This window comes from Bidens hawaiensis, unplaced genomic scaffold (genome assembly GCF_021521415.1).
Source record: "Bidens hawaiensis isolate Kalapana, Puna unplaced genomic scaffold, B.hawaiensis_p1.1 tig00009577_1, whole genome shotgun sequence".
NCBI lineage: Eukaryota > Viridiplantae > Streptophyta > Magnoliopsida > Asterales > Asteraceae > Bidens > Bidens hawaiensis.
In genome coordinates this window covers 914,932-987,020 of record NW_027491716.1, presented here as the reverse complement: position 1 = coordinate 987,020, position 72,089 = coordinate 914,932, and the positions used below count along the sequence as shown (strand labels likewise).

Sequence of the window (72,089 nt, the reverse complement as noted above, 5' to 3'; positions counted from 1 at the left end):
ATTATTATAAATAATAATCATTACCTTCATTTTATACAACTTAAAATTTTCTAATATTCTACTAATCCTGAATAATCACTGTTATTTTGAACAATGGCTTTAACGTTAGTATGTCTTTGTTATTTTCTTAGAAATTATATTCATGTGAAATGAAACAAATCATTTTGTTATAACTTAATTATCGGTTTATATGTTGCTTGATTTTACAATTATTAAATGTAAAACATAAATTCAATTAAAAATTTGTCATACACAAAATATTTATGACATTAAATTTATCATGATCAATCAATTTCAAATTCTAAAGATTTTAAGAATGATTATATCATCAAAGTTTAGGTAACGAGGTTTTTGGAATAATCATGTTTTTTGATAAACATGAGCGGATGATCTCAAATGACATCATATTAGTTGATTAAAAGGTATGATATTTTATGTTTGTGAATATTTGTATTTTGTAAGTTTTATGGATATATTATCATTTATCTAGGGTTGGTATGTGCTTGAAGAACCTTATTTGTCACACGGACAACTATACGTGGTCATATCAAGAGTTACAAGCAGATATGGACTAGAGGTTTTGATTTTTTGATACATAATGCATACCGACCAATACAATCACAAATGTAGTGTACAAGGAAGTTTTTTCTTATTTATAACATATTTGTGTAATCTTAGTTATGTAATTTGTGTAATTTTAATGTAAATTGTAATTGTATTAACAATATATGACCATGTTGTTGGCTATATTTCAATTAATAATTTTTTTAAAATTGTCATCAATTATCCGTATAATACACGGGCCTCAAACTAGTCCATTATATAATAGAGTAAAGTAACTGGTAAAAGATAGGTCGTATTTATCTTTATTGATTTCATGATGATCTCCGTCTTTCTGGTTTTTGATTAGTTGGACCTATTATGTTGTAAGTATCTGGCTTGTCTTAGAATCTAGCTACATACCTTGTTAGGCCTTGTTTAATTGTTTCAAATCCTGTTTAAACACGTTAAGTTTGGTTATCATGTTTAAAATTTAATTTTCAATAAAATAATAAAGTTGTCTTTAGATGGTCCAATTCGACAAACCTCTTGGTTGACTATTTTTTTTAAACCAAAACTAACATTAGATGGGCCACCATAAGATTAAACAGGCCGTTAGTATGGTTAAACAAGTCATCCAACCACCTGAGAAAAACCCGCCTGAAACAGTTTATAGACAGGTCGTTAGAATAGTTAGACGCCCTGTTTAACTGTCTACATAGACTTGTCTTTGTTAAAAAACCATTTTAAGCATAAAATGGACTGATTGCTTATGCATTCTAAGCCTCCTGAATGGTTTATAAATGTATTTAGGGTTTCAAAAATACTATTTTAACAAGGTTTAATGATCGTAACTTAGATCGGGCTAAAACGCAAAGAAACGAACTTAAATGTATTAATCGTACTATGTAGCGCCTTAGAAACTAGATCAAGGCTTTGGTAACACTTCTATAACCTCTGGTTACTAGGTCAGAACCTTCTTATGGATCAAAATAGCTTTCCTTGGTGTGAAGCAACCTTAGAACTTAATTAAGAACAAGGCTTTGGGTAAATATTAAATAAGGGTATAAGGAAGGATTTTGCAAGTGTTTAGGATCAAAGTGAATGTGTATGAGCATGCTATCTATAGTCCAAATTGTCCAGATAAGCTTTATTGTTCGGTTGACATGTTATGGGTTAGAGTGTCAAAAACAGGTTGCTGACTCACCATTAGACGAACCGTCTTAATATTGTAGACGGGTTAGACAATGCATCTAATCCTATCTTCACAACTAGGTCTATCATTACAGACCATCTCAAAAGGTAAGCGGGTTAGACAGTCAAAACTGTTATCCCACATTTGACTATATTGACCAAATTTCATCAAACCCTAAGCAGGTCGTCTCATTTTTCAGACGATTGTCTAAACCAAAACTTCTCTATTTTCAATCTAGACCCTGGACTTTAACTTTTACAAAACTACCATTACGCCCTTCAACTTTCAAAGTTGATGAATTTGACATTTGGGATGTTACACCGGGTGAAGTCAAAACGCATGCTAGAGATCTAAAACAACCTTAATATGTGTAACATTTCTTGGCTTACTGTGTTATCGTCATAAGCTATATGATAATACCATCGTTTGGAATTTTACAGGGTTCACTTCGTTACTAAATCCAATGATAATGTGTTTGTTTTAAGCAAGAACTTTCTCAAAGTTATATTTGTTTTAAGTGATGCTAATATTAAGGATTAAATCTGTAATGTGTGTATGGTGTGATGCAAAAAATGATAATTTCTTTTGTGGGGTCAATAAAAAGGTATAACTGCTTACACTGTGGTCTTTTATCCATATTTCTGTTTCCCTTCTCGTTCCTACGTTGTGATTTTTTATTTTTAACGAGTGGATTTTACGTTATTAAAATATTAAATGGTTGCTGTTTAGTAGTATTTTATGATTTATCCACAAAGCAATCTCTATTGGCTCACCTAACAGACCACCTGAATTTTTTCCTCTGAGTGACTAAAAAGTCACCTAAAACTACAAAAATTATTAGCGAGGTCTATTTAACATGTCATGTTATTCTTTTACTCATTCGTCTTACATCTTAAATTTAGGGATTTTTATATATTTCCTCTTCATAAACCTTTGAAATTACATATTTCCTTAAAATACAAGTTTTTAATGCACAATTTACAATGCTCTTTAAGCATGGTTTGAAAAAATATGTAATTTCAAAGTTTAGGGAGGAGAAATATGTAAATGCCCCAATTTACCCCCAATATCTCCAATTTACCATACTCTTATCACACGACTATTTTTAAAATGACTGTTTTTTCTAATGGCTACTTTTTTTACGTAAAAACTAAAATGTATTAAATTAAATGTAAACAACATCAACCTAAAAAGTAAAATGAAAAGGTACAATATGAAGCTAATAAATAAAACCTAAACAAAACTACTCTTTATTGGCCCAAATATGTTCTATTAGATCGTTTTGCAGTGTCTAATGATTCTCTTGGCAATGTAAGCTTCTGAATCTCTCAAGCTATGTTCCAAATTATAGATTCAAGCTATGTTCCAAATTATGGCATTGCTCGTCATCACCGTAGCTTATTTTGAAATGTATGGATCGAAAGAATATGAGATATGTGAGAATTAGAGATAGTTTGGTGTGAAATTGCTTGAAGGCTGAACGAGTATTTACAAGGGTGGGAAAAACTAGCTGTTCAAACAGACAAAAAACACAAGTTGTTGGAAAAATATATTATTTTCTTTAAATAGCCAATGGTAAAAACATAATGAAAAAAATAGCGGCTATATTATAAAAAAATAATAATAATATAATACGAGGGGCCCACCACCCCCGCATTTGGGTTGCACTTAGCGACTTGCGAATGGAAAACATGAGGAGAGGACCAACGCACCCTCTTGGTGTGTGGTGTCCTTGTCAGATACAGGAAGGCAGGTAAGACCTGCGTTGCAGGCCGTCTAAGGGAAATTAGAAACTTTTGTTAGGTTAAGACGTTAAATATCTGAGGGCGTTTGTGGGCTTGAGAGTAACCATTTGGGTAGGTTTGTGATGTTTGTGTGTGTGTGTGTGTGTGTGGGTACTAGGGGTTTTGATTGGGTTGGGTATACGAATTTTGGATTATTCGGGTGTTTAATGTTTAAAGGTCTAACCGATACCAACTCTTAACAATTGGTTTAACGGGTATTCAGATAACAAGTTTGTTAGGTTAGATGAAATAAGGTAAGAGTAAAATTATGTTGAGGTTGATGTTAGAGAACTACTATGGGTTAAGCTCAATTAAGCATCATTTTAATTTAAATTATGTGTTTAGAACCGAAACTTGAACACCCTTGTCGATCCATACTAAAATAATAAAAAATAAATTTGAAAACTACAGGATTGGGTTTGCTATTCGGGTCAACCTAGGGTGTTGATTGGAAGAATAAAGGAGCACAAGTCAACCTAGGGCATTGATTGGGTTTGCTATTTGGGTTTCGGGTTAATCAATTAGGTTAATTTGAGTTTTTTTTATGACTTAAAGGTCTAACCGATGCTAGAACCCAATAACAATTGGTTTAATCTATTTATGGGTAAGCAGGCTAATCAGGTATGGATAAAATTGAAGGCCTATTGGGTTCAAAAAGAGACTTATGTCCAAAGGTTCTACTTATTTGATTTCAAACCGATTAAAGTGAATATATTGACACGCCCTGCTTGCGGTGCGCACATATAATGTATATATGTGTGAACCCTTGGGTGGGCAAAAGTAAAATTGCACTAATTTTGACGTTATTTTGCTAATCACGTGAAAATAACGTTAAAAGTGGCGGAAGGTTAATCAGGCATCATGTGATGGCGTTGATAGCCGAAAGACAAGGGCACATGCACCAATCAGCCGGTGTCCCGATGATTGAGTGTTATGTGTCTTATGTCCAAGGCTTGATTCAAAACTACTATCGAGCCGGGGGTCTCACCGGAAGCAGCCTCTCTATCCCTATGGGATAGAGGTAAGGCTGTCTACATCTTACCCTCCTCAGACCCTACCATAGCATTGCTATTGGTGGGATATACTGAGTACGATGATGATGATGATGATGATGATGATGATGATGATGATGATATTGACAATCGCCTATGAGCGTTCCTATTTCAATATATTATTAATTTTGCAATTTTTACCATAATTCCTTTTGAATCAGTTATTGTTCATAAGTGTTTCCCATTTAGAGTTCAGTATACGAGTTCTCGTATGTGTGGTAATACATTGCATTTCAGTCAAGGGTTCAATGGAAAGGGAGGTAATTATGCTATAGGTATACACCATTGACAACCACCAGTGGTTTCGTTGTGGCACCAGAGGCCTCACGCAAACACCACGCCCACTACGCCTAACCCATTAGTGGCAGGGTCCCAATAACCCAACTCGCATACACCACTGCCTAATCATTGTTATTTTCTTTTTTTCATTTCCTTTTGCATTTAAATAGTATAAATAAATAGGATGGTGGAGAAGGAAGCGTACCATATGTTGAATGGTGGGGTTGAAGGTGGTGGAAAAGCCGAGGTGTCGCTAATGTGACGAATGTTCCCTAGTGGAGTATAACACATAGCCTTATGCTGACATGATGCAATACAAAACTAATACAAAAGTTACAGAAAACTCATTTCAATCAATATAAACAGGTTTATGGTGGTGACAGAGTAATAATTTCTTGAATGAGTTGAAACATGACATGAACCTAACACGAGAATAAACATGTTAGCATTGTATCTAAACGAGTTTGGATTTGGGCAAGCTAACTCGACGAACCCGCTACTAAGGGGTTGCATTTGGGTATCGTGGATAAACATCTCAAGCCATAAATTCACTTATCATTCGTAAATTATTATGTGTTTAACACATCATAACAGTTAAATCCTTAGACGTCCCAATTATAGGCCCCGCTTGGATGGGGAGGCAGGGAGGTTAACCGGCCTCGACCCGATCACCCGGTAGACCTAATTTTTTTTTTTGTATTTATATATATTTTTATGAAAAAAATTATGTATTTTTAATGTGTAAATCTAATTATTCAACTTATATAAGTCTATTTTATATAAAAAAAATTGCACAACCCAAATCATAACCAAGTGAACCAATTTAAAGATTTAATTGTTTAAATCCAACAAAAAAATTGTTTACTTAAGGCTAAAAAAATGTTTTTTCTTCGGCCCAAAAAATTTTAACGATTCTCGGAGACAACCCTACCTAATTACATCATGTTACATGACCAACCCTTTTATTACCAACTTAACCATGAACCCGTTTGACATATAGTAGCCAACGATTATGTTAGTTGTAGAGTTAACTCTAAAAGAGTTTTAGTAAATCGTACAATGTAAGAACAAACATGTTAGTGTTAGTTTAAAAATACTTTTGGTTCGGTTAGTTTCGAAACAACACGAAACACGTCATGAATCCTATACAGGAACAAACATGTTATTGTTAGTTCTAAAAGAATTTTAGTTGTAAATAGGCTAACATGACTAGCCCGGTAAGTAAACGGTTTGTATTCGAGTTAGATTGTTGGTAAAGATATTGAGTCGCTAATTCTTTTAAAATTGGAATATAAAATACATAATTTATACAATACAAATTCAAGACGCCAACACCCCATTTACACATCATCTGTTTTCTATACATACAAAAAGTTGTATTTAGATATTTACACACTTTATAGACTAAAAAGTAAGGGTATATGGCTAACATAGGCAAATTCAACTTACCAACAGTTAACTAAATACAAGTCAAGAAAGATTGCCATGATGTGTTGGATACTTGGTTCAGGTCACGTGATCATGTGTTCGTGTCATGCCGCTGTTTTTCTTGGTTTGGAAACTCATCTTTGGTTCTGTCCTTTTCAACTCGAAACTACATATGTATTCTTTTATTTCTTTGTTCTTAGTATACATTATTAATATGTGAGACTTTTGCTGTCACGTTCGTAAATCCTTGACGATTATTAAATTGCATGTGCAAATTGTATCAGTTATTAACTTATTATTATTACTATATTATTTTTCATTAAAAATTTGATTTGTAGTTCTCCCAAAGACTATGGATAAAGATCATCGCCGTAAAGTGGCATCACATATATCTTAGCTGGATTTTCTCTACATGGACGATGTTATATATACGCCTTAAAAATAGTAGTTTTTTCTAGCCAGACATAAATTAATAAATCATGACCTTCAATGGAAGCGTGACACGCAACAGACGGTTGGGATCCAAACTTGAAGGGTTGAAGATCCATACATGTCACATAATGTGTTAAGTTCTATGGTGTGCCAGGAGATTTGGGCTGACCGGCTGATCATTAACGTATTGAATTTTGCAAATTTTCAAAAGTAACTTGGTTAGTTGGCTTAGTCAATTACTTATTAGAATATTTGTGTTATTATATCTTAATCTTAAATATATATAAATGAAACCTCCTTATTTTCTCTCAAGGCACTAGATTGTTTTATTTGTAAATGATGGTTTCTCATACATTTGACCCGAATTCACAGGTATAGGTTTCATCAAACCCAGATAGTCATTAAGCAGGTTATAACATCTCATTATATTAAAAAACTAATCTTACCAAATATTTGATATAAAAATCAACCATTTTATCATGAAACCCTAAGTATATTATTAATTTCCTTACAATAAATAAAATTAAAATACAAAAAATATATAAATATTAGAAACGTAAAACAAACCCCTTAATCAAACCCTAATTTAATTTCTCAATATAGATTTAGTTACATTAGCGATTCTTTCTTTTAAGTTTAACTTAAATGAAAAGTTTTACAAAATAATATTCAGATTATAACAAATGAACGTAAACGAATAAATATAAAAACTATGTAGATAATTCATTTAGCGTTTCAATATAAATTAATCAAAATATGTTCAAGTATATTATTAACTTCTTACAATAAATAAACTAAAATCCAAAAAAATACATTCACAATATTAAAAAGGTTTATTGGATTTTAATAATCCCTATTAACTGGTATTGGCCGATAATAATCCCTATTCATTTTATCACCGCTGGTAGTCCCAAATTTAATAAATTTGGCCCTCAATGGTCCCCCGTTAAAAATGACTTAACGACGTTATACTTTTTTCAGAATTTCAAACTAATGTTTTAGAATTTTTGATTTGAAGGAGGATACGAGTCGATTGGCTTAACGCCTCGTTCGAAACGGTGCTCCAAAACGATGAAACAATGCTTCAATTTGGTTGTTCAAACTTACAATTAACAAAAATCAAGTCGTTTGGATCACCGTTTCGAGCTAAGTTTTACATCAATCGACTCATATCCTATTTCCAAACAGCAACCTAAAACAATAGATTGAAATTCGGAAAAAAGTACAACTCCGTTAAGTCATTTTTAACGAGGGACCATTGGGGGCCAACTTTTATAAATTTGGGACCGCCAGCAGTGATAAAATGAATATGGATTATTATCGGCCAATACCAGTCAATAGGGATTATTAAAATCCAATAAACCTATTAAAAATGAAAATTTTAAACAACCCCTGTAATACGAAGGGATAAAAACTAGTTTATCTTAAACTAAGGTTAATGGACATATATGGATCAAGGAGCCTCAAGCGTGATGCTGACGTGGCTCGCATGTGTAAGGCCCCGAACCCGGTAGCCCTACTTTAGCGTCGGATTTACTCATAAACACAGTCCTTCAAATCAGAGTTTATTAAAACTTTTCGCGGAATATAAAACATCAATCATTTGTTACAAAACATTAAATCTTTTCTTTGATACCATAACACAAAACTTTATATTCAAAACATCTTTACTTCTTTCTTCAGATGCCAGCCGTTCAATCCATGCCATGCGTCATCCTCTTGCTAGCTATGTAATCGGCTCACCTGCGTGCATACTAAAAGTCAGCTACGCTGAGTGAGTTCTAGTTAATCAGGCAACATACAATCTATTCCCATATATTACTTCCCGTATCCGAAGACACATATTACTACCTTAACCTTGTATAAATATCCATAGGAGGATCGTCACGTAATATCTATTAAAAGAACCTTTACCACTACCATACTATATATAATTTCCATAGGAGGAACCCTATATTTTCCATTGAAGGAGCCCTATACTTTCCATTGAAGGAACATTATACTTTCCATTGAAGGAACTCTATACTTTCCATTGAAGGAGCCCTATACTTTCCATTGAAGGAACATTATACTTTCCATTGAAGGAACTCTATACTTTCCATTGAAGGAGCCCTATACTTTCCATTGAAGGAACATAATACTTTCCATTGAAGGAACCTTATCTATAAGTTGTTATTTAATATCCATGTAAGGAGCTAATCACTTCCCTCGACGATACGTGCAATATCCGAAGATCGTTCACGTACCGTCAAGCAATCAATCGTATTTATCACATATACCATACACGACATACATTATCATTTCTTTCTTTCATTACTTTATCACGTTCATACACATAAGCATACGTATCATACTTACCGTACACATAGCGTTACAACCTGACAGTACGTGCAGTATCCGAAGATCGTTCACGCACCATCAAGCAATCCTTCATACATAACATTCCTACCTTATACATAGCTTTACAACCTGACAGTACGTGCAATATCCGAAGATCGTTCACGTACCATCAAGCAATCATTCATATATTTCACATTATCCATATAAGGCATACACTTATCTCTTAGGATAAGTGTATTAACTATCACATTGAGTATGCACACAGCCCCGAAAACATAACACATAAATGGGGCTAGAAACTCACCTGAACTCTGCTTCTGTTTCTGATAGCTGTAAATCCCTTCTCTTAACTGGCTCGGCTGACTGAACAAGTTACACGTATCAATTAACTATCACCTCTCATAATGTATTTCTATCTTTATATGACCCACAACGAACGGGGGTCCGGGGGCAGCGCCCCTGGCAGCGGGGTCTAGGGGCGGCAGCCCCTAGCAGGGTCCAAGGGGCAGAGCCCCTGGCTGGGGTCGAGCTGCCAGGTCAGCTTGGAAAAATTTTATTTCCATTAACTGTCTTAACACATTTCCCATTAGGTTTTTAATTTATTTTCTAAACGAACTTCACTTCAGGCGAAGTTAAACCTTAGGCGAACTTGGCTTCAGGCGAAGTTAACCCTCGGGCGAACTTGGCTTCAGGCGAAGTTAAACCTTAGGCGAACTTGGCTTCAGGCGAAGTTAAACCTTAGGCGAACTTGGCTTCAGGCGAAGTTAAACCTTAGGCGAACTTGGCTTCAGGCGAAGTTATCCTTAGGCGAACTTGGCTTCAGGCGAAGTTAAACCTTAGGCGAACTTGGCTTCAGGCGAAGTTATCCTTAGGCGAACTTGACCGTAGGCGAAGTTAAACCTTAGGCGAACTTGGCTTCAGGCGAAGTTATCCTTAGGCGAACTTACGCTTGAAGGCGAAGTTACGCTTGAAGGCGAAGTTCATCAGGCGAACTTAATCTTGCAGGCGAAGTTATCGCGCTGCAGATCTGTTTGCCCATAACTCCTTCGTTTCTTAGCCAAATTACTCGATTTTGGTACCCACGGAATCGTATGATCAGCGCCTACAAACCCCAACCATCAAATCGGCCTAAAATCGACGTTTTAGGGGTCCGATTTGGGCAGTAAGGTTTCGGGTCCGGTTAACCCGTCAAATCCTAACCATTTTCAGTAATATTAGCTTTGCGGGATTAGTTCTTACCTTACCAACTCAGATCTATCAACAAATCTCGGGTCTCGGCTTCGAATCTTGATCGGTTAGAATGTGTGTGTTTTGAGTGTGTATGGAGTGTGTGTTGGGGAGTTGGTGAGAAATGAGATATTTTGGGATTTTGGGGGTATTTATATCCCTAAAATCCCATTCTCATTTAACCCATCTCAATTAACCCAAGTCCACAACCCACATCCATTACCCAACACTAGCCCGACCCATACCAACTCCTATTATATTATTTATTTCCTGATAACCCGAGTAAACTTTCCATCTATTAATAAGTAATATAACTAATATTACCTTAGAAATTTCGGGATGTTACAGCATGCCCCTCGCTTCACCTATGGCGAGTCCAAATGACAATGCTCATGATGGTCATTGGCCAATTAGATTTTTTGTTTTGATTTTGTTTTTTTAATATCTTTTTTGATATTAAATAATATAAATATATGAGTTAAGTGGAGGAGTGGAATGATATTGAAGATCTCGCAATTGTGTATTGTGCATATTGTGACATGTAATTTCTATCACCTTTATCTTATTTTATCTTATTGGTCGTGTTGAGTTATTATTAATAATATCCTCTTGGAAATAATGATGCAATAGTCAAAAGTGTAAACCTTTGGAATTTACATAGTCGCTTTTTTTTGACGTCGGTCATTGCAAGGGATTGTTATTGATAACATTATACGTAGCTATAAATACTTTGAAGTAACTTTTATAAGAGGGGACGGGGTGTTTAATGACAAGTTTCGAACCCATGTGGTAACCTCGTCATTATCTATGTATCCATATATAACTTCAAACCCATGTGGTAGATCTTTGTCATATAAACACAGACCATTTTCCTTTTAACTTCTAACAACCAAGTTAAAATAAATAAATAAAAAATAAAAAGTTTTAGGGTACTGGTGGGTATGTGTTGCATTTGATTTTGTGATTTGTGGCTACTTAAGAATAGAAATGAGTTACAATGCATGATTAGACGATGTACTTTTAATACCCATTAATGCCCCTTCCCCCCTAATAAGAAAGAATTATTTAAAAGTATAATGAAATTTATCTTTATTACTAATATGTAATCGAAAAGACGAAAACTTTAAAGTTATTCTAAAAAACTTGTTATATATTTCTGATTAATGTAAAAAAGATATGTATAAATCAAGATCGAGTTGATTTTTTTGAACGACTAAATGTTATTAGATATGGATTGAACTCTTAAATGTCTATTTTACACCTTAACCACACTAGAAAATGCTGAGAACCTGATTTAGGAGACAAAATATTTTATACTATTAAATTAAATATATTCGTGTCCAAATTTTATTGCATGACCCTGTTTTAAATACTTAATTACAAAAATCTAAATATCTATGTATAAACTAGCAAACTAGTTGGGTCAAGTTATTCTACAAATTGGAACAAACAACGAGAACGATGAGAATGATTTGTGGTAAAAAAACTAATTAATAAAAATTAAAATTTAAATGAAATTATAACTCAAAATATAAATCAAAACAAAAAAAAGTTAAAAAACTAAAACGTTTCTCCCGCTTTTCTCGTTAAAAAAAACACACACGATGTTGAGAAAAAATATAATTGTGTTTTGTTTTTGTTTATTTTTGTTATTGATTATGTCTTTTTTTCTTGACATTGTCATTGCGTCTTTGATCCCTGATATTATGTTATAGTACTCAACATTGTATTGTATTTGCTACGCCATTGTGTTAATTTTTTGCGATCTATTGTATCTTTTTCTTATTTATCGTTGTCTTTTTTGTTTATTTTCGTTATTGTGTCATTTCCTTGTTTTTGTCGTTTTTTTTAACGAGAAAGATGGTGAAAACATTTTTAATTTTTTTACCTTTTTCGTTTTTTAATTATATTTTGATTTATGATTTTTTTTATATATCTTTCTTAATTTTTTTGGTTTTTAAGGCCACAAACCAATCTCACGCTTATCATTTTTGTCTCCCTTTATATTTTTAACATTTTTCTAAACTAGTAATGCTTTAAAACAGGTCTAAAGTTAAAATAGTATTCTATGTTTTATTTCGACATGTTATTAAATTTTACATTAAATAATAACTAGCATAGTAATTGATCAAGTTAATAAAACTTTAGATAGAACTCCTATTTTAGTCCATGTGAATTCTTGATTGTAACTGTTTTGATTTAATTAACAAACTCTTCACAATTTGAGTAACTAAAGTTTCATATTATAACAGGTTTAGTCCAATTTATTAACAAAGTCACACTTTTACATTAAACCCCTTCCAGATGAGGGGTATTTTTGTCAATTCATAACTATTTCAAATCCCTTTTTTTATCCCTTTTCCATTTCAATTTGATGAAAACTATAAAAATTGTTAACTAATATATAATGTTGTATATTATATTAACAGATAGTAAACGAATAATAATAATAATAATAATAATTATTATTATTATTATTATTGTTACATATTATGCTTATGTTAATATAAAATAGTTGTTAACAAATAGTAAGCGGGTCGAGTCTGAGTCAAGCTTGAGTTTTAAAAATTACTCACGAGCTGAGCTCGAGCTTTAAAACCATGGATCGAAATGAGCCGAGCTCGAGCCCTATGTAAATTAAGCGAGCTGAGCTTGTTTACTACTTATTTTATTATTTTAAGAGAGAATTTTACAAATAACCCATGTGGTTTGAGCCAAATTTTATGCAGCACCCTTAATGTTTAAAACCTGTATGCATGGTCCCTAACCATCAACTTTGGTTTCATTGTTGGTCCAAAAAGATAATCCAGTTAACTTTTGGTGTTAAATGCTGCACATGAAGGAGTGGTTTGGTCCATTTAATTCTCGCATCTTTCTCTCGCTCCCGTTATTTTCTATCACTCTTTTTTATTCTAAAAATTGCACCAGCTTGAGATGAAGTTCATACTATATAATGATATTTTTTAACTATCAATTCAATTGTTTTTGGTAAGGTAAATAAGATTTTATTAAGATCTTTTATTTTTAGTCGCGTGTGGCAGTGGGGGTGGCTTTATAAAGCATAAGATAGATGCATTTAGAATGTTGTTGATTATTGTGGTCAGATAATAATTAAATGGCCATATGCAAGAATTGGTACTCAACTTTTGGAATATATCAGAGTTCATATCAGGTTTGTTTTCATACAGGTTATATTAAAAACAAGCACAATTATTAATTTAATGGCAATTGACTTTTGGTTTAATATGTTTAAATATAACTCTTGATTAGTGAAGCGTTTTGGTTGGATAAGGGATCTATGGTTTGAAAATCTGGTTGAGCTGACTCCATGAAACCGCCCATGATAGTTAGGACAAAGCAGACAAAATCCCAAATTACATATTACATAGTAATCAATATATGGTAAAGTTTTGGTTCATTTCTTAACAATGAACCATCTTTGATTTTCGGATTAGAAGATTTGGTCTTGAGGTTTGATTAGGTTGGGGATGAGTGTGAAAAGGAGTTTTTGTTATATAAGAGGAAAGAGAGAAAGATGAAATAATTAAATTGATCAAACTACCCGATGAAAGAATTAAATTGATCAAACTACCCTCTCATGCGCAACATTTAACACCAAAAGTTAACTGGGCTGTTTTTTTGGATCAATAATGAAACCAAAGTTGGTGGTTAGGGACGTTGCATGCAAGTTTTAAACATTAGAGATCATGCACAAAGCTTGACTCAAATCACATGAACCATTCGTGGTTCTCTTTTATTTTAAAAAATGTATTTTATCATTTTATATATGTTATAGTTATTTATATGTTTTTTAAAAATAAATGACACATATGACTTCTAACCTATCAAATGATGTTACTAACTTACATGAATTGTTCTTATGTGTTAAATAATTTAAATACTCATAAACATAATAGAAAATATTTAATAAAGTCAATATCAGAAGATGAAATTATCACAACTTTAAACATCAAGGGTTGTAATGTAAAAGATTCCTTTTTACACCGAATGTTTTAAATAAGTCATAACCACAAGGACTAGAATAGTAATTTACTCTATTTTAAAATATTGCTATATTTGAATATTAATTTATTTATATTTTATTATATCTCTTTATTTTTTTGAGTTTGTGATTTCACTATGGTATTCAATTGAAGCTTATTTGGTCAAAGTAGAAGACCACCGAACCTCTCATGATCAAAGCTTGACGTTTGACTTTTTTGGTCTTCGATTTCCTTCGTACTTTTCTTTCACATACGTAAATCACACACATTAGCTTTTATCTCCTGTATTACAGGGTTATTTTACATTATTTATTTTTAATATTTATATATTTTTTAGTATTTTGTATTTTAATTTTATTTATTGTGAGGTAATTAATAATATATTTAGGATTCAATAATGAAAGGATTTTACAAATAAATAAAATGCTATAACTCGGTTTAAAAATTATCTGGGTTTGGCGAGACCCATGACCAGTTTGTTTTTTTTATTTTTTTACTATATAATTGTTTCTTAATTATAAATATATTTTTTTTAAAAATTGAATATTAACTTTTAGTATATCTCTATTTTATAGGATTTTCGTATCAAATGTTTGGCGAGATTATTTTTTAATATAATGACATTTTATAACCTGTTTGAAGGGTTATCTGGGTTTGGTGAAACCCATACCTGTGAATTCGGGTCAAATTCATGAGAAGCCTTCATTTATAAATAAAACAATCTGATAACTTAAGAGAATGTATGGAGCTTTCGTTTATATATATTTAAGATACACACACACTAGTTTTTATCTCTAGCATTACGGGCTTGTTTTACATTATTCGTTTATGATATTTATATATTTTATGGATTTTAATTTTATTTATTGTAGGAAAATTAATAATATACTTAAAGATTGATGATGAAAGTGTTTCACAAATAAATGAGATGTTATAACCCGTAAAAGTTAAAACTATCTGGGTCTGTTGAGACCCATTACCCGTTAATTTTTTAACATAAAATTGTTTCTTAATTATAAACAATATCTTTAAAAAAACATATATTAATTTTTAGTATATCTCTATTTTATAGGATTTTTGATACCATGTATTTGGTGAGATTAATTTTTAATTTAATGAGATGTTATAACCCGTTTAAGGGCTATATGAGTTTGGTGAGACCCATACCCGTGAATTCGGGTCAAATTAGGGATGAGCTCGGTACCGTACCGGTACCGAAAATACCGATCCCGAAAATCGCCAAATCTTCGTACCGGTATTTAAGGTAAAATTCGGGAAATACTGGTACCGTACCGTACCGGTACCAGTACCGTACCGGTCCCAAAAACTCAAAAACTTGGTACCGATTCGGTACCGGTACCGGTACCAATCGGTATCGTACCGATTTTTGCTAATCCCTAGGTAAAATGCATGAGAAACCTACATTTACAAATAAAATAATCTGATAGCTTGAGAAAATTTAGTCAAGAGACATCTTTTGAAGGTTTCGTTTATATATATTTAAGATACATTAACAATAGTTTTTTTTTCTATCTAAAATAAAATTTCACAAATTCTTACGTTTGCAAGATTTCAAATTTATTATTTTATTAAAACAAATATTGTACAGTCATCGGATCATATAGATTCTTATATTATATAATTCTTCTTCTTTAAAATACCAATTGCCATAAATTATACTCCGTACAAATAATTTATAACTAGAACATTACCATTAGAACGGTGTGGTATCATCTTGCGTAAAAAAAGGTATTATTAGGCTTATTATATGTTTTGGTTTAAAACTTTAAATAACAATAACTAGTTAAAACGTCACATCACTTTCATGTAGGCAGAGATGCATTAATCAGCCAACCATTAGTTTGAACGTTGTTGGTTAACTATTTTAACTACTAGTTATGATGGTGAAGGAAATTAAAAAAAAAATACAAAAACAAAAAAGTTTGATTAGTATTTAGTTGTTCGTGGGTGGTCCCACGTCCATATGTTATAGATCTCATTACCACATCAACAAACCTCCAATAGCACCGGCCTCTTAATGTGTTGGCGTTATGGTTGCCGTTAAGGGGATGATGTGACAGCTAAAACGTCGACGCTAATCAACCACAACGACCAGCTTTAAGATTAATTATTCATTTAGGATTAAAATACCGGAAAACTCTTTGACAATCACTGTATAATGTGGATTTCTTTTGATATATTTCATGTTTCGAAACTATCGTTTATTTACTATGTTGTTCCCTTTCTGTTTTGCTTAAAAGTTAAAAGTGGGTTTGTTGGAGATTTGAATGCTATTGAATTTTTGTATGTATGAATTATGAATATAATATATAAACGAGAAAAGTGAATACAGTACTGTTAGTCGTCTAACCTTAAATGCAAAACCCATTAAAACTACATAGTTTTGAATAAAACCTTAATATTATTTTTTTAGAAAATCCCTAAAAATATGCCCATGCTTTTGAGTTCATTCATCCCCTATGGAATGCCTTCTTTCTCCTCACTCACATATTGATAAGGTGAACTCCATAACCAATTATATCTTTTAATTGGACAACCAGTTCCATTTGTTTAAAATTTTTAAATATGTTTTCCTTTTTCCTGTTTCAACTTAATTTATTTAAAATTTTAAATTATGTTTTGTTGATAATTTGTTTCCATTAAAATACAAAACATTGTAAGAACAAGTTTACTGAACTACGATTTAGGTGATTAAGATCAATTGGTCACTTTCTTAGATTAGGAAAATAATCAATTGCTTCAATTTTAGGTATATGCATTGCTGTGCAGGGATGAACAAACACACAAAATTGTTGGGTTCGTTATGCAATTGGTCTTGTAATAAAAAAAGATTTATTTGGTTTGACTTCAAGGATATCAAGTTCACTTTATGAGCATGTGACGAAGAAGAAGCATTGCACGTGAGATGAACAAATTAATTCAAAGGGACATGTTTTTTTTATTTTTCAGTTTTTTGCAATGTTGTTGAGATCAGATTGGACCGGTTTGACTGGGATTCGGTTCATTGGCCAGTCCAATTCTATGTAGTCGCTCGGCTCTCAAAGAACCGGCTGGTCCGAGCCGGAACCTTGGGCCGGTTGAACCGGTTTATTATGAAAAAAAACGTATTTTTTTTATTTGAAAAATCTTTTTTTCAGCCATACTCATTATTTTTTACCAAAGTTGTTCGGGCGGTCAGACCAGTTGAACCAGTGAACCAATTGCCCATCTTGTTCGTTGTCCGATTCGGTTATAAAAACATTGGCTTTTAGGGATTTTTTTTAGTGATTTTCTAACTAAAAAGAAACAAGTTTAGGATTTTAATCAAAACTACACAGTTTTTTAATTGATTTTCATATAAAATTAAATTTGGTAGTAGCATCGCATTCATTTTCCCAATATAGATTAGTCATTAGTAGTGTCGTTGAATACCTAACTAGCTAGTTTTGAGAAGAAAAATATTAGTTGAACATTATCTGTTCAATATGCTCGTACATCTGTTTTCTTAATTTGTAAGAAGTTTTGAGAAGAAAAATATTACAAGCAAGCCTTCCATAAGAAGGTTGTATGTGTCCTTACTACAACTTATTATTTTTATTTTTAAAGCACCATGTGCAAACGTATTTAAAACACAATGGTTAAAAAGGTACCAAAGATTTATTGATTTTTCTTCATTTGAATATATGTATATAGCGACGTCTTTCCAAAGCATTACGCACCACGCTTATAATGGAGTGTCTAACCCTAAGCAGGCCGGTGTGTATAATTGCAATGGTGCGTCTAAAATTACAACATGTGTCTAGTGCTGTTTGCAGTCTACGGATCACATCTGCAGTCATCTGTAGCAGAAGAGGTGGACCAAACCTCTGCAGTCTGCAAGAAGAAGACTATTTGTTTTTTAACGTCTGCAGACTGCTAAAATAAAACAGAATTATTTAAATAAGCTAAAATTTAAATAAAAAAGTCATTCAATATCGAAATTTAAATAATAGTCAAACAACAGTGCAATAATAGTCATAAAACAACAAGAACATTTTTTTCAAATAATCTATTCAGTACTTTGCATTAACTGCTCCGCGATTTCATCTCGTAACTGCGTCATATATTCACGATCTAATGCAGTGCCTTGCGCTTCAACCTCGTCTTTATCAGCAACGTGCACATGAGTATTTCTGAATGGCACATCGGATTGATCGTATTGTTCAAACAACTCATCGCTCAAACCTTCTTTCCTAATAAAATTATGTAGCGCGAAACATGCAACTGTAAGGTTCCTATGTGTCTCCAACGAAAATGGTGTCATCCTCTTCAATATAGGGAATCGTGCTTCTAGGACACCGAAAGCACGCTCAATGACGTTTCGAAGTTTTGCATGTGCATGGTTAAATTTTTCTTTATTTGTCAATGCACGTCTCCGACAAAAATCTCCAAGCCAATACCTCACATTATGGTATGGAGCCATAAATCTTTGCGTGTGTGCATACGCAACATCATAAAGATAATATTTCTCTGTAAAGGTATACAAGTTAATTAGATTATTAAACTAAGATAGAAATATCTAACAAACAATAAACATACCTGGTGGTGGAAATGGGAATGACACATGTGGATCTGAAAATGCCTCTAATAATATTCTAGAATCATGTGCTACCCCTTCCCAGCCGGCCACGATGAAGGTAAAAATCACGTTGAAGTCACAAATTGCTAATACGTTTTGATAACAATCCCCTTTTCCCCTCCCTCTATATAAATCTTGTTTCTTAATAGGGACAACAACATGTACCAAGGTTCCGTTTAGTGCACCAACCGCTCCTCTAAAAACCCATTGTAGCCTCTTATTATGTCCCAGAATATTTGGATTCAGATTGAAAGAAGTTGGTACTATCATATCTTTGGCGAAAACCATCATTTTATCCAACACCTCATAAAAAAATTATGAATTTTTTGCTTTGAGTGTTGAAATCTACGCTTGATAACTACGTAACGTTGATTATGATCGATTATCATAAAAAACATAGCCATCTTCTCCTCGACCGATACATGTTTACTATCATTTAACGAATAATTTGTCCTAAAAAGTGCACATAGTCGGACAAATGATTCACGAGACATACGTAGCAATTCATTGCATTGTTTGGGATTTCCTTTCAATAAGTCTAACGTGTATTCATGTCTCATTATAGCCGAATCATTGTCTCGCATTCGTTTCAAACCTATCATCCAAAAAAGCGGATATACAAGTACATAAGAATTACTATAAGTAATTTCTTATCGCGATACATTATGATCCTATAATAATAAAACATAAACAACCATTAAAAATAAACATCGATTAAACATCAACAACAACAATTAACATAGACATCAAAATAACCATTCTAATACAAATGTCACACCCCGACCAAAGGCGGCGGAACATGCCGAGGTGTAACGATTGTCCATAAGCACATGACACTAATTAAAGTGACAGTATTTAATAAACTCATTTCATTTCACAACATCGAAAATGTCACATAACAATTATCCATAAAATAACCATAAACAAGATATCACAAAATATGGCAAATTGATATTGTTCATTTTTACTAATATCCTAAGGTCTTTGATGTCGTTTTCTTCACAATCATAAATCAACCAAGATGCAAACCTGCAACATTTCATAAAATAAAGTTTGTCAACACAAAGGCCGGTGAGCAATTCATAAGTTTAATCATATTAGTATATAATAAAGATAGCCACAAAACTTGCATACGAAACGATAAATAAAAGTGGTAATTTGGATAAATAGATATCGCTAAACACATTAGCGACACCTAGCTATAAGGGGATGCCAAATAGTCTAGGATTTTATAGTTATCGTTAATTGCATTACGTTAACGACACCTTTCTATAAGGGGATGCCAAATAGTCTAGGATTTTATAGTTCCACCAACCAAAAGCGATAAACACATAGGCATATAAGCATAGAACACCAAATCGAGCAATTATTTAGGTAAAGTATACAACTACGTTTGTGGTTTAAGATTCAAATATAAAGCATTTTGTTGAATAAGTATGAAATGTCACCCCCAAAATAAAAGATGGAAAATGGGGTATGAAGTACTCACCTTCAAGTAGTAAACTTGAAAGATGATAATTTGGAGATTTGTCGGAACGACGAGTTTAACGCACAATGCCTAAAAAGAAAAGAAGTCTTGAATTTAGAAAGGTTGTCTTGAAGGTCTTTAAACAAAATAAATGTTGAGAAATGTAAATAATTAAAGTTCAAGGTTTAAAATGTGACTATTTAAGAATTTATAATAATAACCCTTTAAAAATGTAAGTTTGCTCGAAACCGGGTTAAAGTATCTAACCTTAATATTTACTCAACCTTTGTTAAGTAATAAGGTGGGTAAAATGCAAGAATGCAAATCCCTTTGGAATAAAGATACTAAAACGGGTTTTTTTTTATCGAGTGTTCGGGTTGTCGGTTCGGGTCTTGATAATTGGTTAAACCCAAAGTCAACTTTCCAAAATATTGAATGTTATGAGATAACTCAATAAAATTTAATAAGACTTAACAAAGTATGTAGTTCCATTGTTTTAGAACTAACAACGCACGTTAAGCGAGTGTTCGGTTTTGTCGGTCCAAATTTTGTTATGAGATTCAAGTTGGATCCAACATTTCCAAGTACTTAAGAAAATATTTAAAAATCAATTTGTAACTATTTTTAAAGAAATATACAAGTCTTGATGGCTAAAAAAAAACACACTTGTGTGTCTTACGCGAGCAAGAATCGGCTTGGTTCGGTTTCCATCTTACAACAAGTTCATAGATGGTTTCCACATGCCCAAACACTAAATAACTTGTATAATAATGTACAAATAAAAAAATACCAAAAGTTAACAATAAAGTCTTTAAACAAAAGTTCGATTTTCGGTTCGGATCGTGTTTCGGGTTAAGACCGAGGTAAGATTCTACAAACCCATAACCATAGAATTTGTAAAAATGATTTTAGAAACTTAGATCTAACACTAAGTATGTTTAAACAAACAAAACTAGTAACAAAGTTCGGTTTACGGTCTAGAGCTATTTACGGTTAAACCGAAGCATAGACTCTTAAAAACCCATAACCATGGAACTTGTAAACATGACCAACAAACTAAAATAAGCAAGATTAATATGTATGAACAAGTTATATAGATGTATATATATCAAGGACACGAAGTCCTCCATGAAGCCTTGCCTTATGGGGTCCGAAACCTCACCGACCGGAATCGGAGAAGTAACTACCAAAGGTAAACAAGGGGTGTATATTATATATATGTTGCACAACCATAAACAAGTATTAATAAGGCTACATAAACTAATTAAGATGAAAGACCAAAATCCTTCAAGAACACTTAAGAAGATAACCTTGAATCTTTGATGTTTGAGAGAGTTTTTTTTTGGAGCTGTAGCAAGGGAAAATGAAGAGGAAAGGTGGTGTATATATAGGGTAATGTTGGTGGTCAAATATGGGTGTGAGAAACAAGAGTTTTCATGCAAAATGGATCAAGACAAAAACATAAAACAACAAAAAAATAAATAAATAAATAAATAATAAATAAATAAATAAATAAAAATAAAAATAGGATGTTTTCAAGACCCAACAAGTGTGAAACAATATTGTAACATAAATCCATTATTTTGATTATAACATAAGCTTCGGTTTACAAATCGGGTCGGTTTACATAATAAATAAATACAAAAACGAATACAAACAAGACCCGAAATTGACGAATGTCACAACAAAGAATCAAACCAAAACATAATAAATATTCAAGAAGCTTACCTTGACAAAGAAGGTGGAGGACGGCGCAGCGGCGGCGCGACGGTGGAGCAGCGGTGGCAGCGTGACACTAGAGCAGCAGCGGCGCGACATTGGAGTTGCGGCGGCGGAGGTCGCCTAGGTGGAGGTGGGGGAGGAGATGAAGGGGAGATGGTAGGGGAGGAGAAGGTAGAATGAAAGGGGCTAGGGTTTGGAACAAAATAAAAGATGCAGAAGATATGAAAAAAGGTTGGTCCATGTCTTCAAGGCTAAAGGTCTGCGTGTTATTTGCACGACGCAGACATAAGAGGTCTGAAGATCTTCTCACAAAAAACAAACACAATCTTAAGTTACCCATATTTTATACATGAGCGAACTATAGGTTTTATAAACTTATAATGATGCAACAAAATCACTACAACGCTGTTTCGAATTTAAAAACCACTTTAGTCATATTTTACATATGAGAGAACGAATACGCTTACACCCAAAAATACATGTGTTGAGTCCCAGATCCTTAATACACGTTGGACATGCTTTCCACTTTGTACATGAGTCCCATTAAATAATAATGAACTAAACGAAACACTTTGGGGTCTTTCCATCCTATTGTAGTTAGTGGTTGAAATCTTTTTCTCATGTCATTTTCACAACATGGATGATGCTGCTGCTCTACCGTTTTGCGTTTCATGGTATTACTCTTCCTAATGAAGGTCCTACTTTATCCCATCTTTTTTATGCGGATGATGCTATGATTATGGGAGAGTGGTCTTCTTTTAATTTTGATAACTTGAAACGTATTCTTCGCATATTTTACTTGTGTTCGGGGCTAAAGATTAATCTCCATAAATCAGTGTTATTTGGAGTAGGTGTAGAAGATGGTGAGATTGATATCCAAGCTGGTTTCATGGGTTGTAAGCCGGGTAGAATCCCGTTTTCTTATCTAGGGATTATGGTTGGCGCTAACATGAATAGGGTGGTTAATTGGGAACCGGTTGTGTCCAAGTTCAAGAAGAGGCTTTCTAAATGGAAAGTTAATTCGTTATCTATTGCCGGTCGGTTAACCCTTATTAAATCGGTGCTGGTTAGTCTTCCCACTTATTATTTTTCGCTTTTTAAGGCACTCAAGAAGGTTATCAATGATTTAGAAGCTTTGATGAGAAGGTTCTTATGGGGTGGTTCGGGTGAAGTGAGGAAGATGTCATGGGTGGCTTGGGAGGTAGTCACCAAACCTATAAAAGAAGGGGGTTTAGGTATCGCTCGTTTAGAGGTTAATAATCAAGCGCTGATTACTAAATGGCTTGGGAGATTTCTAAATGATCATCACGCGATGTGGAGAAGAGTATTGTTGTCTATTCACGGGCCCTCGCGCTGTTGGGGGCTTGCTCCGGTTAATAATGGGGTTCCCGGGGTTTGGAAGAATTGGGTCATGTTTTGGAACAAATTTAAGGTTGATGGTGTGGGTTTTAATAGAGTGATCCGGGCCACAGTTGGGAATGGTCGCCAAGTTCGGTTTTGGATGGATTTGTGGTTGGGTTCGGCGCCGATTATGGACAAGTATCCGTCCTTATATGCGGTAGAAAAACATAAAAATGTCTTGTTAGCAGATCGGTTGGTGGTCACTGGTTCCTCTCATCGCATTGTGTGGGATTGGCTTAGAGCTCCTTGCTCCCAACAGGAGGTGATCGAGAAGCAAGAGTTGGAAGATCTCCTTCAAGAGGTGGTGATGGTTGACCGTGAAGATTCATGGTCTTGGGCGGTTGGTAGCTGCAAAGAGTTCGAGGTTTCGTCGATTAAAAGATGGATGGTGCGGTCTGTTGTGGATGCTGGGAGTTTCGGTTTTCAATGGAGCGATTGGGTCCTGAAAAAATGTAATATTTTTATGTGGAGGGCCGTTCTGGATAGTCTTCCAACCAAGGAGGCTTTAGCTAGACGTCATTTGCATTGTGATGATCATAGGTGCGCTTTATGTGAGAGTAATGAGGAATCGCTCGAGCACTTGTTAACCGGGTGTTTCATTTCTATGGCCGTTTGGAATGCGATTGGTTCATGGTGCAACATCCCTAGATCTTTTGTTTTCCATGTCAATGATTTGGTGGAAGTGCATAAGGTTAGTGGTGCGACGGGGAACAAGAGATCGATTATTCATGGCATTGTCATCATTACTTGTTGGAGGATTTGGCGGGCTAGGAATGAAAAGATTTTTTCGGGCAAGAATACCAAGGTGGTAGAAATAGTTGCGGATATAAAATCTTTGGGTTTTCTTTGGTATAAAAATAGATCTAAGATAGGGGTAGTGGATTGGAAAAGATGATGTTTATTTGATGTAACGTGATTGTTGTTTTTGGTTTTTGGATTTCGGCGTCTGTCTCCGTCTTGGTGATAGTCGTTGGTTGTGTTTGTTTTTAATGAAAGTCAATTTTCAAAAAAAAAATTTCACAACATGGATGATGGATTCATGGTTGTTTCTTCCATTTGTCCGTTTTGTGATTAACGAGTTAAAAATTCTTTGTTTAGTTCATAAAAAAATTACTGGTTCTTATACAACTCTCCATGTGGTTCATATTTTAGGAACGTTCTTGTAAAACTTGATCCAATACCAGCTTAAAGGACTTGAATGGTTAATACGGAAAATATAAGAATGATATGGAAGATCTCAATGAGCGGTTTAGAGGAGATCTAAAGTTAAAGAGGCAATCAAGTTTTCTTAGAGCATAAGTTTGCATTATATATATATATATATATATATATATATACAGGGGAGATTTCAAATAAGAACCCCTTTGAGTTTTAAGAACTCGAAAGAACTCAGTGTAACGATTTTATTTTTCGAATTTTTTTTACACATGCGTAATATATGTAAGTTACATACACGTAAAAAAATTACATAATTTTTTACGCACCGAGTCAACTTTTTACACATGTGTAACGGACGTAAAAGTTAGTGTAACCAGTTACACCTTTATTCTCTCTCCTACTTTGATTTTTTTGCCAGATTTAATCTCAACCACATATTCCAATCCATTTAATTAAATGTGGCCAAAAATTGAGTTCTTAAGTTCTTACAACTCAACATGGTTCTCAAAATATCTCTTCCCTATATATATATATATATTAATGTTTAAGATAAAAATTGTTTAGTATTTATATTTGTAATTAATTGTTTTCTACCATTCTCGTTTTTGACTAATAAAGGAGTAGCATAAAATTATGCATATTGTGCTCGGTTTCTTGATTCGCTTGATCGTATAAGTAAAACAGGGCCAACCATTTAAACCATCAAACCTGTAGTGCAATTAGTTTTAATTCTGATTTGTTTTCAAGACATTGTGTTTAGGGCCGTGAAAGTAGACGTATTCAAGAACTTGAATATTAGACTAAAAATGTGAAACTAAGATAGAAGGAATAAAACGGTGTGATACATTTTCTTCGAGTTTGTCAACATGGGCATTTTCTTTTCAAAAGTGAGGAAAACCCTTGTCAAACCTTCTTTTATAAACAAAGTCAGCATCATTAATTTAATAAAACAATTGTTTTACACATTAATTTACATTAATATCTGTGTTTTACTTTGCACAAGTTTGTTTTAAGACAGAATTACAAATTTTGTCCTTTAAAATAAGACGAATTACGGTTCGTGTCCTTTTCTAAGTTTCCTTGCAGGCGGTGTACTTTAAACTTTTTTTTTCTACAAGTTTTGTCCTTTACGCTAACTGGGTTAGAAAAAGTCAGTTAAATCCCATCACGTGAGGCGCATGTGAGGGTACTTTTGTCCTTTCATAAATCTCTGCAACTAAGCCCTGTATCACTCTTCCCCCTCCCTCTCAATCGAATCAATTCCCGGCGATTAAAAACCCGACAGTTAAACCCTAAACCCTCGTATCCGACGCGACTCAACAACCCGACAGTTAATACCTTAAATTGCACATCATTCTCAGAACTTAAACACGTAAGATGGATGATCCTCCTCCTCCTCGATTCTACATTCGTGAAGCTGATGAACAATCAAATGCTGATGCGTTTTATGGTAAGTTAAAACTTTAGGGTTTATAATTGGGTTTATTTAACTAACAGCTGTTTAATCTTGTTTGTGTAGTAAATAATCCACATTTGTTCACGATCAAGATGCACCATGGTGGCAGTTTCACTAAATTTCCTGGACGGGTTTATAACAGAGCCGTTGTCCATTTTGTTGACATGCTAGATATTGACAAGTTTTCAGTTCACGAGCTTGATCGAATCTTGCTTGAATTATCCTATCCTACAGATAAGGTTAGATTCTACCATTATGTAGTACCGGGTTCAGAATTGGATTGGGGGCTTAGAGCTTTGGGAAGTGATGATGATGTTAGGGGATTTGCTAAGTATTTTGGAGCTTTTAATCAGTTAATGAATGTGTATGTTGAGCATGAGTTCACCTCTGTACACACATACTTCTGCTCAACCTCAAAGTTTACCGTTGAAGAGATAACAAATGAGGAGTTTCTTGCAAGCGAGGTCGTACTAGATAAGGCAAACTCAGTTAAGAAAAGGTTGTTGTTGGAATGGCAAGATAGCACAAATGAGGTTGTTGTTCAAAAGGTAGTTGTGGAACAAGACAAACAGGATGCAAATGTGAATGTTCAAGAAGAGAATAATGTTGGTGTTGTTGAACAACAAGACCAGATTGATATATGTCATGAGGATCCAGAATTTGACCCTATGTTTGGAGAGGATGCTTTTGGTGTGCAACCTACAAATGAGGTGGAGATTGATTACAATGGTGATGTAGATGGAGGTGGGGATGGAGGTGGATATGGTGTGCAGCCTACAAATGAGGTGGATAAGGATTACAATGGAGGTGGGGATGGAGGTGGGGATGAAGATAGTGAAGATTCTTCAATTTCAGATGAAGAAAGTGGAGATGAGTCTTCAAGTTCAGATGAAAGTGGAACTGATGATAGTAGGGATTCTAACTATGAAATGAGAGATGAGAGTTCTGATGATGATGAACATCTAGAGGGTTGTCCAGTTAAGAAACTAAAGAATGTGAAGAAATCTAAGAACAAAAAGAAATCTAAAAATGTTAAGAAAACTAGGGATGGTGATGAAGATTCAGAAAGTGATTCAGATAGTGACTTCAACTATGAAGATGGTGAAATACTTGATGTAGATGTAGATATGAGGGATTTCAGACTGCATACTGATTTTGAAGTTGAACAGCAGAATGCAAATTGTAGTTTAGAGGTTTTGGACATAGAAATGGATGATGTGATGTTGGATAATGATAGGATGTATAATGAGAAACAAAGAAATGAGGGGGACATGGATTATCTTTTCCATGTGGGACAAGTTTTTGGTACAAAAGCAGAGGTGAAGGATATGATCAAGTCACATGCAGTTGAAACAAGAAGACAAATTAGGATAAGAAAAGATGATTTGGTAAGGGTCAGGGCTGTGTGTGAAGGAGATATGGAAGATGGGTCCCACATGTAGGGGGTTGGATCTAGTAGTGCTAATAAAGATGAGGGACCAGTCCAGAAAAGTATTGGGGGTAGGGGAAAAAGGAAAGACCCACTTGCTATTAGATGCCCTTGGGTACTGTTGTTGTCATACCAAAAGAGAACAGCTTCATGGAAAATTACAAGGTTGATAAATGAACATAAATGCCTTCAATCTAGGGAAATTTATGCTTGCACAGCCGGGTTCCTCTCAAACCATTTGGTTACTGATCTTCAAGATGACCCAAAGCTGAAAGTTAAATCCATCAAAGAAAGGTTTCAAAGGAGGTTTGAAGTTGGTGTGTCTGAGATGAAAGCTTATAGGGCAAAGATGTTGGCCAGGGAACATATAATTGGAAATTTCAGAGGCCAATATGGGTTATTGAGGGATTATATTGAAGAGTTGAAGAGGACTAATCCAGATACAACAGTGAAGCTTGAATTAGAAGAATGCTCAGATCCAACATCTGAGACAAGACAATTCAAGAGGATATACATCTGTTTGGGGTCTTTGAAAAAGGGGTTCAAAGCAATAGGTAGGGATCTGTTGGGACTGGATGGGGCTTTCCTTAAAAGTGCTTGGCCTGGTCAACTTTTAACAGCAGTTGCTCTAGATCCAAACAATGGATACTACCCTGTTGCATATGCTGTAGTTGAAGCTGAAACATTGAACTCTTGGGAATGGTTCTTGGAATGCCTTGGTGATGACTTGGATATAAACAACAGATCCAAGTTTACCTTTATGAGTGACAGGCAAAAGGGTCTTATACAGGCTGTAGATAAGTTGTTTCCTTCTGCAGAGCATAGGTTTTGTGTGAGGCACATTGAAGATAACCTAAGATCACTCTTCAAAGGAAAGCTTTTAAGGGATGCTCTTTGGAAGCTGGCTAGATGTACATCACCTACACAATATGAGAGAGAGATGAACAACCTAAAAAACTTGAACAAAAGGTGTCATCTTTGGGTATCTAAGATCCCCCCAGAAACATGGTCAAGGTCACACTTCTCTGGTAAGTTTTTAATTTTGTATCCTTTATTCTCTCATAACTTTCAAGTTTTGTCCTTTATCTGTTGTGTTTTGTTATAATAGGTAGAGCAATGTCTGATGTGTTGACCAACAACATGTGTGAATGTTTCAATTCAAAGCTGGTAGATGGAAGGGACAAGCCTATTATCACATTGCTGGAATACATCAGAGAATATGTAAGCCTATTATCACATTGCTGGAATACATCAGAGAATATGTGATGAGGAAGATTGTTACTGTGTTGAAGGTAATTGATAGGTCATCAGGGTTACTAACACCATATGCTACACAAATTATGGAGTCAGTGAAGAAGGAAGCAAGCAGGTGAGTTGTATGTGAATATTTACTTGTCTTGTAAATGATGTGAATGGTTTACATATTTGGATGATAGGTACTCTGTGCATTGGAATGGTGAGGATCATTATCAGGTAACAGGTCCATATGGTGATCAGTGTGTAGTGAACATGAGCACAAGTACATGTGCATGTAAGAGATGGGAGATAACTGGGATACCTTGTAGACATGTGGTGGCATGTATTTGGGTGAAGGGTGCACATGACAGATCTGTTGGCAGGCCAGAAACATTTGTCAAACCAATTTACACAATGGATAGGTGGAAGGCAGTGTATAGCTACAAGGTGTATCCCATCAATGGTATGAGTATGTGGCCCACATCACAAGTCCCAATCCAGATCACAGCTCCTAAATTAAAAAAGCAAACTGGAAGGCCAAAGAAATCAAGGAAAAAGTCAGCAGTGGAAAGGGAAGACGGTGGTTCAAGGAAAAAGTCAAAGGTTGATGCAAAGGGCAAGGGAAAGGCTGTGGAGGGTGAAGGCCAGAAAGTGAAGGCAGTGAGAAAGACAAAACCAAAAGGATCAAACACTTGTGGGACATGTGGTCAAAAGGGTCACAACAAGAGATCATGCATGAAAAATTTTGCAGATTAATGTGCCTACTGTTTGACTGTTTTTGTAGTTTTTATGACTTTATGGTATGGATATTTTTATGACTGTTTTTGCAGATTAAGTTGTTAGACTTTTTTTGAAGTTTTTCATGGTATGGATGTATTAAGTTGTTGTCTGGACTTATTTTAAGTTTTTCAAACACTTGTATGGATGTATTAAGTTGTTATGGACGTATTAAGTTTTTCATGTTTTTGAAGTTTTTCATGGTATGGTAATGGTTGTGCATAACTGCAGATGGATGGATCAGATGTTACTTATTTTAAGGGTTTGGACATATTTGCCCTTGGGTCAGATTTTACCTAATTTAATGGTTTGGCAGATGGATGTTTGTGCAGATGACTCATTCATCTTTTTGTGCATATGGATCTGCAGATGGATGGATCAGATGTTACTTATTTTAAGGGTTTGGACATATTTGCCCTTGGATCAGATTTTACCTAATTTAATGGTTTGGCAGATGGATGTTTGTGCAGATGACTCATTCATCTTTTTGTGCATATGGATCTGCAGATGGATGGATCAGATGTTACTTATTTTAAGGGTTTGGACATATTTGCCCTTGGATCAGATTTTACTTAATTTAATGGTTTGGCAGATGGATGTTTGTGTAGATAACTCATTCATCTTTTTGTGCATATGGATCTGCAGATGGATGGATCAGATGTTACTTATTTTAAGGGTTTGGACATATTTGCCCTTGGATCAGATTTTACATAATTTAATGGTTTGACAGTTTTTACTTATTTGCCCTTGGATCAGATCAGATCATATTATGCAGTATTCATCTCTTGGTTTATGGATGTTGTAGATGGATGTGTAGATAGTGCACAATGTGCAGATTGTGCATGATGTGCAGATTCTGCATAATGTGTAGATTGTGCATAATGTGTAGATAGTGCACAATGTGCAGATTGTGCATCATGTGTAGATAGTGCACAATGTGCAGATTGTGTATACAATCCATCCAAAAGTCCAAAATAAACTAACCAAAGATCCAAATTAAATCCAAAATAAACTGATGATACATTGCTTAAAAGGGATCCAAAATTACATCCAAAATAAAGTCAAAATACATAATACTTAAACTGCATAAAGTCCTAAATTAACTAATAAAGTCAAAATACAAATAGTCAACAACTTCAAATTCAGTCAACTAGTTACATTTTCATTGCAATTACAATTGCAATGAAAATGATCCAACTAATGACCAATCTGTTCTTCATCTTCCTTGCTTGTTCTTTATAACTCTCTAAACTTTGTTCAACCATGTTTTTCGATTTCAATAAGCCCGGGATAATCTCCAATGCCCGTTCACACATTGGTGGGTCACGCCATCCAAGAAAGGGGCAATCCGATGTCTGGAAAAGAGGAGAAACATGAAATATAAACAATTGACTGGAACTTAAATCGAATTACACACTTACCATGTCCGGACAAGAGAAAAACCGACGACCTGGATTTCTATCAGTCCATGAAGTTCGAACAACTGCTACCTTGCCACAAACACAGTAAGCCATCATCAATTGAGCCCTGGTATTTGAATTTCGCATCGAGCCCTAATTGATTGAAGCCCTAATTGAGTCGCGTCGGATACGAGGGTTTAGGGTTTAACTATCGGGTTTTTAATCGCCGGGGAATTGAATCGATTGAAGGTGGGGTTGGGTTAAAAAGAGGGGGAAGAGTGATACAGGGTTTAGTTGCAGAGATATATGAAAGGACAAAAGTACCCTCACATGCGCCTCACGTGATGGGATTTAACTGACTTTTTCTAACCCAGTTAGCGTAAAGGACAAAACTTGTAGGAAAAAAAAGTTTAAAGTACACCGCCTGCAAGGAAACTTAGAAAAGGACACGAACCGTAATTCGTCTTATTTTAAAGGACAAAATTTGTAATTCTGTCTTGTTTTAATGAACATTAGCGCCTTTAATGTTGTTCCGTACAACCAACGTGTTCGGCCATGAAACCATAGGCACATACATGGCTATATATCTTTCCAATTAATGCATGCATAAGCATTTGTTGCATGCAATGAAGTATTCGTGATTTCTAGGTACTATAATATTCAAAAATTGTATTCACAATAGGCTTTGATGAAAACACTAGGGGGCTCAAAATTTCTAACAAAACTGATAAATTTACATAACTGAGTAAAGAAACAGGGTAGCTTGGGCCACTTCGTGCCAACGTGAAGCTTCATCCCTAGCTATATGTCTTGTAACATTTTTAAGCAAATCATGCATTAGCAGGTGAATATAACAAAGGCGATGAGTATTACAAATAACGTGCAACCTTATATATCATCTACGTTTTTTGAAAGTATCATAAATGGAATAGAAGAAAACTCCACATTTAAGTGTGTTACAGGAAATCTCTACCCAACAAAAAGGAGGTGAGCCTCTAGCCAGGGGCGCAGCTTAGAAGGGACCGGGGTGGACTCGGTTACTGCCATTTTTTCTGTTAATTAAGTAAATTTTGTGATTTTTTCGAAAAATTTTTATAGGTATTAAGCACATTTACTGCCAATTTATTTTTTCAAAAAGCTACCGGTCACCACTAAATTTTTCTTTTAAATATAATACCCTATCGTTTGATTTTTTTTACAAAAACCTCACGGTTTTTATAAACAAAAGTTACAAAAATTGAAAAAAACTTAGTTTTTAATGGAACTCAAATTTGGAGGGGCTTGTTGTAAATTTTACATAACATAGCTTAAAAAAAAAATCAAACGGGATTTATTAAAAAACAAGCGCCCAACTCTGCTTCCCTTCTGCCTGCCTTCTGCCTTCTGAGTTCGCCACCGGCCCACTACCGTCCGCGCACCGCTTATCCACCGCCGCCACTCGTGGCTCGTCCACGGTCGCCAGCCCATCGCAAGGTAATAGTTTATTTGCTCTACCTTTGTGTTGTTAAACATAGTTCTAGGATTATAAAATTAGGGTTTGTAATTAAGCTTGTAATTGGTATTGTATGGTGAAATTTTACTCTAACTTACCATATTGAATTGGGAATTTGAGGAAATTAGTCAATTAAGCTTGTAATTGGTATTGTATGGTGAAATTTTACTATAACTTACCATATTGAATCTTTTAAATTAGGTAAATCATGAACAATCGTTTTGTAATTCTTCTTCTAAGGTACTCAGTACTCACCCTCCTCTCGGCTCTCGTATTATTATGGATATTTTAGGTATAGTTTTTTTTAATTGTAAGAACAATAGTTTTGAATGAATGAAAAAAAAAATTAAATATATAAATGTCATATTGTTTGATCCGACCCGAACCAAACCACCGACACGGCACGAACCACCGACACGAACCGAATCACCGACCCGAAAATTTTTGGGTCTGTGACTTCGGTCACTGCCATGACGAAGCCCAAGCTTCGCCACTGCCTCTAGCAAAGATATATAACAACAATACTTGTTGGCATGAAGAGTTAAATGATATATATATATATATATATATATATATACATATATATATATATATATATATATATATATTTGCTATAAAAAAAGTGCCGTAATAATAGATACATTGGTGTCGTTTTTAGAATTTTTTTCCTTTCAAAAACTGGGTGAAAAGTCTTGCCTTTACCACTACGACTACCACTACTACTACTAATCCTCGGTTCAACTGTCAAAGTGGTTGAGGTGAGTCATCTGAACTTTATTTAAAAATAAGAGTCTTAGGTTCAAATCTCACATATGACAAAATATAGTTTGAGGTTGAGCCATGAGGTTTTCTCAATGGTGTCCTCTTGAAGGTGGTCTTCGTCTCTCTGATGCTTGGGAATGGAGATGATAGAGTGGGTCAGTGAGCCACTATGCCAGTGATGCTGATGGCTGTTTAAAAAATGAAGGAAATATAAATAAAAGGGATAAATTTTGTGGCATAGTCATATTTTTATTTTTCAAGGAAAACGCGTCACACAAGAAACATAATCTATCACCCTAAGGTAATTCACTAGAACATGCCTTTTTATAAAACTACTTTTACTTTTAGGAACATTTTTTTCTATAGCGACTGATGTTTTTCTTATTTGAAGAAAACTAGCATTCTTCTAGTTCTTTAGAAAAATGTAATGAACCTTTGCATGTATGAGATGATTAGTTGGTTCCGTTCTTCATAACCTTCAATTTCATGATTTCCATATATCCTGAAGAAGTTTTATTACAACATTCTATTATGTATATTAGGGTGCTATGGAGTTTAAAGTAGTCTAGTGCTAAGTCAAGGGTATTCTCTTAGACCTTATAAGGCACTTCTTTCTTTCTTTCTTTTCTTTTTTTTTTAATCAGTAGTGGAGTAGTTTTAACTAACAGAATGTGTTGTCACACCATTGTTATGTAGACGGAGATGCGTTACTAATTAAACCAATAAAAATGTGAAAAGATTTAATCAAGTAATTTAGTATTTATTTTTAAATTAAAATACGAATATGTAAGTACGATTGGTTGAAAAAAGTTGTGGCCCAATCCATCAACCCCCTTTCTCCCCCCGCTTTCTACACGAATAATGGCTCCTCCCCCCTTTAACGTGCATCTCCCTCTCTACGTAATGGTGTTTGACGCCTGTTTGTGGTGATGCTCGCTCGTGTTTTTAATAAAATTTGTTGTTTTAAGAAAACGTTTTCCACTTGGTTTTTTCTTCTTCCAAAAGTCTTAATTTGCTTCTAACTTTAAATTCAAAAATCTTATTGCGTAATTTTAACCTGTATGTAAAAGCTAGTTGATTTGATTTAAATCTTTTTGCCTTGTTCCTTGCTACCTAGGACCAATTTGTAGTCATGGTGATAATTATGACTTTGTGCTTTTAGCATTGAAAAATCTTGGGAGGTATAAGTATAACATGTGATTATGACGCTCAAAAGTGAAAACCTTGTATTCAACCATGAATTTTCTAAGTTCAAAAGCATTCCAAAATGTGGAAATTTAGGACCAGCTTTTCGTCCACCAGTGTCCGTCGAATCTTTATTAATATAACCTTATTTATTTAACAACAATTTTTTTGGTAACTTAAAATCTTTATAACCTTACACTTGTAAGAATTTAAATATGGGTAAATGATCCATTATAATAATCCTTAATCATACATCAGGTACATGACTTTCTACACGTACCCTTCGATTTTAAAAAACACGTGAGCCCTGAACGCGAAAAAATTCCGTCGTCTCCTCACCTAGGGTTGAAATTAATCATCGTTGTTCAAGCTTTGAACCAATTCTCCAAATAATCGATCTCTTTCCATATCAATTCATTTTTCTGCGATGATTGATTTGTGCCTCAATCATCTGAATGTTAACCTTTTTGAAACTGATACATGAAATCACATCACATGATCTGGAAATCATTAGTCTATATCCAATTAATCATCAATTCATCTAAGCAAACACATCCGGATCTTTAATCGAATAAATTTTTGACTTGATCATAACTGGTTTTAACCTTGAAAGTTTTAGACCATCTCCTATGCTAATGCCCCCCTTAAGTACCCTTAGCAGTCCAGTCAGCTGCCACGTCATATTCTTACAAATTTTTAAAAACTTCAATTTCACCCCAATGGTAAGGGCACCCTTAGATGACTTAGTTACCTACTCAGCTGTCATCCCATCACCCATTTTTTTTAATTTAAATGCTTCTTAATTATAAATTTTATTTAATTAACTTGATAATTAAAAAATATGAAAGATGAGTTAATGTTACAACTTAACTTACATATAGTAAAGAAAAAAATAAAAATACAACTTTCTTATCAAATTTTACAATTAAATTCCCTTGTAATTAAAATGAAGTTGTAACATCCCAAGTTTCATGAGGTAATTAGAAGAGTCGAGTTTTATATGAATTATAAGAGATAAATGAAATTATCTAAAGTGTGAGGGGATTAAGTTTTATTAGATGAAAAGTTAAGTATGAGGGGATTAATAAGTTTTATGAAACCCTACCCCATTCCTATAAATATAGCCATCATCTCATTTATAATCCTTATCACCTCCAACCTCCTTCTTTACGAAATCTCGTTTTTGTGAGAGTCACCTGCAAAGATCTAAGGATTCCCCGAGATTTAACCGTTGGACCGGTCTCAAAATTTAACTGCGTGTTCATGGAATATAAATGAAGATTTCCACCCGACGGATCTTCGATCAGAGGCTGGGAAGCCCAATTTTTATCAGCAAACCCGTAACAGTGGAAAATGAAGATTTCTGGCGACTATTTGGGTTTTCCGGCGACTGCGGCAGGCGGCGCTGGTACAGCTCGGCGACCCGGTCGCGTGGCCGCTTGAATCACTCAATTCCGAGTTAGTTTGATATGGTTTTGGGCTATTCGAGTCATTTCGAACAAAAACCTCAAAGGTACGTTTTTATTAAAAAGGCTTACTTCTCGTGTATGGATTTGGATGAAACTTGGTAGGATGATAGATCGGGCCACGATTAGTGATAAAGTAATGAACTTTTAGTAAATGGGTTAGTTGGTTCGGTTCGGATAAAACGAATAGCTTTCGGTTCGTTACAAGGACGGGTAAACGAAGTAGGTTTTGCACGAAATTTGAAAGGAAAGTAAAATCGGGTCTTAAGTAAGGACCTCGGAGGAATATGGCTTTAAAATGGTTTTCATGAGAATGGTTTTCATGAGAATGGTTTACATGAGAATAGTTTTCATGAGAATAGTTTCTATGAGAATGGTTTTCATGAGAATGGTTTCTATGAGAATGGTTTTCATGAGAATGGTTTCCATGAGAATGGTTTTCATGAGAATGGTTTCGATGCGAATTGTTTTCTTGAGAATGGTTTCCATACGATTTGTTTTCCCATGCGATGCGATTCGTTAGCAACTTCACTAACCTAGAAGAATGACAGGGTTATAAATATTTAATTAATACTATAAATTATTAAACAGATAGACGTGGGCAACTAAGGAGAAGCGTTACAATTACCTCCGAGAGGAACAACATCCAAGTGAGTTCTAGTCCCTTTCTCTGTGACGTTTTTCGGGGCTATGTGCATACTCCTATGTGATAGTTAATACACTTATCCTTAGTGACACGTGTATGATATGTGTATGATTATTTAATTGGATGCTATTATTAATTATTGTATGAATGTGCGTATATAAATATAATTATTATTTATGCAATTGAAAGATGTGTAGTATGCACGTATGATAAGAAACCTATGAAGTAAACGTATGGACAACTGATGGGACATGTATGGTTGTATGGTTAAGCGAGACAAAGGGACCAGACCCTAATAATATCTGAAATTGATATAGATGGACCAGACCCTAATAATATCTGAGATTAGAGGGACCGGACCATATTAATATCTAGGATAGAAGGGACCAGACCCTAGAAAATATCTGAGATTGAGGGACCAGACCCTAATAATATCCGAGATAGTAGAAGTAGGATAGTTACGGTATACCATAGGAAAGCATGAAATAAAGTGTGTAAATACGTATGTATGTACGTAAAGTATATATGAATGAGTAATAGCAAGTAAAGTATGAAATACGTATCTCCGGACGCGTATAAGTATGAACGTGAATGTATTGTATGTTAATTAACTAGAACTCACTCAGTGTAGCTGATTTTTAGTATGCACGCAGGTATATATATTAAATGAGCTGGCTTGAGGATGACACCTGGTAGGGACTGGAAGGCTGGCATCTTGAGAAGAAAGATTATGAAACTTTTATGTTATGTTTAAGACAAGTTAACCTTTGTTAAGACAAGACGTGTTGTTTCGTAACATATTGATTGATGTTTTGAGTTATTCCGCGAAAGTTTTATTTCACTCTGATATTTAGAAATGTGTTTATAAGTAAATTCAACACCCAATATAGGGCACCGGGACCGGGGCCTTACAGAAGTAATACATGAAAGAAAACAAAATAACTATATGACTAAAAACATAAAATAACTATATAATTCAAAATATAATTTCATACTAATATATCCAATTCCCCTAACTCTTTCTTTCATTATCTCTTCTTTATGTGCATCTTCACCAATGGCAAAACAAGATATATAGTCTTACCTTTGTAAAAATTAAAAATGAGAGAGAAATGGCATAAGAACCGAGACAACACAAGCCCTTAACTATGGGCGCCTTCAACATCGTCGGGCGCCCGACTCCAACGCAACTGTAGATTTCAGGCGGCTCCAACGAGGCTATGGACGGTGGTGGCTTGGGTACGTTAAAGATAGTCTTAAGGTTTAAGCTTAAACGTTTTAGGTAATTTTAAAATTGAACGTTTTAGATTTTAACCCTGAAAGTATTAGGTTTTAACGTTGAACGCTTTAGGTTTTAACCTTGAACGTTTTAAGGTTTAACTTTGAACGTTTTAAGGTTTTGAAATTTGATTTGTGCGTATTTGTTTTCTAACCTTGAGCGTGATTCACACTTAATGTATATTAAGCAATTATTGTACGTCTGCTCACCCCTTTTAATATATATTACATAGAGGGACACTAGAACAAAAGATAATACATTTAATGTTAGGATTAATAATAATAAGAAAAAACAATTAACTTTCTCATTTTTCTCAAAAAGACCGTTAACATAATTTTGACATAAAAATTCCTGCATGTGTGAAAAAAGTTACGAAAAATGTCTGTTAACCAAAAATTTGCTATATTAAATTTCCACACTTCTCTAAAAAAATATGTACTTTTGAAAAATATCTAAGAAATGATATGTTACCTTTTAACATTTATAAAAATTCGTTGAATAGTTTTATTTTTGAAGAATTTAAAAGGTATCGAATACTATATACAAGTGTTAATGTAAGGATTTTAATACATCAAAATATGGTTGAACGACTTTATCATGAATTTTTTTATAAGTGTATAGACTTTTATACGTAATTAAGTTAAGACTTTTTTGAAATAAATACTGAAGTATGCTGGAATTATATGATATTAATCTTATTTTTAACTATTGATTATAGATCATTATCTTATTTTTAATTAGTGATTGTTGCAAGTATATTCCCAAACTAGGTTAGAACCCGTGTAACATACATGTTGGTTAAAAATATAATAAAACAAAATAAGAAAGAATATATATACATAATAAGATAGATAATGAGTTCATATTATATAAACAATTATACTACTTTAAGTAAACATATAATATTAAAATTCTCTAATATTTCCTTAACTTTGGTTTACAGTCATCGCAACATATGTATCGGAAAATTTTAATGTATATCAATTAAATTTCAATAAAACTAGTTACCTAATTATTTTGAACTAAATATGAACCCAAGCCGGTCATTTAAAATTACTTGCAATTAACTGTATAATAAGGGTGATATAAAGTTGCATTATGATGTGCAGACTGGTAAGATATTTGGGAGGGATTCTTCTTTTTGTTATCGCAAACCATTTTTCTTATCATTCGATTTTCCTTTAAGAGTGATAGTAACATGGCCAGTTAAAAAAAAACTTACAATTTGTGATCAATCTTTATTGTGTTATTTGTTTTGTAGAGAGTAAATTCTCATTGTTGATACCTATATAAAAAAAATTTAAAGATGATAATTTTACTAAATAAATAAATAGCTATTATGTAATCAATAATAAGAATAAGAGTTTATAGAAATATACCATTGATAATATTATATAGAGATATTCGCAAGGTAGTATTGCTAAATGTAGAATGCATCATCTCCTTAAAAACAATAAAAAGTCCATAGTTCTTCGAAAACAATCAACTAAGAATAAAAGCAATTCAATCATTACATATTCGAAGACATTTACTCATTAATATATTAAACATTGAATCTTATACTATATCAACTTGCTTTTTTGATATTTTAATGTGTGTTTTTAAAGATAATATGTCTTTATTTAAATAATATTTATCGATAACTGATGACATATTTTATTTTGTTTGTAATATATCTATAAGTAACAAATTGGTGTTATATAATGATCATAGAATTAGGGTTTCAATTTAAAGACAACATATTACATATAAATCAACTACGTGAATCAGATTACATGATTCAGATTAAATGAATCGCATTAAGAAGATTGATCGATTGAACATGTGAATTGATTGAATCCTATTGAATATGTGTAGGTGAATCGATTGACTCCGATTGAGTATGTTAACCCGATTGAATCTATGAAGGTGAAACAATTGAATATGTGAATCTGATTACAAAGGTTTGATAGTTACCTAAACCTTGAATACTGATGAATTTCAATATAATAGCATATTGGGGTTGGACTTGCCAATAGATTCATAACTTTTAGAGCACAACCAATCTCTATTCGAACCTCCTTTACTTGTAGAGTACATCTTGGATTTGTCAATTATGTTATGGCCGAAGTTCGGCTCATGACGACGGTTCTACCAGGAAACCATGGATTTTTTAGTTTTCGCCATTGGTTACTGGTTGAGCCACCGGAATGGAATGAGATAAGAATATCTGGAGATCTTTCCTCTCCGCTTGTTCGTAACAGGCTTTCCCTCTGTAGAAGACTTCTTCCGAATGTCATAATTGGGAGATTGATTCCTCAATCTTCAAAGGAAATAGTGATTGCTAGGGTTAGAACATGTGAATTGGGATGAAAAAAATTCCAAATATGATAGGTATCAGAAGTTTGATTTTGAAATTGAATTGAAGTAATTAAAAATAATTAATAAATGCTATGTGGCACTTTGAAGATATTTGGTGAAAAATAAAAGAAGGATTTTGATGGAAAACCCACTTGCCATGTGCCACTTTGAAGACTCCTTGTTAATTTAAAATAAAGATAAAGATATTGAGTTTTGAATTTAAAATAATTAAAAAAATAATAAAAATTGCCATGTGTCACTTTAAATACTCCTTATTAAAGGAAGGTTTTCTTGAAACCCCATTCTTTTATTATATAGGTAGATTTTCTTTAACTAAAATACAAGTCACCTTTCACAACAGCAAGTCAAGCTTGCAGATTGAATCAATATTGAATACTTCTAATTAATCAAACTTGAAAACCTCTATACATACCAACAAATCCAAAAAGCTAGAGCTCAAATCGACCCCTACAAAGCCGCAACTTCTTTTCGTGGTCCTAGAGATGCCATATTATATATATGATGTGACATAAATCGAATGATGTGCATGCAAACAGATTTGGCTGCCAAATTAGTTGAAAAAAACTTAGAACATTGATTTCTAGTGTATAGCAAGTTTATTGATAATCACATTTTAATATAGTTAACTCATCTATCATGGTTGCATGTCTTTTTTTTTTTCCAAGAAGTTGTTTGTGATTGTTTGGAGCTAGAAATGAAAGCATAGTCGTCATTCTAAGGCAACAAGTATGTAAAACGGCAGTGGTGATCCCAATGGTGGTGTCGGTAATTTTGCCAAAGATAGAGGTATTGCCAACAGTGGACGAGCTGGCGCTAGTCCGCGACCGACCATATATAGTGGTTGCCGTGATGGCACTTGTATGTGGTGGCGCAGAGCTGGCTCAACGAATGTGAGGCCTAAATCAAAATAAAATTTTGGGACCTTTTTATGATAATTTACAAAAAAAAAAAAATTGTTTACTACAAATTTTGAACTAATGATCTGTATTTTAGTAACAACCAACCTAATATCACACCAATACATTTCTTCGAACTTATTTTATTCATTATAATATATCTATATATGATGTTTTTTGAATTTGAATGTCTTAATTAAGTGTGAGTTTAAAACCCTAACTTATTGCTCACGGGCCGCCCTGAGTGGCAGGTGTTTCAGCTAGTAGTAGGGTCTTTATGAAACTGCGCCAATGCTCATATGATATCTCAAAGTTCCTGTGATCACTTAAAGATTGTTAGTGGGTCCCTTTTGCTAAGTTTTCTGGTGACGTGAATATAAAGCATATAGTTATATACAATGAAATGAAATAATGACATTTGTTGACAAACAAATTAATTAGGATAACGACAATGACAAATACAAATTGGTCACGAATGTTTATATATTCTTTTTCTTGACAAATATGTTGCGGTGTTTCCAGCGAGGTTCCCTGAAGTTAACGTCGTTGATTGTTTGTTTAAGTTGAAAACGACAACGGATTAACTAATAATTACGCCAAACAAGTTGTTAATATCTGATTAATTGATATCCGCAAATCTTTATCTTGAAATTAGTGAGGATTCAGTCATAATTTAATCAGCCACAAGATATTTTTATCAAAAGGCTGCAAAAGTTAGCAAGGAATCTAGGATATTTTAGTTGGTTAAAATAATTAAAAAAATTTGATCAACCAATAGTTAATAATTATTAATTAGTTATAGCGACGAATTAAAAGAAATAAAAACAAATATCAATGAATATAAGGCATTAGAGCATTACACTTGTTTTAGGTCAAATTGTAAAGCCCCGTTTCCGATCTCTACTTTGGAGTTGGATTTACTCATAAACACAGTTCTAAAATCAGAGTTAATAAAAACTTTCACGGAATAATTGAAACTTCATGCATTACATTACAAAACTTCAAATCATGTCTTCACATACAAGTTGTCTTTTCATAAATATTAACATAAAATAGTCATAACACTTCTTCATGGATGTCAGTCTCTTTAGCTCGTGCCATGTGTCCCTCCTCAAGCCAGTTGTCTCAACCTATTTGCCTGCGTGCATACTAAAGGTCAGCTACGCTGAGTGAGTTCTAGTTAATCAATTAACATACATTACATTCATACCATACTCATACGTGTCCAGAGATACGTATTCATACATTATTTACTATCACTTCTTTTATACATACTTTACATACATGCATACGTTCCTATATACTTTCTTTCATAAAACCCTATGGTATACCATAAGCTATTCTACCTTAAATATCATAGATATTATAAGGGTTTGGTCCCTAATATCACAGATATTATAAGGGTCTGGTCCCTATCATCTCAGATATTATGAGGGTCTGGTCCCTTCTGTCTCGAATAACCATACCTTTATCATACGTGCATACTTTACATATCTTCTAGTTATAAACATATATACATACTCGTTCATACAATCATTATATAACAATACATTCAATACACAACCACACACGTATCATACACTTACCAATCAAGTAAGTGTATTATCTACCACATAGGAGTATGCACACAGCCCTGAAAACATAACAGTTAAAGGGGTTAGAACTCACCTGGAGTCGGTTTCTCTCGCCGTTAACGATAATGCCCTTCCTTAGTTGTGCACGGCTAACTGTACAACACATTACGCGTGTTAGTTATCCATTACTACTACTTCCTACATCTAAGTTAATGAAACCCTCAACTAACGGGGGTCCGGGGGCTGCGCCCCTAGTAGCGGGGTCTAGGGGCGGCAGCCCCTAACAGGGTCCAAGGGGCAGAGCCCCTGGCTGGGGTTGAGCTGCCAGGTTAGCTTGGAAAAATTTTATTTTCATTAACAGTCCTTTAACAAAAATGCATCAGAAAATAAATTTTATGAATTTTCGCATGAAAGAATTTCGCTTCGCATGGCTGTGCGATGCGAAATATCGATTTCGCTTCGCATGGCTGTACGATGCGAAATATCGATTTCGCTTTGCATGGCTATGCGATGCGAAATCGACTTATGCGAAAATATCTCCTTTTATTCATTTTTGCCATTTTAAGCCAAATTACTCCGTGACTCTTCCTTAGGACCCGATTTTACCCCTTTTTATGGGTTTTGGGTTGTACCAACTTTGTATACTCGTGTTTTATGAGATCCGAACATCATCTTTTTGTCCTATATCATACCCTTGAGGTTATAATTCACTAAGTTTATGTTTTTCTTACATCTTACAACCCGATCTATCATTCTATCAGTTTGCATGTCGAATTCGACCGTAATACTTAACCTTTTTAACCAAAACTCACATTTTTCTTCGGGTTCGGTTCGGAACTGAACTCTACGTAGATCTGGACGTGCTCTTGTTGTTTGAAGACACTTGAACATCAAGATCTTCCTTGCTTTAGACCGAATTCAGATTCGGGTCTTGAGAGAAAATGTGTGTTTTAGTGTGTGTGTGAAAGGAAGGAAATGGTGAAAGGGTGGAGGGATTGGGTTTATACAGGGGGGTTGCGGGCCCCACAACCCACTCATAATTTCAATTCCAAATATTATCCAAACACTTAACACACACTAATTTAACGACACACAGTTAATAACAAAACTTTCTGTTATTTATTATTTAACAAAAGTTGGATGTTACACAAATCTAGTGGAATAATTGAAAATTATATAAATTTCTTGCATATTTAATATATGTAATCAAATGCACTAAATTTTTAATTAAAACTGATGGATTATATGTCAAATCTAACAAAATGATATTAGATATTTCTCAAATAGTTTTAAACATTAAACAAGAATATCACACATGTAGGGGGTGTTTGGGATTTCTTATTTTTACATTCTTATAACTTATGACTTATGATAAGTTAAAAAAAAATGTTTGGGTTTCCTTATTATGTGAGAGGAAATGCTGATAAGTTATACATTTGTAACTTATGACTTCTCCTTATAAGTTATAAGGAGGTGAAAAATAAGGAATCCCAAACAGCCCCCGTACAAGGCACTAAATATGTATGGGTGTCACATGTTAGACTTACTATTTTTAATTCACATATATAAACAAGTCATGTAAAAATTGACATGTTTAATAAAAAATAGTGTTTGAATTGCAATAAAAATTAAACGGATAACTGTTAACCCGCTTTCTAATGCAGTTACTTAAAGAAAAATCAATGAAATATAATTTCTATATCACATTATGTAAATTTTCATAGAAACGTAGTTTGGAAAACAGAATGTTATAAAAACCAAATTAATTTGATTGACTCTATTAGTAAAGTTATCTAATTTGTTCTTGCTGATAGGCTTAAAAGCTGTAACTAAAACTAGGATGTCTCAAGTCCACGTTAGATAATCTAGAGGTGCCATGTCACCCAGCTACCTGCAATAGGTGCCAAAACATGTTAGCTTACACTGGTGAGTTACTACCTATCATTCTATCAATTTAAAACATTTGTTTCATAACTTGTTATTCATGGTTTCAAAAAACTTCTATAGATATATTACAAAAACAAACATCGGTTTTTACCTTATTAACTTAGGCAACAGATACCATGTTTACGGAACCCCACTCACATAAGATTGAGTGCTTTGACAAACCTTCAGGCACACAGATCAAGTCCAACTTTCATGTCTAAATGTCCACAAGTGCTTTGTTAAACTTTCAGGCACGCAAAATAAGTCTGACTTTCTTGTCCAGAGGTACACTATTGAACTTTTCAGTACCAACTTTGCCCGGCAGCCTCAACAAACAGAGCCGTCTATTTCTGCCTCGTTCTTATAAGCTCCCTTATATATATGTTGTTAAAACAATTTCGACAATATCTAACTATTTGGGCAAACTAAGATAAACTTCCATGTACAAGCCAGCACCTAAGTTATCTTTTGCGTACATGTTCTTACAATATGCTACATTTGGGCATACAACAAATTCGTATTTTATAATTAATATTCATTATTATGACGCATGTCCAACTTGTACGCACACCAACGCAGATTGCCATATGGTTACGCATAACAAATATCTATTGTTTAATATATTTTGGCATCGTTTAATCTTCGTGGGTACTCATCTAGTCGACCTAGGACAATATATAATTAATTATAGGACCACCTTATCTAGCATTCTTGGCAATCAAATAGCCAAGTCACACACACACACACAAACACGTACACACACGTGTGTCTGTGTCCACCTTAGCACATCATCTACCCAACACTTCATCCGTGATAACAAAATATATCATACATAGTAGTTTAAAATACATTTTTACATCTATTTTTAATGCTTTGACGTAAAGAAGCTTTATCAGCCCCAAAAATTATAAACACATGTATAAATGGGCCTTGAAACTCAAATTAGCGTGCAAACGCACATAGATCTTCCTATTATTCATTACTAACCACCTAGTCGGCTTTGCTTGTTTATGGTTAGCCACTTGCATCTCAACCGTGTCTCAACCTTTATATGCCCTTGCCCGACTTCAACAACCTCTAATGGTTCCTCACAACCCCTGAACCTAATCAACTAGCCTTCTTGTCGACCCTTCTTCCTTTCCACGGTCGAGCACCCCATTTTCTCCTTTTTTTTCTTCACTTAATCTAACTTCACTCCCTCTATCTTTCTTCATTCTTTATCTCGACTATGCAACACATGAAAGTCTCCATCCTTTGTACTCTTGGCGGAAAACTCCAACACAAGTGGATGGTCTCCATAATTCCAAATGATAACCCCTATCTTCATTAGATGCCAAACCTTTAATCTCATTTGTAACTTAATTAAGTCTAGGAATTTCATTATTCCATGTCACACATGCACTAAATCATTGTCCCAAACATGTTCATTACTGTCAGAATATAAATATAGCTAGGTAGTTCATAACACATGCACATGCCATGTTATAAGCTATATATCTTGTTTAATGCCACACTTCTTTTACTAACCTTTCTTTTATTTATATCAAATCTAACTCCCATCCAATCTTATGTCACATATATCACATTATTAATCCCTTTAACATCAGATATCAAATGTGACAATTTAATCACTTTAGGTTAAATCAGTAGCTTACTTAAACCAATGCTTCATGATACACTAGAACATTACATTGTTTACTAGTTTAAATTTATATCACACATTTTAGTAAGACTAGTCAAACTATACACTTCAAATCTCTACATCAGTTACACGCTAAAGCAAAACTAATGCTAAAACAACTAAAGGTGCATACTGTTTTTTTTTTCCCAAGCTTTATGTCATGGGTCAAACTTCTTGACTTTGAGTGGCACCTGAAAACCAACCAATCTGTCCGCTTATGATAAGGTTCTATAGGTTACACCCTGCGTTGGACTCATCAGGCGAGCAACAACAGCTCGCGATCAGCAATGTGTTCATCATGGAAGCACAAGTGCATAACTAGGCATGTCGCGTCAATTATCACGCTAAGACCATGCCCGATGAAGTCCAAGACTAACTAAGAAACAAAGCCAAGCATTAATAAGCAGTTCACCCTTCAAATATTTGATCAGTGATATTTGGCCTTCTATCATCATACCACCTGAATAAAACACTCATTTCTTTTATATAATATATCACGCCTAAATAATACTTCATCATTGTTTATACTAAATAAATACATTAACTTATTATGTGGTTACCAAAACCTCAATGATGGATTGATGCGTCAAGCCATGACGTCATCAACCCTAATGGCCCAATACATTCACCACGTGAATTTATATTAATATTTATTTTTTGCAATTGTCGTTACAACTTGCCCCCTTGTCCACCACACTCATCATAAACTTCCATTTCACCCTCCCACTTTTCCATATATATAATCACCACCCTCACAATGCATTGCATATATATATATCCACTATCCTCTTCCTTCTTTCCAAAATCTTTTTGATCAATTCTTTCCACTTCATTTTCATCCAAATTACAAAATGATGCAGATTCCGTCCTATGGCTTGGAGCCTTTTAGCGCGACCAATACGGGCGATGTTCCAATATTTTGCCGAAGCACAAGCTTTAGCAGCCTCATGCCATGCTTGACCGAAAACTGGGGTGACTTGCCGTTAAAGGTAGTTAAAACTCTTAAGTGTGTGTAAGGGGGTGTTTGGGATTGCTTATTTTATCTCCTTGTGACTTTTAACTTATTATAAGTTATTAGGTGTTTATAATAACTTAAGGTGTTTGAGAATGTTAAAACTTTGTGATTGTATACGTCTTAAGTTACAACTTTGTAACTTGTAAATATAAATCATAAGGAGGTTAATGGGCTATTTGGGATTCCTTATTTTCACCTCCTTATGACTTATAAGAAGAAGTCATAAGTTACAAAAGTGTAACTTATCCATATTTCCTCTCCTTAAATAAGGAATCCCAAACACTCCCTTTGTATAACTGTAAGATTGTATTAGCAATTATTGAGTAGTGGTTTATTATATACTTAACTCATATTTACATAAAGCTAACTCTAACTTCTATTAATTACATTGTGTCTAATAAAGGTCGACGATTCAGAGGATATGGTAATTTATGGAATTTTAAGTGACGCCGTTAGCGTTGGATGGACTCCGTTTAATATTAGTGGAAAAGAAATTAAAGCTGAGCCGAGTGATTTAGATACAGAGCCGAGCCGACTAATACAAGTTAAAGCCGAGCCGACTAACTTCGTAGCCTCAGCGAAGGTAGAACAAGTAGTATCAACATCCATCTCGTCGTTGCCAGCGAAGGGAAAACACTACCGTGGAGTGAGGCAGCGGCCATGGGGCAAGTTTGCGGCTGAGATAAGAGACCCGGCTAAAAACGGTGCGAGGGTGTGGCTTGGGACGTATGAGACTGCTGAGCAAGCCGCAACGGCTTATGATATAGCCGCGTATAGGATGCGTGGCTCAAAGGCTTTGTTGAACTTTCCACATAGGATCGGCTTGAATGAGCCCGAGCCGGTTAGAGTGACGTCTAAAAGGAGATCCCCCGAGCCGTCAACTTCAGGCTCGTCGGCTTCTGTTAGTGGCTCGCCTAAAAGGAGAAATATTAAAGTGTTGACGGCTGAGCTAGTTGAGCCGGAAGTGCAAAGCCGATCATCAAATGTGATTGAAGCCGTTACTAGTTAAAACTGTTGAAGTACATATTTGTGCCAAATTGCCACTACATGAGGCCCATGGACGATGGGCCAACCCGGTGATCAAATGCCAAAACTACCCTGCTTTCAGAAAGGGTAATGCAAAAGATTTGAGGGCATAGATGGAAATTTGCAGCCATACTGCCTGGGACCTTTTGGGATATATTTAAGTACAATTTGTGATCTTTGGATGGGTGAAAGTTTTTTAATTTTAATATTTTCGATATTTATTTTAAATAAAGATGATTTAAAGTATGATCATGACGTTTAATATTAAAGCATAGTTTATGTAAATATTGTTATAATTTTAAAAATACCACTAGACGAATACAAATGTCAAGTTATCAATAATGATACGTTTTTTGGTCGCATGTTCATATATGTACAATTTTTTTTCAGTTTTGTTTTTCTTTTATGTCTTAATTATTTATTTTAAAAATACGTGTTGAACTAGCTTTCTCTAATAGGTTTCAATCATGATATTTTAAAAGTCAATTATAATTATATATTATGGGAAAAGTGAATACGGTGCTATTAGGTATGTAACCTTACACGTAAAACCAATCAAAACTACGCAGTTTTGATTAAAGCCTCATATGCTTTAAATCCTTTCCATTCTTATAAAAATCTTAATTTGTTAATCTTGAATATGGAAAGCGTTTAGCTGTACCTTCTCTCCAAATTCCACCAAAGAACAAAACTTAGGTTTTTAACCTTTTCGGATCTTGCAAGTACGTAGTGGACTGCGATTTGTTTAATTATTTTATTTTTCTTTTGATCTTTAATTTCAGCAGTAATATCAATTACTATAAATTATTTTACAAGTGGCTTGTAATTTCATAGATTATTTTTTTTTCTTATGGATTTTAAGTTTCTGTAATAATATCAATGAGATTATATATATACTATTTAAATATTAGATAAATAAAGCACTATCTAATTCTAGCACATGAACCCCATAATAAAAAAAACCCGCTAATTAAACCTTTTACTTTGTAAAACCATAATAGCCAAATTGTATTATTACTCTCTAAAAATCGGAGGCTTTGAGTTTTGGGATGGAAATCTCTTTAAACAAGCATTCCAATCAAAGAGTTGACAAGGAATTATCGAAAACACGGAAAAAATTTAAAACATATGAGGAGGTTTTAATCAAAACTACGCAGTTTTGATTGGTTTTACGTGTAAGGTTACACGCCTAACAGAGTAACAGCGTATTCACTTTCCCCCATATGTTATATACATACACTACATGATAAAACGTTCACGAATCAAAGTTTAGGCTACCGACATCACGGTGTATGTCCCCAATCATGTGGATGAAGGTTTGTTCGATGGGTTGACGCCCTTTGTAAAGGGCAATGCCCACTAAATGCATGTCGGGCCCTTTTGGGTTGTACAAAATTGTACCAAACTGAATTACTATGAGGCAACAACTCAATTGCAAGTTATATATGGTACACAAAAACACCACACAAGGCAAAAATCCATAACTCAGTTCCCGCCTTTGCAATCACAACCGAATGAGAGACAAAAGGCGGCTTCAGCAGGCTTCTCCTTTTTGCGACGTAGCTGGATGCGGCAACGACGACAATGGTTTAGTGGTCGTGGTGTTAATGTACGTTCTACGATCTTTATTGTTTATAGCAATTAGAACCTACATAAACTAGGTGCTTTAAAAGTTATATATATATGTATATATATATATGAAAGAGTTAACGTACAAATGAAATTAACGTGCTAAACATGAGAATCAAGTAGAGTAATTATATATACAAGTAGAGTAATAATGTAATTACATCATAGAGTAATTACTACATTATTACTCTACTTGTATATATAATTACTCTACTTGATTCTCATGTTTAGCACGTTAATTTCATTTGTATTTGATCCAAACCCTATATATATATATATATATATATATATATATATATATATTCACATTTTTATACTATTTTATAAAAGTTATAATAAATCAACCTTAGTCAGTCATGTAGACTATAGACGAACGTATTTCAATTATAGTTGTGAAGCAAGTAAAAGAAGGTAATCATAGAAGCCCATATGGGCATATGGCCTCAGTTATTGATAGAAACATTAATGCATCTGAGCCCAAATACAATGATCCAGTAAGTCAATAACCGAAAACATGATCAGACAAAAAAAAGTCAGGAATAAAGCAATTGCCACTCAGCCATCACCTCTCTTTCTCTCTTTCTCTCTTCCCTTCAACAAAAGAAGATCACCACCGAAGAGCACCATCATCATCAGTGAAGAAGCGTGTATCGACTTACTTGTATACGATCAACGTTCCTCGGGTACGAGTGTGCTATATCACCGATGGTTTTCCGAGATACGAGTTCTTCCACCTACAAAACGAACAGTACCGTGAGCTTACCCCTCAGAAAGGGACAGAGGGGTCCTCTTTGGGGTAACCCTCCGGTGTGAGAATCAGATATTGTAGGAGAGGATAATCAGGATGTGAAAATGAGTAAAGGACTTAGAATATATTTTCTTGCCTGCCCCCAACTGTGGAGGCGGCCTAGTATTTATAGTGCTAGGGTTTCCAATGATTTGGCTCATACCCAATTAGGGCCTTTTTAGCCTCCCCCTATTGCTTCGCGCCACGTGTATTTAGGACACCTGGTGCTCTTTCATTGATTATTCTCTGACCAAGGTATTTCACCTGACCCATGTGCCATCACGTGGTAGCACATGGGCTTTGCTGAGTTGTCCACCTTTCATTGGCAGCTGTCAACCTCAGCACATTCTTTATTCCTTAAAAGATACCTTCTGGAAGGTTGTCTGATGAGCACAATCACGGTTGTCCTTATCCTGATTTGGATTAGATTATTGTCTCATTTATGCGCCTATCCTGGGGATGCGCGGGGTCTTCTCTTATTCTCACACTGAGTGTGCGCGTTGTGTGCATATGCGATATGCGCCACGCACAGGTGTTTCGTGCGCTTGCGCATAGGTTTCGGCTTTGTGTCTTCATGACATCTTGATTTCAAGCTTCTTATCCATACTTTATGGGTTGACCCGCCCCGCTCGATGTTGGGGCGGGTGCATACCCCTTCAAGCCCCCCAGTCTAATGTGTGTCTTGTCTCACGCGAGCGAGGTAAGGGAGATATTAGACTCAATGGTTCGCTTTCTTAATAGGGTTGTCTTTTCTTTTTTATTTCTCATATGTGCGTTGCGCGAAATTCCATCCCTTTGGTTAAAACGAATCGTCAATGCACGTGGTTGGTTGGTGTTGACATGCATCAGAGATGGAGGCGTTATGTGTTAGACCTTTCGTGTGCTCGAGGTGCTACAGTGGCCTTTCACGTCTCCTCATACAGTGTCAGAAACACGTGTCGCGCTTATGTTGGCCTACGCCTGCGAGTGGGGGCGCGTGAGCGTAGATCTGATTATTACTTGTTTCTCTTTCTCTCCCCTGGGCCTATAAAACCAAACCTTTTTGAATGGTTTTTTCTTCATCTCCATTGTCACTTTAGAGCTTTACTTGTCTTCTAACCCTTCGATTCAGAGCCTTTATCTTTGCTTCCGGATTCTGTGTTTAAACAATCGGATTGCTCTTATTCTGCAATCGCATGTCTCTTAACCCAGACACTACCGAGTCCCCCAGTAAAGGCCGTGTGAAGTCGATGGTTATCTCTAACTTGAAGAAGACCGGCAAGGGTATTCGGGTTGCCGAGGCTTCGTCGGAGGAGGGGGGAAAGAATAAAACGGCGAAAAGATGGGACGAGATCCCCTGCAAGTTGAAATAGCCTGAGCTTGATAGTCTCATTGCTTCTCAGGGTTTTCTCCCTGAGTATGGTTGTCTGCTCCCGCCAGCCGGGCAGACGGCTGCGGATCCTCCTGCCAGCTATATCTCTCTATATTCTCATTTTTTTACTCACTGTAACCTTCGTCTTCCGATGACAAGGTTTATAGGTGCGCTCCTTCAATTTCATGGGATTCACATATCCCAAGTTCACCCTTTTGGGTTGGTGCGCATGACTCATTTTGAGTTTATGTGCAAAGCTCAGCGCGAAGAGCCTACTCCTCGCCGCTTTCAATATTTCTATAAACCAAAGGTTCAAGATTCTTGGTTTTCGTTTACTCCGTGCAGTCAGAAGGTTAAATGCTGTACTGTCACTTTTAAGAGCTTTCATGACTGGACTGAGAAGTTTTTCTACGTCAAGGCTGGTGTGATTCCAATCCGCATGACTATGCGCGCGATCACTTCTGCGCCCGCGGATGACAATGTCCTTAAGAACCCAACGGGCACATGGGTTAAGAAGTTATCTGCTGAACCATCCCCCGCCAAGAATATTTGCGAGGAAGCGCTGGTGGGGGTTGGTATGAGCAAGAGGTGGACTGACAGCGAGACTGAGCCTGTCATCCGTGTTGATGGCTCAGGTGGGTTGTTTGTTCATTGCATTAATTCTGCGCGAGTATAATTCGTTTTGCTGATATCACTTGTCTTGTTTTATGCAGACAGCAAGGAATACATCCACGCCGCCTATGACGAGCATACGGAGGGTGGATCTGCTGCGCTGAACCCTGGGGAAACCGCATTTCCTGATCGTTTTGACGATATGTTTATTTCTGTTGACTTAGAGTTTTGCCTTGACAGCGATGTGCCTGGTAAGCCTTTGTATTTGTGCTTAGGCCCTTAGAATACCAAATTTGGTTTTATCATTTATGTTGCGCGTATTGTAGATGCGCTCGCTAATTATGAGTTAGAGCCTGTGGAAGAGGAAGGGGAGGAGGCAGAAGCTGAAGCGCAAAAACTCAAGCGCAAGGCTAAAGGCAAAACTGGCGCAGGGGCCAGTAAAAAACAGAAAAAAGATGATGCCTCTGTTGCCCAAAATCTTCCTCCTACTCAAGTGAAGGAACTTGAGAAAACCAAGGGTTTTACTTCCAAGTTTTCCTCGTCTTCTTTGCCTCAAGGTGTGGGCAATCCTCCAGTCCACACGAGGTATGGTGCTGCCACCTCATCTCTGCGCGCGGCGGACAAGGGAAGCGGTGCTGCGCCTGCTGTTTCGTCTTCTCCAACAGGTATACTTTGTTTATATTTTGTGGTTTTATGAGCGTGATTCCGATAGAGTTATTAATGAAGCTTTGTTCACTCAAATGTTTGTAGAGCTGGCAACGTTGGTGGCTCAACCTCAGGCGCAGCAAGGTGCCAAGGCTATGCCGAATGTTGTTTTGAAGTCCTCTGTTTTGCCCTCAAAAAGGGGGAAAATGGACTTCATGGCGATGCTTAATTCGCGGATTGCGGTGCGCCAAGGTATTTATTGCGCTTTGATTGTCTGATTTTTTTCTTTAGTTCAAGTCATGAATCATTTCTCCTTGGTTTTTTCATAGGAATTATAGCTGGCACACAAGCTGCTAGTGGCACTGCTAGCGCTGGCGCCGTTAGTTCTGCTCCTGCTCCAACAAGTACTGAATCTCCCCTCATTGGGATCACTAAGGAGCAGGAGACTATTTTTCGCGCTGCTCTAACAGCGTCAAGACCTCCCTCACCTCCTCCTGCGCGCAGCCCTTCTCGTGAGACTATTTTTGATTCTTCCAAGTCGCAGGAGAAGAGACCTGTTATAGAGGATGATGAGGAGGTTAATTTTGAAAATTCTGATGGTGGCCGCGTAAGCCCAATAGCGCCACGAGATTTCGTGGCGCAACCTTTTTCTCATGGGGCAGGCAGGAGCTCATCAGCTGGCGCTAATCTTTCTGCCGGTTCTCCTCAGGTATAAGTTTATTTTGCTCCGCTGTGCAGACTTCCAATTTAGTGTTTAGATAACTAAAACGTTTCTTTTCGTTGCTTTGTGTTTGTAGGGAGCCGATCACATATACCGCCCGAGCTGGAGTATCACTGAAGAGAGCTCATTCCAATCCTTGGGCGTATGTGAAGACTTTTGGGCTCACTCTGTTCCTCCAGCTGAAAGGAGGTTTCAAGAGGACCGCGCTCGCGTGGATTTGCTTAATGACCACCTTTTTGCTGGGTCTGCGTTTTTTGCTGCCTCCCAAGAGCTTCGCAATGATTATATAAAGGTACGTGATGCCCTTGCGGAGGCCAAGCAAGAGGCTAAGATTTCTGCTTGGAATCTTTCTGATGCCCGAGAGAAAGCTGAGAAACTCCAAGCAGAACTTAGCGAGAACCGGGCAAGTTCCAACGCTGCTTTTGTGAAGCGCGGGCTTGAGCTGCAAGCTGCGCGGGAGAAACTGCAAGTGGCAGAGGCAGATGCGGCCAAGTACGCGCGTCGAGCGCGTGACCTGGAGTTGGCAGTGGAGGCGCGTGACCAAACTATTGTGCAGGTTAATACTGAAAAATCTTTATTGGAGAGTGAGGTTGCGCGCCTGAAGAAAGAGCTCGATGCTGCGCGAGCGGAAAAGAATGAAGCCTTGGCGGCAGCAGCGTCTGACAAAGAAGAGCTAAAACAAGCCAATGAAACTGTTGAGTTGTTAAACTCTCAAATCCCTGCTCTTGAGACGTCTGTTTCTTCCCTAGCGCAGGACCGTCAATGGCTGATTTCACAGGGTGTGACTCGTTGCGCTTATGCCATGAAATACTCAGACGAGTTTCAGACCCTTGTGATGGACTGTAATGCGGCGTCGCGCTTGGTGGGTCGGGCTGAGGGGTTTAAGGATGGTTATGAATATGGCATGCTAAAGAAGAATCCATCCGACTACCCTTATCAGCTCGACGCTGTCTGCGCTGACATGGCTGAGGTGGGGGAGAAGTACTTGAATACTCCAATTCCCATCCTTGAGCAGGTATTTTAACTTTAATGAGTTTACTTGACTTATTTTCATAATCTTTTGTACTTATACTGTTCCTTGTGACTTGCAGATAGCCGCACTTGCTGACCAGCCCGATCTTGGCGCTTTAAAGAAATTACTTGATGAATGTGAAGGGACTGGTGGCAATGATGATGGCGCGGGCAACGCTACCTCTGCCAGCGGCTCTGGCGTGGCCAAAGGACCTACTCCTAACGCTATCATGACAGAAGACGACTATATTCAAGACGAACAGCTTGATTATGGTAAGTTTGGAGATGACGAGGAGCGGGCTGCGCCAGATGCTGAGGGAGGAAATAATGATGAGGAAGATGAAGAGGCTGATATTAACATAGAGACTTGAAAAGCCCTTTTTGTTTTTTTTTTTTTTTTTGTGTTTGTAGTTTTTACCTCATCATTTGTAAATTTGTAAACTTCTATGTTTCGGAATGAAATTTTGTTTTTCCCTTATTCGCATCTTGCGCATTCCCAATTCATCTCTTTATATTGCATGCGTGTGCTTGTTGAATATAAGGTATGCTTACACATTGAAACTTGAACAAGGTTGTAAGGAAATTATTTTTACTTAATCCTTAACAGTTGTCATATTTCAAGTTATTTTGCGATATTCTGAATATGCTGACACGTGCCTTGGCATTTCATTATTCCTCTTTTGCGCGACGTTATCGTGCATTTATTATAGGGAATTATGAATGAGTTTTTTAGCCTTTACGTGTCAGTATGTGTTACTCTGCCTATATCCATTATAATCCCATGCGCGGCCCCGACCTGAGACCTTAACAACTATGCTTTGGCATGTGCTTTGCCTTAGTTGTGCTTAGGTATTTTTATGGTCCAGCTGCGCAATACGTAGGATGGATGCTATGAGTAATTTGAGCTAAGGCTCATATTATTGGGCTAAGGCCCTGGCGTTTTAGAGTTAAAACTCGTTAACGCGTCTGAGCTTGAAGCTCGCGCATGTATGTTTTACTTCGTTTTATTTTTAGTTTGATGTCAATACAATGTTGTCATATTGCTCAAAATTAATAAAGGGAAGTGTGAAACATGTATGCAAAAGGTAATAGAACGCATATTAAGAAAGAAAATAGAGCGTATCATTATTCATAATGGCTTAAAAAGCCTTGATTACAAACTTGACAACTTTTACATGAAACATTTTCTAAGTTGTGCTGCGTTCCATGTGTGCGGGATCTTCTTTCCATTTAAATCTTTTAAAGCGTATGCGCCTTTTCCCAATTCTTCCGAGACTTGATAAGGTCCCTCCCAGTTGGGAGACATCTTTCCCGGGGGTATTGCGCGACTAGCTTCATTGTTCCGAAGGACAAAATCATTCTTCTTGAAGTGACATTCTTTCACGCGCTGATTGTAGTATTTTTCTAGCTTTTTCTTGTATTTGGCTTCACTGATGATAGCCGCCTCTCTGCGTCCCTCAAGTAAATTGAGATCCAACCTCCTTTCTTGCTCATTATCCGTCTTACTCATCATGAGCACTCTATAGGATGGGCATCCAATCTCTGCTGGAATCATAGCCTCTGTTCCATAGGTTAGGCTGAACGGGGACTCGCCATTGCTGGTTTTGCTTAATGTCCTGTGGCCCACAGGACATTAGGTAACTCCTCGACCCATGCATGGGACTCTCCCTCCAACCTTTTCTTCAGCCCATTCAGCAAGCTTTGGTTCGCGCGTTCCACTTGGCCATACCCTTGAGGGTGGTATACTGAAGTGAAGACCTGATTGATGTGCAATTCCTTGAACCAACTGGATATCTTCCTGTCAGTGAATTGTTTGCCATTGTCGCTCACGATTTCCATGGGCAGGCCAAAACGGCATACGATGTGGCTCCAAATAAATTGCTTCATTGCCTCAGCTGTGATTTTTGCCAGTGGCTTGGCTTCAACCCATTTTGTGAAATAGTCTACTGCCACTACCAAAAACTTTACTCGCCCTGGCGCTTGTGGTAAAGGACCCACAATATCGATTGCCCACTTGTGGAAAGGCCATGCAGAGGTCACCGGAATCAAGTTGTTCTTTGGCCGCATGGTATTTGGCGCATAGCTCTGACACGCTTTGCATTTTTGGATCTCTTTTAACGCGTCCAAGTACATGCCTGGCCAATAGTAACCTGCGTTCATTGCCTTGGCGATCACCATGCGCGGGCCAGCATGTATTCCACAGATTCCTTCGTGTATCTCTCTGATCACATAGCTTGCTTCCTCAGCGTCTAGGCATTTCATGAGTGGTCCAAGATAAGAGCGTCGATATAACGTACCATCGAGCATTTCGTAGTTCTGCGACTTGTGTCTTATCTTCCTCGCCTGTGCGCGATCGTCTGGTACCTTTCCCTCCTTCAAGAATTCCATTATTGGAGTTATCCATGATGAAGGTGTTGTATGAATTACATGAACAGACTTCGCTCCCACTGACGGGTTGCTCATTACTTCCACCCTGACATCTTTGCCAGAATGATCGAAGCTGGTTGATGCCATCTTGCTTAGCGCGTCGGCAGACTTATTTTCACTGCGCGGAATGTGTATGATTCTGAAAAAGTCAAATTGTTCGGTGAGTTTCTTCGCCTGCTCTAGATACAGAGGCATGGTGTTCTCCTTGCCATCATAAAGGCCATTGACTTGTGCTGCTACCAGGTATGAATCTACATGAGCCTCTAGCTTTTTAACTCCGAACTTGTGCGCGATGCGCAAACCAGCCAGCAGGGCTTCATACTCAGCTTCATTGTTGGTGCTCTTGAAATCCAACCTGATTGCGTAAGTATACTCATGATTTTCTGGATCCACCAGTTTGAGGCCTGCGCCGGACCCTTCGTTGTTTGAAGCTCCATCAGTGAATAATCTCCAAACGTTTTCTTCATTATTGGCTTGCGGAGGGTCTACTTCGCGCTAAGCCTCTTCGACTTTTCCTTTAGGGATTTCTGCGATGAAATCAGCTAAGACTTGTCCCTTGATTCCTGGACGAGGCTTATAGGTGATCGTGTGCTCCCCTAATTCCAGCGCCCATTTTGTCAGCCTTCCTGAGAGCGCGGGACGTCGCAAGACTTGCTGGATGTTGTAATCAGTCAGGACTTCAATAGGATGACCATTGAAATATCTGTGAAGCTTGCGCGACGCATGCGTTAGTGATAAAACTAACTTTTCTATGATGGTGTAGCGCGTCTCAGGATCTGTCAGCACCCGACTTACATAATAAATTGGTGTTTGGATTCCCTTGCGATCCACCAATAATACTGCGCCAATGGCGCGCTCTCCTGCTGACAGGTACAACGTTAAAGTTTCACCGGGTAGTGGAGCTGTGAGTGCAGGCAGATTTATCAGACATTCTTTTATCTCACTGAAAGCTTGCTCGGCCTCAGGCGTCCACTTGAATTGGCTTTTCTTTAAGCAATTTTTCAATGTGTTAATGAATGGGGTAGATTTGCTTGCATGGTTTGCTAGGAACCTGTTAATTGATACCAATCTACCATTCAAATTTTGAACTTCCTTCATGGTGGATGGTGAGGGCATGCCGAGGATAGCCTCCACCTTCTCTGGGTTCACCTTGAAACCATCCTTGGTGACCATTACGTCGAGAAATTTCCCTTCTTCCACGCCGAATGTGCATTTGCTCGGGTTGAGCTTCATGTTTACTTCCTTTAGGCGCCGAAGGGTTTCTTCGATGTCTTTGAGCATTTGTTTTTCCTCCCTGCTTTTAATCACCAAATCATCCACGTAGACTTCTAAGTTTTTTTCCAATCTGCTCGTTGAAAATTGCATCCATGAGTCTTTGGTAAGTGGCTCCTGCATTCTTCAAACCAAAGGGCATTTTTGTGTAACAGAAAACACCCTTGTCAGTTCTGAAAGCAGTCTTGTCTTCATCCTGTGGTGCCATTTGAATTTGGTGATAGCCCTTATAGGCATCCAGGAAACATTTGAGCTTAAATGGTGCCACAGAGTCCACCTTCATGTCAATGTTTGGGAGGGGGTAACAATCTTTTGGACACGCCTTGTTGAGGTCCTTGAAATCAATGCACATTCTCCATGACCCGTTGCTCTTCTTTACCATCACAGGATTGGCTACCCATGTTTGATATCGTATTGGGCGAATGATATTCGCGCGCAGTAGATCTTCTACTTGCTCATTCATGGCCTCTGTCTTCTCGTCTCCCATGACTCTTTTCTTTTGAGCAATTGGCTCCACGGACTTGAATGTGTTGAGAGAGTGCTGCGCCAGGTCTCGCGGAACCCCAGTCATATCAGAATGTTGCCACGCGAAGACTGAAATATACGTTGTGAGCAATCTTTTCATTCTCACTCTTGTGTCATCTGATATCGTAGCTCCGATTGTGATTGTTTGTTCTGGGAATTTTGGGTTGAGAATCCATTCCTCTGGCGCGTTGTTTGCCACTGGAAGCTTCATTCTCCCCTCTCGAGGTAACTTATTACTGCGCATAAATGATCTCGGTACACAAATGTTACTCCTGTTGGTGTTGGGAACCCCAACGCGCCATGCGCTGGTGACGGTATGGCGTTGAATTGGGCAATCGTTCCTCTACCCAAGATCATACTATGGCATGAAGTGGTGGGCAAGACCAGGAAGTTGACAATTTCAGCTCGCTTGTGCTTCTCATCCCCCATAGTTAGTTCGAATTGTATCTGACCTAGGGGTGAATAATTTCGTTTGAGACACCCGAGATTGGTGCATTCACAACTTCGAGCCTTGCTTGGTCTGCTGGATCCAACTTCCTGAAACATTGCTCATACATGATGTCTGACTCACTACCGGTGTCCACCAGGACTCTTGACACCTCATAATGAGCGATGTGTGCAGTGATGACTAGAGGACTGCTGATAGACGGGCCTCCTCTGATTCTTGGAAAGATTACTTGTTGCTCGCGCCAATCCCCTTGGATTTGCGCGCTTCTCTTCCTCGATCCTTGCCCTTGCCTTCTTCCTTCTTGTCACCTTCTCCGCGATTAAGAATGTCTTTTTGGGGTTGGGGTGAACTTTGTTGCGCTTGCTTTTCTGCGGGAGAATAATTGGTTTGTTGCAACCTGGACCATACGGAGTTTTGTTTGCCCCTCCTTTCATTGTTGCGTGGTGCTTCTGTTTGATGCCCTTTATCTCTTGCTCTGTCTTGGGCAATTTGTTTTTCATTTCACGCGAAGACTCGCGATGCTTCCATAAGCTTAGCCCAAGTGGTTGGTATGCCTTCTCTGCTCACGAGAGCTCTGTGGAGTTGATCACTGCGCTCACCTTGTATAAAGGCCACGCGCAAGAGTTATTCAGTGATGCCTCCAATTGCAAGAGATTCCTGATTGAAACGAGTTATGTAGTCTTCAATGGTTTCATCATTCCTGCGTACGCAGTGCATGATGTCATCGGGGTCGCGCGTGTGTCTGCGCTGCTGTACAAAGTGAGCCTGGAACTTTTCCAATAGCTCTTCGAACCCATCGATTTGTCCTGTCGGCAAGCTTTCGAACCAGACACGCGCTGCACCCGTGAGGCAGCGAGCAAACATGTGACACCATGTTGGCATCGTCCAGCTTTCTAAGTTTCCAGTGTTATAAAAACCTTGTAAGAAATCATCTGGATCTGTTGTACCATCGTACTTGCCTAAACCACTTGGCATCTTGGTTTTGTGTTGAATGGGAGCCTTCGCAATGCGCTCAACGAATTTTGAATGTTTTACCAAGATGGCTGGCCTATATGGTGTGGTTACGTCCACTTGCCCTTTCGCTTGTGGGTTGTATGGTGTGTATAAATCCATATCAGCTTGTTCGATGTGAACAGAATGACCGTCTTCCGGCGCGCGCGTCTTTTTTTGTTGTTCCCTGAATGGTTTGTTTATCAAATGCGAGCCTTTGTGTTAAATCGGCTAACTTTTTGTGTTTTACCAACTCATTGTATTTGTCCATTAAACGCCGTTGTTCGTTTATGAGCCATTCTTTAGGGTCATTGGTTTCAACTTCCGGGCCCATTGGTCCTTTTTGTTTTGTACAAGTCAGATTTTGGAACGTGAGATCGTCTGGGGGAGTTTCAGTTTGACTATGAGGTGTTGTGTTGAAGGGATGGTTACTGGTGGTGCGCGCAGTGATCTTTGATCGTTGTTTCGAACACCGGAAACCATGGTGAAGATTTTTAGAGAGAAAATTGATGAAATAGTGATTTTGTTGCCGTTGTAACAGGTGATGGCGCCAATGAAGAAGCGTGTATCGACTTACTTGTATACGATCAACGTTTCTCGGGTACGAGTGTGTTATATCACCGATGGTTTTCCGAGATACGAGTTCTTCCACCTACAAAACGAACAGTACCGTGAGCTTACCCCTCAGAAAGGGACAGAGGGGTCCTCTTTGGGGTAACCCTCCGGTGTGAGAATCATATATTGTAGGAGAGGATAATCAGGATGTGAAAATGAGTAAAGGACTTGGAATATATTTTCTTGCCTGCCCCCAACTGTGGAGGCGGCCTAGTATTTATAGTGCTAGGGTTTCCAATGATTTGGCTCATACCCAATTAGGGCCTTTTTAGCCTCCCCCTATTGCTTCGCGCCACGTGTATTTAGGACACCTGGTGCTCTTTCATTGATTATTCTCTGACCAAGGTATTTCACCTGACCCATGTGCCATCACGTGGTAGCACATGGGCTTTGCTGAGCTGTCCACCTTTCATTGGCAGCTGTCAACCTCAGCACATTCTTTATTCCTTAAAAGATACCTTCTGGAAGGTTGTCTGATGAGCACAATCACGGTTGTCCTTATCCTGATTTGGATTAGATTATTGTCTCATTTATGCGCCTATCCTGGGGATGCGCGGGGTCTTCTCTTATTCTCACACTGAGTGTGCGCGCTGTGTGCATATGCGATATGCGCCACGCACAGGTGTTTCGTGCGCTTGCGCATAGGTTTCGGCTTTGTGTCTTCGTGACATCTTGATTTCAAGCTTCTTATCCGTACTTTATGGGTTGACCTTCCCCGCTCGATGTTGGGGCGGGTGCATACCCCTTCAATCAGCATTGGAGTGAAACGTGGGCACACCAGGTGGTGAAACCGGCCACCGTGCAGCAGCCATTGGTGGTTCCCTAATGGTTATCATAAGTCTAGTTTTATACTTTATAGTGACATGAATTTTATTTGAAATACGTACAAATGTATCCATGTGACAGACATTTTCAAGTGAAAATGTTTTGAAAATGTTAGATTTTTATTTGTAGTAATTACATCACATATGATATGAGAAAAAAAAACATTAAACAACCTTTTTCTAATAACAAACAGGTAAAATCGTTTTTTTTTTGTCAAGTATAAATGTCTAATAACAAACGAACTTTATATATGCACTATATAACATGATTACTTACGGAAGATGACAAGCAATACACAGATACTAGTGGTTTGTAGATGTCAAATTGGCTTTTGGAGTTCCTCCAAACACTTCAGTAAGAAATCTAAAGCAATGCATCCTAATGAAGTGCTTGGAGAACCTCTAAGAGACACTTGACCTTGTTCAATATGTTTGGTGAATAAGAATACTCAAGCTATAGGTATATATAGAAAAAATATTATGAAAGCGGTGGATCAATAGACGTAGATGCATTATTAGCTTGAACTTGGTTAACATTGTGTCTCTATAGTTGAGTACATATTCTTAAAAGTAAGAAGTCATGGTGAGGACCATGTATTTGAGGAGTCTTTATATTCTCATTCCATCATATATCCCCAATATACGACTAGGTTCAAGTTGTAACTTAATACACATTGTCCTAGGATTCCTTATGCACGACTAGAGATGTATACTGTTAATTATAATCACAAGCTATAATGTTTATAATGTTCATTTTCTCTATAGTCGTGTCACCAATTGTTTTCACTTGTTTTCGAATATGAGAGCACGCATATATAGGAATTTGTTCGTGCATTTGTTTAACAAACTACTCTAAAACTATAATATAATATCCATTTGGAGAAAGAAAATTAACTGAGTGGAAATAAATATGTAAATATACAATTTTAATGTCTTAATGACCAAAGCGCATGTAGTCTAACGGTATCAAGTGCCCTCTTCAAGTAGTTTATGGTTTTAGTATCATTGTGGACGGATGTTTAGATTTAAAAGTAGGTGTATGAGTGAGTCGATTAAAAAAAAGAACCAATATTAGACACAATGTAGTTAGACAAACGTTAGAGGTAGAATTATGTAAATATGGGTTATGTATATAGAGCTCATGCATGTCACACCCCAACCTAAGACGGAAATGTCAGGGCGTGAGCCGATTGTTCACAGTACAAAGGTACTATCATAAATAAAATGACAATATCTATCAAATTAATTATTTCAAATTACAGTGCACAAATATTCATAACACAAACAAATAATTTAAACAAATAATCCAATCAAGATTTAAATAAAGATAGTTTTCATTAAGTTCCCCTATGGTCTTTTCTAGATGTCATTCACGTCAGACTTCAATTCAAAAGGCAACCTACATATGTGTAGAAAATAAATAGAGTTTATCAACAACATATGTTGAGTGAGATGATCACCAATTTTTTTTTGAATAATAATAGTATTATTATTGGCTACATTTAACCGTTACCTTGCAAAATGGGCATTGGCTACAATTAATGACTGACTGAGATTGTCGGTTTACCTCCACCATGCGAACGGGCTATGGTTACTACGATGGTGTATAATCATACTGACTTGCTAGACTTTAAATGGACCTCTGTGAGACTTGATAGAATATAAACACTTAAACAAATAGCAATTAACATTTAAATGAATTACACACAATAATTATGTTTACGAGTTTGTGTATATATATGATATAAAATATGAATAGGTACGCATCTGTCCCCAAAACATTTTAAAACAATAAAATAAAGGGGAATGATCAAACTCACATTATTGCGTAAGCGAGTGAACAAGAATATGAATAAATGACAAACAAATGAATGAATCGTTCTTTAACCCGTTGAACGAAGTAAATCAAATAAACCCGAAGAGATAAGTAAATATGAGTAAAACCAAACTCGTTTCTGCTGGAATCGTTCCTAATGGATTTCTAGAACTCCGGTTATGATAGATTAAATGTTTAAGCGAGCTTGTACTGACCAAAATCCGAACAGCAAGTCGGATGTCGGGTTTTGGTCAGTAGCCTTAACATCTCGTTACGGAAATAAAAGTCTTCTGGATGGAACGTCAGTTCCGACCAGAAGCATGAGAAAACGAGTAGTCAAACTTGTTGACTATTATGCCCTTCAACGGGTTTTAAACGATTTGACCAGCCAACACCCTTCAACCACAGAAATTGATTGAAGGTTATTGACTAGAGAATATATATGAATAACTTCACAGAAGACAACTTACACGGATAATACTTAAATCGATGAGATCAGAAGTCAAAGGTTGAGAAGGCTTGAAAGTCAAACATCAAAGCTTGTTTATTCGAGTCTTATGGCAAAACCGAAGAAGAATATGATGAATAGAGGCAAGTGACGGTTAGGAATGATTACTTAAGGTTTAGGGAATTTTGTGGCAGGTATAATATGTGATGCAGGAGCATTACATTGAGATGAAATCTTTTTATTTTAATATTTTATCTTTTCTTATTTTATGTTTATATCGTTTCCATGTTTATCTATTTTCTTTGTTTAGTATAAACTGGATGTTAGGGTTTATTGTTTAGTTAGTTTTGATTAAGTTTATTATTATAAGAACATTGTTCTTGGAACTTCGGTTCAATTTATCGTCTTTTGATTAGTCATGAGTCTCTTGAGCCATTGATCGCTTCCGAAACTGCATCAGTTGGTATCAAAGCTTTTGGTTCTCAAATGGATCGACGTGGTGGTGAATACTTGCTTGATCGTAGATTCGCCGACCGAGGCAACGACATAAGTGTTTTCTATTCACGTGCTCGTGGAGAAGATCGATTTCCTACTCGCAGAGTCGCCGACCGAGGCAGCGCTGGAGTTTTTTCAAACCCACGGGATCTTATGAAGATCCAATGACTTCGACAACGAGTCCGGGATCTTAAAGAGATTGAACGGATCCGAAAACGAGTTTACGATCTCGAGTTACAACGGGAGATGCGCAAGGCTGAAATCGAGTCAAGCACCTTCGTCTGGGACGAAGGTGGTGATGAAGAGCAGCATCCGTTTGGCCGTCACTCACCTTGGTTCGATGAACCAATCTATGAACATGAACCTGGCCAGGAGATATCGCCAGACGATGTGCCCCGATACGATGAAGACGGGTTTAGCCATGATGAAGAAGAGTGCTTGTTGGTGCACGAGGAACTTAATGGTATTACAATTCATCCAATTGAAGGTGTTGAAGTAGGTGGTTCTACGATGCCTACCGGTGGTATGACGGTTGTTGGGAATCACAATGGTTATCTGGAAGTTTTTTTGGACGAGATTATCGAGCAGCAAGAAATGGAAATTCAAACTCAAAAGGAACATGAGATCTCCACGGAAAAAAAGAATATCGTTTGTTCAAATTATTTAAAGGATAAGATTGACGTTAATATTCAAATAGAGGATAATATGGAAGGGTTGGCAGAGTTGTTGAAGAATATTGGATCTCCAAAATATTTCTAAATTCAAAAACGAGAAAATAGTGGTGCTATAAAAAATGTGAATATCCTTTCTGATAATACTAATAATTGTGAAATTTTATTTGAAGAATCACAACTTTCTATAATTCAAATGATGGACTCCAAGAAGAAACGTGATGTTACTCAAAAGAAGGAAGAGTCATTTGAATTTGATTTTTTGCATGCCTTGCATGACAGGTTTATTTGTGAGGCCCCACGAAAGTTGAAAAAATATGATCTAGGACAATACAAGAGGGTCAAATTGATAGTTTACAAGGCACAGCTCAATGCTCCTTTCGACCCAGGTGGTATAAGTCATGAGCCGAGTGGGATGTCCCCGGAAGTTGAATTGTTTAGTTGGGTTGTTATAATAAAAAACCGAAATTGGGTTGACGTTCCGTTTGATCCAGGTGGCTTTGATTGGAAGGCAAAACTCGAGGACGAGTTTTTTCGAAGATGGGGAGTATGATGTAGGAGCATTACATTAAGATGAAATCTTTTTATTTTAATATTTTATCTTTTCTTATTTTATGTTTATATCATTTCCATGTTTATCTTTTTTCTTTGTTTAGTATAAACTGGATGTTAGGGTTTATTGTTTAGTTAGTTTTGATTAAGTTTATTATTATAAGAACTTTGTTCTTGGAACTTCGGTTCAATTTATCGTCTTTTGATTAATCATGAGTCTCTCGAGCCATTGATCGCTTCCGAAATTGCATCAATATGCCTTGTTTATTTAGGATACACAAAAACGAACCAAATATGGTTATTTTACCTGTTTAAGAAACCGAATAAGCTTTTAATGACCAAATCAATATTATATGCAGTAAAATTCATTCTTGAGCAAGGGGTAATGAATATGAACATATACTTTGGCTATATTACTTTTCTTGGGGCTTAATTCACTCGATAAAGTCCAAAAATAATCGATTTTGTGACAAAAATGAACTAGGAAACAATATAAACTAAAAAATCTGCACAGACTTGTGATCAAGGTGGCGCGCGACCACAAGGGAGGTCAGCCGTCGCGCGGCACCCTGGGTCCTAGTGGGAAAAGTTTGTTTTTTTTGGCAAGTTAGGTCCTTGTATTTTCTAAAATGGCTATTTATTGAATATTTTAGGGTTAAATCAAGGATTGAACAACTTGAAAAATATAAGGATTGCTTATAAATGATTGATATTGATAATAATAAAGATCCGAATAATGTTCCCGAATCAGGTTATATATAAACGAATACGAATACAGAAATTCCGAGATGTTACAATTCACTTGTACAAAACCTGATTACGAATTACACCTTCATTATCAACCGAGTTCGGTTTAATCAATTGAGAGTTATTGCAATCAGTTTAGTTATTTTCTTAATTATAATTAAACGATTATCTATCTTTAAATTACGTTTATTCGTTTATTCATTTTGTGTTATTTGATACAATCTTTGAGCTCATGCCAAACTTTTATGCTTTTAGTAATAAATTTTTTAAGGTAAAGTAAAAAAAATATATTCACAGGTCCAACTAATAAAATAAATTACTAAAAAAAACCGTAGAAATTTTTGCTTTTTCAAAGGAAAAAGCCAGGTCGGTTTTAAGATGGTCATTTTGGATCAAGCCATATCAAGACTGTTTTTCTGTAAAATCGGTTCGGGTTTGAAAAACGGTTTTTAAATTCGATTCTATTTTCACCATCCTCGTTTTCGTTCAAACTTTACCACTACAAGCGAGCCAATTACCGAGCAATTTTATCTTCGCTCTTTTACAAACCAGGCCAATCCAGCGAGACTCATACATTAACAAGTCGATTTCAAACAAGTTTTTATTAAACTAGGTTTCGAACGATCATAACCGCGAGTGGTACCGTGCGATATTTGATGAGCAACGTACACTAGATACAACAATTGAAATGACAAAAGCCAGGTGCCTTGATGATAACGCATGCAACCGTCAAATAACAATCGACTGTTGTACACGTGACATCATCCTTCACACACGTGTCACTCCCACTCTCTTTATAAACCCACACACCACCCTACTCATCACCTCAACACAACACATCACAACATCACCACCACCGTCACAATGACCGACCGCTACAACAAAGAATCAGGCTTCGAAATGCAGCACCACAACCAGCCTCAATACTGGAACCCACAGCACCAAAACCAAAACCAGCAATGGAGTGGACAGAAGGCACACCAGGTGGTGAAAGCCCTAATCGCAGCCGCAGTCGGTGGCTCCCTTCTCGTCTTATCGGGTTTGGTTCTCGCAGGCACGGTAATCGCACTGACCGTCGCTACTCCGGTTTTGGTAATATCTAGCCCGGTCCTAGTGCCGGCTTTGATCACCGTGTTCCTTTTGGTAACCGGGTTTTTGACGACTGGAGGGTTCGGTGTTGCGGCCGCAACCGTGTTTGCGTGGATGTATAGGTACGTGTCGGGTGAGCGTCCGACTGGGGCGGACACCTTGGACGAGGCGTCACACAAGCTCGGGTCGAAGGCGCGTGATTTAAAGGACCGGGGCTAGCATGCGGTCGGAGGGTGTATGAGTTATGGAACCGGAGGGGGTATGAGTTATGGAACCGGAGCAGGTCATCATACGGGTGGAGCCGGAATCCGCGTGGGAGGCGGTATCGACACTTAATCTTGAAATCGAGTCTGTGGTGTATGATCTTGCATGATGTCTCTGCCATGAGGCTTAGTAATGTGTATTAGAGGTTTTGTTTGTTTTAATTAAGGGGTAAGTTTAATTATCATGTGAATCATGTAATAATGAATCTTCATGTTGTGATTTCATGTTAAGGTGTTTTCTAGTGGTGAATAAAGAGCATCATGTGTTAAGTAGTTGTAAACTTGTAATTGCATTTTGTTCCCAAAAGGGTGTGTGTTCAAACAAGCGAACATAGAACAGACATATCATAGTTATTGAAGAGGTAGGTCCCAGCAGAGCCCAGTTAAACCCGCAAGACTCACCTTAAAAAGGGACGTCTGCGTAGAGACCAACTGGATCCGCATGACCCACCATGCTCAGAGAGATGAAGATGCGCGTAAGCTGTTCCCGCAGGAAAAGCCTCCCAATGGTGAAGTAGCCCGCCTGTTCCCGCAGCTGCGGATACAAGCCATCAGGGAAGGCTACCCGCACTAACAGCAAGGCTACACGCACAAGGCACTAACTCTCAAATAATTCAGTAATGTCACCTGAAGAAGGAATGAGCAAAGCCGGAAATACTCCCGCACAAAGCCGGGAAAACTCCCGCCCAAATGAGCCAGTCCGTACGCTACTGGAGGACCTTTTGTACTGTACCTGCCAAGGTGTAGTACAAAAGGTCTGACCAAAGCAGCGACAGCTCACTGACAACAGTACGAGGAGCAGCACGCTCTACTACTTTATGTCACTATTAGCCGCTGCCTACTCACCAACCCTTACTGTGGCACGTGCGTAGCCTGCAGTTGGTGGAACAGGAACAGTACACAGCCGGCAGAAAATGAATAGTACATAGCCGGCGGAAAAGGAACAGTACACAGCCGGCCTTGTCACTATCAGCCGCTGCCTACCCACCAACCAGCATGGCACGTGCGCAGCCCACTGTTGGTAGAACAGGAATACTATACAGCCGGCTGTACCTGCTTGGAAACCTACCTTCGGCTATAAATACTCCTCCAATACCTTGGAACGGTATCTCATATTATCTTATCATTATCACATCTCATATCTTATATCTTCATATATTACCTGATATCTGCTCTAGTCATTCTCTTAATATACACTTATATTCAAGAGCAATCTAGTCTGATTCTCACGCCGGACCGGAGGGTGGTCACAAGGAGGTACCCCCCCTTCTCAGTGACGAGCTCACGGTGTCTGTTTTGCAGGTCATCAGAAGAACCATCTTTGCCGGACTTAACCCTCGTGGGAAACATCTACTTAACCCCCAGATTATCCGTAATCTGCCCGAGGTCACTTAGTGTTTCTTCATTGGCGCCATCCGTGCATAAAAGCTAGAACTACTTTTTCAGTTTTTTCAAAACTTCTGGAAAGATGGTTAACGTTACTCCGGTCCCAAGGCCAGTGAGTGACCAAGAAACCCCGGTAACCACAACCCCAGCTACTGGGGGGAACACCGGCGAGTACACAAATTTTACGAACACTACCCCGGTTACCCAAGCCGGGGCAAGTACAGTAAATTTTACGAACACTACCCCGGTTACCCGAGCCGGGGCAAGTGCAGTAAACAATCCTTCACTGGGATTCATTGATACCCAGTTGGAAAGACAACGAACGAGGCTCCCCCGCCAAACACTTGACCAAGTTAAAGCGTGGGCGGAAGCACGTCAAAAGGAATTCCAAGCTGAGTTGGATGAACGCTTACGTTCACTCCAGCTGGCTGACGAGTTCGGAAACACTCAACAGCTCAACATGAGCAATGAGTGCGAATACTGGGATGATGATCAGGAGGAATCTGATAGCGACGCAAACCCTCGCCACAGGGCGAAAGGGAAGCGTAAGGAAACGGACTTCAACCGAGAAGGAATTTCGGAGAAACCTTCAAACCAAAGAACGCGGGTAGAAACCCACGTGATTTCTCTAAAACCTTCAGACCAACTGCTGCAAATGCGGGAACGTCTAAATTTGCAAGGGACATTGCGGAAGCAATCGCCCCGAAGAGTGCTAAACAAATGTCCAATATAGACACATATGATGGTATATCTGACCCAGACGATCATTTGAACAGATTCATAGCGGGGGCAACCGTCAGCAACTGGACGGAACCCACGTGGTGTTATATGTTCCAGATGACGCTGGTTGGAGCGGCTAGAGCGTGGTTCGACCGTCTACCAGTCCACCACATCTACGATTGGGCAGACTTCCAGCAGAAGTTCAGCCAACACTTCAGCCAACAACGAAAGTATACCGAAGAACAATGGACAATCCTCAACTGCATCCGAGAGGAAGATGAATCTTTGCTAGACTTCATCACGCGCTTCAATTCAAAGAAGCTAAGTCTGGGCACTATTAGCGAAGATCTTGTTCTCGCCGCCTTCATCCAGGGCGCGAAGGACCCAGAGCTCATCCGCACCTTGACGGGTAAAGATGGTATGCCATCCACGTGGGATGCCATCATGACAGCAGCTAAACGCTTCGCGGAAACGGAAAGGCAACTGGGTAGAGATCTTCCCCAGAGCACAAACCTCTACACCCAGAAAACAAGAGAAAACAACGTCCTTACCGCCCGACTAAACAAAAAGGGGAAGCTAGGCATTTGGCAGTCAAGGGTAAAGTTTGACACCTCATCCGGCTCGCACCCTCGGTTAGGCGTAAAGGATAACATGCAGTCGTCGAACCGGAACTCCAGATGGACGCCACTCACCAAAAGCGTCACCGAGATATTCGACACCGAGAGGCTCCCATGGCCAAAGGCTCCAATTATCCGACACCGTCCAAACGCTGATCAAAACAAATTCTGTGACTTCCACAGGACAAAAGGCCACACCAACGACGAATGCATAGACTTGAAAGACATCATCGAGACATTCGTCAGAGATGGGGAACTCGCACACCTCGTGGCGTAAAGGATGCTGAGCAGGCCAATGCGTGTGGAACCCCAGTTGGGGAAAACACGGATAAAACTGCAGCTTCAATGTTGGAGACTACATACTGCGTAAACAACGAAGATCCCGAACCAAGTGCGTATCGGCTCGACGGAACTCTCATCCCAACAACATGGAAGGGAGCTCAATTACACAGTCTGCATGTAGATCAATTCCAAACTTGTAAAGAAAAGGCCCAGAGCCACTTCTAATAGAAATGATTCTCCTTATCAAATTGACGCTGATGATCTTACATTTATACTTATGAACTTTCCACACTGATATGCCGGTCTTCACCGCATACATAAGTGGGGAAGTAAGTCGTTGCGTGTGGAAGGCGGCAAAACCCGCATAAACACAAAAAACGGAAAACCTTCACGCAGGTCAGTTATAGGTGAAGTTCAGTCATCCCACTAAATGAAAGTGCCGGTCCTAACCGCACAAATCATTATAGAGGAAACCGAACTAACCTATTGACAACCGCGCGTTGAACGGTTAACTAATTCAAAACACTGACGCCGGTATTCACCGCGTAAATAAGTGTGAAAAGTAAGTCGTTAAGTGTGGAAGACGGCAAAACCCGCATAAACACACAACACGGCAAACCTTCACGCAGGTCAGTTATAGGTGAAGTTCGGTCATCCCACTAAATGAAAGTGCCGGTCCTACCCGCACAATCATGATAGAGGAAACTGAACATTAACCTATTGACAACCGCGCGTCGACAGGTTTAACTTATTCAAGACACTGATATGCCGGTATTCACCGCATAAAGTAAGTCGTTGCGTGTGGACGGCGGCAAAACCCGCATAAACACGAAAAACGGCAAAATTTCTAAGGAAAAGATGAGGAAAACCTTCACGCAGGTCAGTCACAGG

The 72,089-nt window shown here is 37.0% G+C and overlaps 3 protein-coding genes across 3 annotated transcripts; 2 read left to right on the top strand and 1 right to left on the bottom strand.

The window, feature by feature from the left end:
- Positions 1 to 18,329: 18,329 nt before the first annotated feature.
- On the bottom strand, positions 18,330 to 19,187 carry LOC143533002 (uncharacterized). Its single transcript, XM_077027894.1, has 2 exons — positions 18,860 to 19,187; positions 18,330 to 18,790 (listed from the first exon to the last, which is right to left on the bottom strand). The coding sequence occupies exons 1-2, from the start codon at positions 19,185 to 19,187 to the stop codon at positions 18,330 to 18,332; spliced, it is 789 nt and encodes a 262-aa protein (XP_076884009.1).
- Positions 19,188 to 47,016: 27,829 nt separating this feature from the next.
- LOC143533031 (ethylene-responsive transcription factor 2-like) lies at positions 47,017 to 48,300 on the top strand. The gene is made up of 2 exons (XM_077027916.1): positions 47,017 to 47,203; positions 47,633 to 48,300. Exons 1-2 carry the CDS (start codon positions 47,066 to 47,068, stop codon positions 48,236 to 48,238), a joined length of 744 nt encoding a protein of 247 aa, XP_076884031.1. The 5' UTR covers positions 47,017 to 47,065; the 3' UTR covers positions 48,239 to 48,300.
- A 19,405-nt stretch (positions 48,301 to 67,705) lies between these two features.
- Positions 67,706 to 68,149, top strand: LOC143533001 (oleosin Cor a 13-like). Its single transcript, XM_077027893.1, has one exon. It carries the CDS (start codon positions 67,706 to 67,708, stop codon positions 68,147 to 68,149), a length of 444 nt encoding a protein of 147 aa, XP_076884008.1.
- Positions 68,150 to 72,089: the final 3,940 nt, after the last annotated feature.

What these genes read in the sequence shown, in the direction of transcription:
- LOC143533031 (XM_077027916.1), top strand. Translation starts at nt 47,066, where the DNA reads ATGATGCAGATTCCGTCCTATGGCTTGGAGCCTTTTAGCGCGACCAAT. An exon ending in GGGGTGACTTGCCGTTAAAG is followed by an intron (nt 47,204 to 47,632) that starts GTAGTTAAAACT and finishes TGTCTAATAAAG; the next exon opens with GTCGACGATTCAGAGGATAT.
- LOC143533002 (XM_077027894.1), bottom strand. Translation starts at nt 19,187, where the DNA reads ATGGTTTTCGCCAAAGATATGATAGTACCAACTTCTTTCAATCTGAAT. An exon ending in ATTCCCATTTCCACCACCAG is followed by an intron (nt 18,791 to 18,859) that starts GTATGTTTATTG and finishes ATACCTTTACAG; the next exon opens with AGAAATATTATCTTTATGAT.
- LOC143533001 (XM_077027893.1), top strand. Translation starts at nt 67,706, where the DNA reads ATGACCGACCGCTACAACAAAGAATCAGGCTTCGAAATGCAGCACCAC.